The 72,089-nt window shown below is 39.0% G+C and overlaps 1 protein-coding gene and 1 non-coding gene across 8 annotated transcripts; both read right to left on the bottom strand.

The window, feature by feature from the left end:
- Window positions 1-13,025: 13,025 nt before the first annotated feature.
- On the bottom strand, window positions 13,026-41,579 carry LOC105060972 (splicing factor U2af large subunit B). Of its 7 annotated transcripts, none has more exons than XR_834514.4 (14): window positions 41,312-41,579; window positions 40,325-40,560; window positions 34,106-34,243; window positions 26,451-26,518; window positions 25,755-25,825; window positions 25,590-25,634; window positions 25,449-25,508; window positions 16,114-16,174; window positions 15,891-16,003; window positions 15,329-15,775; window positions 14,943-14,974; window positions 14,073-14,208; window positions 13,753-13,820; window positions 13,026-13,406 (listed from the first exon to the last, which is right to left on the bottom strand). XR_834514.4 is itself a non-coding variant. In XM_073248196.1 (13 exons), the coding sequence occupies exons 1-13, from the start codon at window positions 41,426-41,428 to the stop codon at window positions 13,269-13,271; spliced, it is 1,686 nt and encodes a 561-aa protein (XP_073104297.1). In that variant the 5' UTR covers window positions 41,429-41,578; the 3' UTR covers window positions 13,026-13,268. The 7 variants fall into 7 exon arrangements, 5 of the variants coding, with proteins under 5 accessions (XP_073104297.1, XP_010943181.1, XP_010943182.1 ...); XR_012136547.1 differs by having other exon boundaries at window positions 15,341-15,775; XM_073248196.1 differs by lacking the exon at window positions 14,943-14,974 and having other exon boundaries at window positions 15,341-15,775; window positions 41,312-41,578.
- Window positions 41,580-60,523: 18,944 nt separating this feature from the next.
- Window positions 60,524-60,630, bottom strand: LOC140853483 (small nucleolar RNA R71). The gene has a single exon (XR_012136554.1). It is a non-coding gene; the product is annotated as a small nucleolar RNA R71 (small nucleolar RNA).
- Window positions 60,631-72,089: the final 11,459 nt, after the last annotated feature.

The following is a 72,089-nucleotide window of genomic DNA, read 5'->3' as shown; positions in this document are numbered from 1 at the left end:
TAAAGAAGTATGGACCTCTTGCTACGTTGATGGCTCCATGATGGTCTTCTATGGTTCGATTCATAAGGGGTTTTGTTAGTTGGTTTATGAGAAGGGTGCACATAAGTCCTACTGGGACTCATTAGATGTGAATCTAAAAGATTTGATCGCAGGATTGGAGCCAAGTTGCATCTAATTCTACGATTAGGCCTTTTTTCTTCTTGTCTTTTTGGCAATTGATGAGGCCATTTTTCAGATATGTGCATAGATATTCCTCTATCGTTTCTTAATTTGTCACGCCTCATGTATGGCATCATATCAGGATAAACTAATTAATGTGCAAGGGTGACTTTGGACATTGGTGGATTCTATATGATTAAAGGATAATATAATAGTAGATCAAGTGCATAAAGTAGCCATATCCCTAGTCTTAGTTAGGAGTTGTTGTGACATGTGTCTGACCTAATCTGAGCAGGTTGGGTCTATTTCGTCCAAGTCTAAATAGTAGCCAAAGACTAGGTTTGGGACCATTATGGATACTGTTTGGAAACTTAGCATAACACTAACCGTCTCAAGTAGGGATGTGCTATGATGTTTTTTTATTATTTTTTATATAAAAAAGGAACGATCATAACCACCCATTAGTGAGGGCAGTTAAGATAAATTTTTTTAATAGGTCAAGAAATCAATTGCCATCTTTTTTTTTGAAATATTCTAACTTAGATCAGGAATGTCAGATATGCTAGACTAAGCCAGATTTGCCTGACTTTTTTTATTATAAAAAATATATTTATTTTTATTTTTATTTTTTCAAAACTTCCAATAACTTCTGAAAAGATTTCCTCCTCATTGTCACCGTCTACTACTCATCTCCCCATCACTAGCCTCTCTGTCGCCGTATGCCACTTATCCTCCTCCTCCTCTCCTCCATCTTCAACCCACCCGACCTCCTCCTCTGCTAGTCCGTCTTCAACCCACCCCTCCTCCTCCCCACTACCACTTGCCTCCTCACCATCGCTCACCTCCCCACTATTGCACACCGCTCACCTCCTTATCCTCTCCTCTATCTTCAACCCACCTCACCTCCTCCTCATCCTCTCCTTTATCTTCAACCCACACCCCCTCCTCCCTGCCACCTGCCTCTGTCTCGCTGCCACCGTCCGCCGCTCAATCTCCTCCTCCATCTTCAACCCACCCCAACACCTCCTCCTCTCCTTCTCTGTCTTTACCTGCTCCCACCACCTCCTCCATCTTCAACCCATCCCTCCTCTCCTCCTCCTCTATGGTAAGGGCCTAAGGATTGATTTGAAGGGGAAAAGGCTGTGAGCTCCTCAACTTTGATAAAATTATGCTCCTCTATCATTATCCTACTATTAATAATCTTAGATTTTGACAAAATTATCGCACTAGCCATGCACATAACTAACTACAAGCAATTATTGATGGATAAATCTTGACCATCTATATTTGATTGAACAGTTAGAATTTTGATTTTGATAAAAATAATTTTATCTTTCAAAGCACTATAGAAAAACCCTATCAAGTATATATATGCCAACAAACCCCATAATGCACAATGATAAGTTCATGATGGTACAAATAAGATTTGCTTCCATGTATTTACGATGATCAAAGATTTAAACCATTTATGTGATGTACTTATCTAGAAACTAAAGGAAGTTTGAGGGTGTTGCCTTCTTGACCATTAAAACCCTCATTTTTAATTTACCTCTACCCGTTATATCTTTCTTTCAAGAAAACATCCAGGTTTGTTTGTGAATTTGATGTCCTAATGGAAGAATATTGTTATAGCTCTGATAACAAACTCAAAAAAATTAATAGTTTATTTCTCTATCTAAGCTCGAGTCGATTTGACTCAAGATGAAGTTTGAGTTGACTCAAATAGAAATCTCAAATCAACTCCTGGTCGGGACCACATCTTTCTACCCAAAGCTCCCATTGCCTTTTTCACTTATCATTTTCTCTATTCACTCTAGAATAGTGCCCCAGACTCCCATTAATCCTTGTGAAGCTCTCCATCTATCTATTTTCCTTGATTCAAATCTTTTTTTATGTGCAATGAGATCGAAGAAGCAGTTCGCATACCGCCTCTGGAGTTCACGGATCGAAGCTGAAGCCAAACATCACACCAAAGCCAGGAGCGACCCTTCTCACCGTGAGGAGACCTCTGCCATGCCTTCTCAACATCATTCTCCTTCTCTAATTGACCCCCTAGATGATCAGGTTGTAACCACTAGCCGAGAGGGGGATTTTGAGTTTCTAGACCGTGAAGAATTTAGGTTAGAACAGTAGATTCAGCAACAAGGATAGGATTTTTTCTATAGTCTAAACCTTCTGAACTATCCTAGTCTAGTAAAGGAGTTCTATAGCGCAATGAAGAGAGGTTTGGATGGAGTGGAATACATGGTTAAGGGAGTTCCATATGTCTTGACCAAATGAGATTGGAGAGAATTTGGCATCTCCTTTAACAAGGTCCAGCACCTGCACATCCATCAAGTTGTAAGGATGCCTTTTAAGGATATTTTAGAGAGATTAGATGTGGAGGGGACTATGGAAATTTATATGAACCAGTCATCAGTTGAGATACGACTTCTTCATCATATCATTAGATGGATTCTTTTTTCGAAGACTGATAGATTCGATTTCATATCCGAGCGGGATATCATCGTATGCGTTGTATGATTCAGGGGGCATCTCTAAATCTCTCAACTCTGATAATGCACCAGATCAGAGAGGCAACTGGCAGGATAAAAACATGCCTACCCTATAGCATGGCTTTGACCTAGTTTTAGAAAATTTGGAGTGCTGCTTGAGGGGGAGACTGCCCGTGTCCTAATACATTTCAACACATATAAAGAGCAATCCCTACATCGTATGATGTACCATAAGTTGGACAATCGATGGGTATAAAGAGTATCCGAATAGGAGCCATAAAGATCGAGAAATGAGATAAGACCTAGTCATCAATCTGATGCAAAGCCTAAGTCTCCACCACCTTATTCAGCAAAGCCTCAGACGTCCATCAGAGCACCTCATGCATCTACTTCTCTAGTAACACCATCATTAGCACCAACTCCAACACCAGTAGCAGTAATACAACCCTCTCAGCTCTCCCGCATTCAATTAGATGATGATCAGATAAGAAAATTGACTGAAATGATCCTTGATGGATTGAGACCAGAAAGGGAGCAGTTACAGTCGAAGCTCAATAGATTTAGAGCTGAGATAGGCAGATTGTCAAAGAGGGTGGTAACTTTGAGAGATAGAGACATATCTATTGTGCCATCTAATTTCTCCAATCTAACTTGGGAGGCTGCTATCTCAAGGGGATGATAGAGTTAGGAGTTATGCAAATACAGGAAGAAGTCAAAGGTCTAGGGATAGCCTAGAAATTTAGCATGATGTCACTTCTGATCACTATAGGACAACCAGTTGAGTAGTTATAGAAGTTTATCCCTCCATACAATAGTAGTGCATCATCGACATCAGCAGTAGCAGTAGCAGCTTAGCAAGTCCATCTAGTACTCATGATCGATCTATTCTTCAACCGTCCCAGCGCACACGATCTAACCAGCCACCAACTGTCTTTCAGGCATCCACCTCCACTCAACCCATACCTACATCACCTTTTGAGACCTTTACTAGATCTGATGTATGATCCCACCCTCTGTGATTGGCCCTTCTAAGAGGACCAGGAGCAGAAGAGAAAGATTCTCCACCTCTAGGACTAGTTCGTCCTCAACCTTATAAGTCTCCTCTGATGAGGATTATGTCTAACTCATGATTTAGGATCTTACATTATTCACCTATTGTTATTACTTTTTTTTATTTACTTTGTTGTTATATTGATGTTTAGATGTACTATTATAGGCCACTTTTTGTATATAGTACACTTATAAAATATCATATCTTATATGCAATGAATTGTATTTCCTTTTCAATCTTTTCTTTTGCATGTTGATATACTTATTGCTAATGACAAAAAAGGGGAGAGATAAGTATAGCAAGCAAATAATTAAAGTAATAGTTGAATCAAATGATAATACAATAAATCTGAATTATACAATGAATCTAAATTAATGCTTTAAATACCCTAAACTAATGATAAAACTCTTGAAAGTGGTAATCAAATAAACTTAATACTCTAATATTAATTCTAGGACCATAGCCCCTAATCAATTTTTCAAAAATTTTAAATCCTTAAATAACAAGAAAAATTGATCTCCATATCAAGTTATGTGATAAATAATAATTGATGATACACATACTCTTTTGGATTATTTTTTATACATCTTTTCAGCTATATTATTTATCTATATTCAAAATTTTGTCATTATCAAAAAGGAGGAGATTGTTGGTCTTAGAGTTAATTTTAATGAGAACAAAAAATTTGAGTATATATTTGATACTAATAAGTTATTTAAATTTTTGAAAAAAAAATTTAAAAAGCTAAAATCATATTTCAAAGAATCCCATGCTTTCCATCTTGAAAATCTAAAGAAGCAAGATTCAAGAAGGCCACATCATAACAAATCAAGTGAAGGTCTAAAGCTGACTCCAAACTTTGAAAAGTCAACTCTAGCATGTTAACATCAAGTAGCATAGGCCTCAAGTTGACTCCAAAAAAAAATTGCATTGACTCTCTCAAAAAAAATAGAGAGCATATTGTCTAAGATCACTCCTCGAGTCGATCTCTAAAAACTTCAAGTCAATTCGAAGAGAACTTAAGTTGAGTCTAGAACTGTTCGAGTCGACTCCACCATGATTGATAACTCCAATAACTAGTTTTTCAAAAGCTGTAGTCTTGCACAAAAATTCTCCAACAGCTAGTCTTATCTTCTAATGGTTAGAAATCCATTTCAGACATTCTGACAATAATATGCGGGTGCTAAAGAATTTAATGAAGTAAGAGAATAAGTGAGAAGAGTATTGAACACCAAGAGTAAGAAAAAAAAAGGCCAAAATTTAGATTAAGTATTTAGTGAGCGTTTAAGAAGAAAAATTAAATTCCAACCATCTGCTTTTTGAGCATTCAAGTGATTTTTAAGAGGAAGAAAGGTGCATTGATTACAAAGCTTCTCATTTCTTTATCTTGAGCTATATCGACCTTCTATTTACTCTTAAAGGAGCTTTTCATTTATGTTTTATATTATATTTAATTTTTATTATTATAAGTTTCAATTGAGATTAAAATTTAGGGGATAGGCTCATCCAAATCTTGAATTGAATTTTGTATAACCCTAGGAGTGACTTAGAAAAAGATTTTGATTGGTATGCCTAAGATAAACAAACTGAATTTAAATATGATCTCGACAAAATAGTTAGACTATAATCTTGACGATTATAGTTAAAATTTCTAAAAGATTGCTTGCAAAGTGGATGTAGGGCTCAGTTTGGCACCACACCATTATAAAACTTTATCTTTATGTGTGGCTTTTGATTACTTCTACTTTACTATATTTACTTCTATATATTTATTTTTTATATTTATTGCTTCCACTGCACTCTCATATAGCTTATTTCAATTAAGCGCATATCTATTTTTAAGCTTCAAAAAATTTTAAGAAACCCAATTCACCCACTCCTTTTGGGTTATCTCTCTAGACAATATACGCGTTACATGAAGTGCATGAGGGAATATACAGAAATCACTGGGGGGCAAATCCATAGCTTACAAGATACTTCAGCAAGGATATTATTGGCCAGCCCTACAGCAAGATGTAATCAAATTAGTGAGAAAATGCAATCAATGCTAGTAATATGCTAATATACAGTGCTGACCCGCTGCACCTTTAACTCCTATCAAGGGTCTTTGGCCCTTTGTGTGGTAGGGTATAGACATCTTTGGTCCCTTCCCACAAGCATCATGAAAGTTTCTATTGTTCATCATCAATTACTTTATCAAGTGGATTCTGAACCATTAGCCTGCATTATTGAAGCTAGAGTTAGAGACTTCATCTAGAAGTCTATTATTTATCATTTCAGCCTTCCTTAAGTGTTGATCATAGAAAATGACTGACAATTCAATAATGCTGGATTCGTCAAATTTTGCTGTCAGTTGGGAATCACTCATAGCTTTACCTCAATCAGCCACCCACAAGCTAATAGGGAAGCTGAGGTAACCAAACTCCGAACTCTTTTGCAGGATTTAAAAGCGAGGTTAGAATAGACCAAAGGATCTTGGTCGGACAAGCTTTATCATGTGCTTTGGGAGAATCGAACTACCCCATGCATTCCTCTCAGCAAAACTCCCTTCAACCTTGCTTTTGGGATGGAAGCTGTAATTCTCCTTGAAATTGGTGTTCCATCATCTCGAATGAAAAACTTCGACGAGTAATCCTAAGCTGCTTCGAGCAAACCTAGATCTACTGAAAAAAATTTGAGAATGTGCTCAAACAAGAAGAGTATCTTATCGGCACAAGGTGGCTTCTACAATACATAATTTAAAGAAAAGATGTTTAAAGTTGGCGACTTGGTACTGAAAAGAGCCGAAGTATCACAATCAGGTGACCAAAAGAAGCTAGCCCCAAATAGGAAGGACCTTATCGGGTAGATAAGGTTGTTAGGCCTAGAACATATTGTTTGAAGTAGCTTGAGGGAACCCTAGTACCTCGGCCATGAAATTTTGAAAACTTATGGATGTACTATCAATAGTGTCATGGCTATTTTCTTTAATAAAAAGTGAATTTCTTTCTGTGAACTTCTTTCGTTGAGCTTTGCGGCTTAAATGCATGAACTAAAATATCATCTCCTACAATCTAGTCTGAAGATCTTAAGCGACCAAGATTGAAAAGCCCCTCATCTATAAGATAAGTTTAGCTAAAAATCTAGACCATTCGAAAAGTAAGGAGTAACCCCATAAGAGGATCCTAGGATTCATCAAGCCTCATCGATCTAGCCCGACGACCTCAAGCGATCAAGATTGGAAAGCCCCTCATCCATAAGACAAGTTGAGCTGAAAATCTTAGCCATTCGAAAAAGGAGTAACCCCATAAGAGGACCTTAGGATTCGTCAAGTCTCATCGATCTGGGCCAAGGACATCGGACAACCAAGAAGCAAGGGGTAACCCCATAAGATGACTCTCGAAAAGCCCCTCGTCCCAAGACAAGCTAAGCTGAAAATTTTGACCATTCAAGAAGTGATGGATAACCCCATAAGAGGACCTTCAGAGCCTTAAAGCCTCATCGATCTAAACCAAAGACCTCAAGTGATCAAAAAGTGAAAGGTAACCCCATAAGAGGACCTTCGAAAAGCCTTTCATCTCAAAAGGAGCTGAGCTGAAAATATTGACCATTTGAAAAATAAAAGATAATCCTATAAGAGGACCCTCGAAGCTCTAAAGCCTCGTCAATCTGGGCTGAAGACCTCAGATGATCAAAAAATAAGGGATAACCCCATCAGAAGACCCTCAAAAAATTTCTCATCCCAAGATGAGCTGAGCTAAAAATCTTAGTCATTCCGAAAGTAAGGGATAATCCTACAAAAGGATCCTTCAAGTCCTAAAGTCTCATTAATCTAGACTGAAGACCCAGACGACCACAAAATGAAGGGTAACCCCAGAAGAGAACCTCCGAAAAGCCCCTCGTCCTAAGATAAACTGAGCTAAAAATCTTGACTGTTCAGGAAGCAAGTGGTAAATCTATAAGAGGACTCTTGGAAGCCATAAAACATCATCTCTAATGATGACAATCTAATCTAGAATAGCCCCTTATTCCTAAGACGAGCTAAGCTACAAGCAACTATGGCAGAAAGAGCCCCTGAGAACCTGGTGCATTGGCAATCCAACCTAACCTAGAAATTGAATGAGCCAAGCCGAGATCTTTGGAGGAATAGTCGTGCAAGGACACTCAGCCACTCCAAAAATGGGCTGAGCTAAAGAATATGTTACTCTCAAGAGATAGTGACTGTCCAAAGGAGGTGCCTAAGCATCTTAGCTTATGCTATCCGACCTAAGAAAATTAGGTCGGTCATCCAAATGTGGCCTATCTAAAGCAATCTATGGCCTATGTATGTCGGATGTCTAAAGTAGAATCAGCATCAGCCACTACTCAAAGCTAGTAAGACATCCCAAAAAGCTAGACTTCGAGACATACCTTTGAGGATAGTAAGATTAATTTGATGAACAAAAAAAATAAAGATAGCAAACTTAAGAAAAATATATTTTATTGATTTAAACAAAAGGATGGCATAGCCAACTACAATATTTGCTCAGAAAGCTCCAAACAGATCTTTATATGGCAAAAGAAAAAAAAATAAGTAATAAAAGGGTGAGCTTAGACTTCGAAGGTGCAACATCCTCAACTTGTAGAGGAGCATGCTCGGTAGCTAGGATAGGGATTGCATCGACGGTTGGTTCAAAAGCAATCTTAGGTCTGGCCAAAGTAGCAACTCCAAAATTGGTTGGAGCGGTGGTTAAAATCTCTGTCCTCATTGATGCTTGGATGACTTGGGCTTTACTACCGTCCATCCCGTCCTCACCCTCTTGAGGAGTCAAAAGGTCGGTGTTGACCCCAGCTAGATCAAGGTTTTGCATTCATCAAAACCCAGGTCATAAGCGCACAAAGAGGCCTCAACAGCCTTAACTAGCTACGATCTTAGCCTTCTCAATGGCAACATACTCCTCAACCAACATAATTTTCTTCCCAAGCTCCTTCATCGCAACCTCTCCAGCTCAACCATATGCTCAAGGGAGATTATTTTTTCTGCAGTGGCATAAAACTCGATTTTGAGCTGAGCTTTCCCCTTGGCAGCCTCCTTAGCTTCTTTTTTTTTTGATAAAAGCCTCCTTAGCTTCTTCGTCCATCTTCTTTATCTCCTTAGCTGTCTTTTCTTCAGCAACCTTTATCGGAGCATTGGCCGCCTGAGCCCTCTCTTCCAGTGAGGCTTTGACTCGATCATAGCCAATCAAGTGGCATAGAAGGGATACAGGGTCGGCTGCATGGAACAGAAATTAAGCACTAGAGAAAACTAAAGAAAAATAGAAGATTTCAACCAAAAAAAAGTAAGTTTTTCATTAATGAAAGTTTCATTAATACTTTTTTCCATTACCAAGCCCAAAAAGAAAGTAGTACAAAAGATTAAGCCTCACTAGAAGCATCAGTAACAATCTCGATCTGAGGGTTAGCTAAGGCTTCGAGAACCTTATCAGTGGCAAGCTCAGTGGCATCCTCAACGGCCTTGGGTGCTGCTTGAGGTTGGCCCTCAATAGGATCAGCATCCTCCTCATCTAGGAAGGAAAGACCCATCCTAGAAATATGACCGGCAACCTACTGGTGGCACACCTCCTGGCTGATGATGAAGGCTTCTGTGATGTAGTTGGCTTTCTTCTCAATGAAGTCTTCCGAGACCCGAAATGTCTCCACCCAATGGGCCACCTTGACGGCCTAGCCCTTCGCCTTTTTCTCAATCTCAATAACTTTCTCCTGGACCACCCACTACCTCTTCTTCTCTGAGACAAGATCTGCCTCGGTGTTCTCCAATGCCTCCTTTAGGTGCTTCCTTCAACCTTGACCTCTTCCGCCCCAAACCAACAATTTCTACCTCAAAGGTCCTCTTCTCTGCTGCCTCAGCTCTACAAAGAGCATCGGCGATCTCCAACCTAGCTGATTAGGCTGATTGTATAAAGCAAGTCAGATGATGGCCAAGCTATAAAAAGAAAAGATTAGTTGACTTGAAAATTTCAACAAAAATAATGGAAGAAAGACAAAGTGCGACTTATCTAGATGTAGGAGTCTAGCATACCTCTTTGTCGGAAACTAGAGCCCAACTCCAACTTTCTGGAATCAGTTGAAAGCAAAAACTTACAAACTATGTCACAAGTGACCCTCCAATTCTCTAATGCAGAGTCGGAGGGACAAATCAAAGGAATGACCAAACCCTGCTCAATCGAAGCAGGGGTTGGTTCCAAGTTGACAACTCCAGCTCGGGTGGGTGACTGATGTGGGCCCCCTTCCTCTTGAGGGTTTGGTGGTGAAGATCGAGGTGAGAGCATGGTCCCCAATGCACAAATTCAGACCAGAGAAGCAAGGACTACGTCGGCATGGGCTGACGAGTTTGCATTGGTCGGGTGCCCTTGTGCGAGGTCAAGATTGGCCTGACCTCTAGAAGCATCAACTCACAGACACTTCTACTGAGCCTGGGAGGCACCCAAGGTATTCTTCATTTTCTACGATGCCTTCTTCATCCTTTCGATCTCCTGTGGCCTCATTTCTACATCGATCTGAAGTAAGTCAGTTCAAAAAAAAAAAAAAACACTCACCTCGAGAGTCGGCTTGGCTGAGTCTAATATTGAAGAGCATCTACTCCGACAGCATTTCCTTCAATGATGGAACGTTGTACCCGATCAAGATTTTGAAATATCAAAATTTTTCATCCTCCAAGGCTAGAGCCTAGAGGACCGATTTACCAGGTCGGCCCTAGGAACTAAATCCTTAGTCCTCAACTGAAGAACAGGAAACAAAAATGAATCTCTCCTTCCGATTATAAATGGAGGAAGGAGTACCTCGGACCAAAGAAGGAACTCCTCTCCGAGAAAAGACATACCACCAATCATCCGCATAGGGGGTGCATTTTAATAGTGAAGCACACCCTGAAAAGGATGATGGTCAACTGAACTTCAGCCAAGAAACAAACGTCTATAAAGCTGTAAATAAAATGCTATTAGTTCGGTACCACTGAACTTAATGACATGTCAAGAAAATGAAAAAGTTATATAATGAAGGGATGAAGAGGAAGCCTAAGCCCAACCCAGAAGGACTCCTCGAAGAACCCGAACCTATCTGGGGGAGGGTTGTAGATCCGATCACTTGACCCCCGGAATTCTAAATTGATACTTGGACGGGACCTAGAACTGAACAAGAATTGGTCTAGGTCGTCTGCACCCAGCACTGACGGAAAATATTTAGATAGAAAGGCTTCCTCTTTAACTCTATACCTAGCATCGAACTCTTGAGGATTATATCCTGAAGATAAATACTCAGAGGACCAGCTTCTCATCGAACTCTCTAACTTCTCATTGAACTCTCTAACTTATCCATCCCAAAATAACAAAAGATGAGAGGAAAGAAGACAGAGAGTAAGGAGATGGAAACAAAGGAGAAGGAATTCAAGGCCAAAGAAAAGAGAAACGAATAAGAGGATCAAGGAACAATGCTAAAGCCAACCTGAAACTACTAGAGCCAAGGGAGGTTGCTGGGACATTGCCAAAAAGGGTTTCGAATGTTCGTTAGAAGCTACTGCCAACTTAGAGCGCAAAAACGGTAAAATGATAAATGAGAGAAAAAAAAGAACGAAACTGTTATTTATAGAAACCTCAGACCGCTCGAATAAAACATCGATTCAACTAAGTCAAGTAGATGGCTGCCATCTAGCACCATCTGGTTTGCTGAACCGACCTTCCCCAAATGACTTATTTATGAAGCCCTTAGATGATGCAAACGATGTGCTTATTCGACCAACCTCATTGGATAATTGACAATTGGTACTCTCTAGTGGGCTATACCGATCTTCTACTGGTCAAACAATTAAATGATTCGATGCTTCATCTGATATGAAAATGCTAGCATGACATTTCGCTTGAAGGAGCAGAGGCATGATGCATATCTCATGATGTATATCCTTTGTAGGATCGAAAAAATCGATCTGATGTACTTCCTTCATCCGACCTAATTCTAACTCGAATTTCAGAAGAAACATGATATGAAGAGAAGAATCTTATTTCGATTAAAGCCAACGTACTAGATACCTCATGTAAGCCGACCTTTAGTCCTGACCGATCCGAGCCATCTTTGAAACTAATTAGAGCTGATATTTCAAAAAAGTTTGATACTCAATGTTGTTACTAGATTTATACCAGTTAAAAATTCTCAAAATCTACATAATAACCTGCCACGAGTAAATATATATAAAAAAAAATAAAAATAAAAACATCTTTTCAAATAAAATAGAAAAATAAACATATCTCATCCAACATTTCCGTCTTCACCTATATCACCTATAAATAAAGAGATACGCAACCACTTTTCCCCCAATACCTGCTCCTTCCACTCCATTCCCTAGTTTTTTAACTTGAATATCAAAAAATCCCCACCAAAGTTAAGTAGTCATGGATTGATTTGTCAATGGAGATCAAAAGGGGGTGAAAAACACTTGAAACAATCCAAAAATTTCCAGCAAGCCAGAGAACATTGTTACCATGGTTGCTTACGACAATTTCTCTAAAAGATTAGTCAAAACTAGCATCGGTCAATGCTGTGCAAGATTAAAAGCATGAATAACCTTGCTTTGTCAATCAGATGTCAAAACAATGAGAGCAGCTCCCCATCTTATTCAACCATTTTTATACCCCCGTGCATCACATGCAGAAACTGCCGTCATAGTAGGAATAATGGTCCTCAGAAGTTTGTCCCACAGTACATGCCATATTGTCTGCCATGACAATCCCATGCACACAATTTAATTCAAAAAAAAAAACGCAACCACACATGCAAACGGCCATTATCTGAATCATGTCACCAACTTGGTGATCCAATAACAAAACTTGCTGATTGGTCCAAACTATGATCATTTGATGATTATGTTATTACAGATTCAAAATGCCAAGACATGCCAAACTTGTGAAACAATAATCAACACCATTCACTCAAAACTGCATTGTCCAAGAGTCAATAGCAAAGATCAGATTACCAAAAAATAGGAAAGATCAAAAGCTTCATAAACTTCTCATCCATCCTTCCTGCTGATGCAAAACAAATTATTCTGCGGTGGCTAATAAACATAAAACACTTTAGCCTCTGGTGGGTGGGAGAAAATATAAATAGACATTGGTCAGGCTATAAGATACATTATAAGAAAGATACAGCGTACTGCCTATTTGGCCAGGCTAATTGGTATTTTGTTACCTGGGCTGCACACAAGAAACACAAACAATAATATATGCATTATAGAATCTATGTCTGCTATGCAAGTCTAAATAAAATCAACAGCAAACACTAGTAAATGATTGCACCATTGCCATGACAGACAATTTACCAAATCTCCATGTTGCTACCACAATATGCGATCATATGAACACTATCTTAACATAGAAGAGAGGTCAAATTTGCATAGCTAACTCACTCTTCAGCATATGTCCTAACATATGTCTAAAATGTCCAAGCACAATAGCAAAGCATCAGTTCTGCAGAAAAGCCTACGATACAGCCCTAAAACCTTTTTTTTTTTTTTTGAGAAAAAGAAAAGAAAAGGTATTAGAAAACAATGATGTTAACTATCCATCATATTCTCCTTGGGCAAACTTGGTCTCCGGATAGAAAATTGCAGCAACCTGATTTTCCCCAAATTTCCTTCCATGCAGCCCTTGCCTAGCTTTAGTAGATCCCTCGACGTCAGCATACTCCAAAAATACCTGGAAAGCAGCTAATTGTTAAGAACCATTACAGAGTAAGCATCATTCATGAGGAGATTGAATGCATTCTGCCTCAGGTGATGGGTGTCCGCAAAAAAGGACAAGCCAGATGGTACACCCATATTTTCACAAACTAGAGAAGGGAGACCAAAAGCTATAAAAAGGTAGATTACTAGATTGCTCATCATATTTTACCAAGACTACAAAAAAAGCAAAAGGCAAGAATGTGCTTGTAAGCATGAACGGTGAATCTGCAAGGCTTTTACAGATCTTTTTATATTATATTATAGTAGAAAAGGTAGGATTCATATAGTCAGATGATCAAAATTTCACGATTTACACTGACCTTTCCCACGCCAGGAGCTGGTTCACCATTTGGACCAGGTCTAGGGATGATAACATTTATCAATTTACCTGAAAACAAGTACAAGGTTATAAGATTAGCACCAAAAAATATTACTAAACGAGAGATGATCCCAGGTTAGAACACAGAGAACAGGATTTTGTGTGGATTAGGCGTGATTTTCAATGGCATAAGGTTGGACTACAAGAGTGTAAAACAAAGAAAAGGGAAGAGAATAAAAAGAACTAAGAATACGTGGTTGCCATTGAAATGACCAAAGATACAACGAAAAAACTATAAAAACTATAAAAACAAGTCCTTACCATATTTTCCACCCTCTCCCCTCATGTCCTCCATTATGTCTTCATATTCCTCATCGTCTTTCAATTCATCTGCACTAACCACCTGGGTTAAGCATACTATTTTGGTGGGAAGGGATCCTGCCTGGTACACAAGCCTCTGCACCAAAAAAGGTTATTAAGATGAAAAACAAAATAAAGCCAAGCTCCTTAAAAAATTGAGCAGATCAAGATAGATCAAGAACCAAAAACAGGTTTCATGGATACGATTCAAGCTAATGAAAACGGACGAAGTTCTGACCAAAATAAAGAACGTCAGAAGCATTGTAGGAGAGGGGAAAAATAGTGAACCTTCTTAGCTAGCAAAATTAAAGAAAGAAGGTGATAGACCCTGCAGGGCACGGAGGATAACTAGCAAGATTCATGAAGCACACAGATGGGCTTCCAGCCATGATTCAGCCCTTACAACATGTAGTTGCAACATAGGCTGCTAGTTACAGTTATTGGATAAAAGAAGAGACTTGATGGTAAAACACGGAGAGCAGTTGAGTGCTGCAATACAAAAGTCACATCTATAAATACACATACAACCAGTGTGCATTTAAGACCCATGATATAAGCTAAAGATATATTAGAAATCCTCTAGTACTTGAGCTAGACAGAATGATGATGGTAATCAAAATGACAACAGTATCACTCTTAAAAGCAAAGTGCTTCTCATCCAGGATAACACATTCTTTAAAATATTCTTACTTTGTTTAAATATGCTGAATACATTGTGTGAATACCTCAACAAATGAGAAATCACACATTTTAGCAACATAAACCATATACACACTTGTAACAAGATATTATCAACTGTAGCAGATGTAGGTAATAAGGAAAGCTACCCACATGTCAACACATGAACACTGTCTGGTTGCTATCTGAGAAAAGGAAACAAAAATGAAGGTGAAATTGTGTCAATGTAGGGACTCCAATTTACCCAAACTACAATTCTGGTAACTTTATCATAAATAAAACATAGCAGAAACTACTTCAAATGTAACTCCACTTTAGAAGTAAATACTCCAGGAAGCAACCACCTAACAAGACATAGCATATGCAATGTTGAATGAAAAGAGTCAATAGCAAACATGCTCAAAGTGCACTTGGTAGCCACCTCACAAGAAAACCTTGAAAAAGCATCCCCAGTTTGTTCTCAGCTCAATGAATTTTGGACTGAAAGGATTCCAAATTTTGCTGTTTTAACTGAGTTAATAATGTAATTTGCACTTTACCTGCAAAGCTACCTGTTGTTGTGCCTGCAATAACACACTTTCTTGCTCTGGCCTAGGTTGTTGGGCACCTTGGTTTGCACGCCTTACAGTCAGGGTTTTATCTCCCATCTTGATGCCATTAAGAGCTGCACATGCAATGTCTGTAACAGAGAGATCTTGGTACACACAGAAGGCATAGCCCTTTGAGTTACCAGTTTCCCGGTCCTTGACCAGATCAAAACCTCGAAGTGGTCCAAAGGACTCGAGCAATTCCCTTACTTGTGCTTCTGTAAAATAGTATGGAAGCCCACCCACAAAAATGCGATCAGGACCCTCAAGACCACCAGCGGAACCCGGTGTAAGCCCAACAACAGCAAGGTTGAGATTGGGGTTGGGCTGGCTCGGGCCAAGTGCAGCAGCAAGAGAAGGATTGTAGTCACTTGGCCTTCTGACCTTTACTGGTGCACCCTGGGCAGATAAAGAAACAAGTGTCCAGACATCAGCAGCTACCTAACTCATCTAATATACCTTAAATATGGACAAATCAAAATGCACAAAGTAATCCACTCTTCAAAATGCAAACCTCAAAAATGATGCCATCCAAGGCCATCGCATTGCTTGCTTCTTCAACAGACCTCATTTCCACAAAAGCAAATTTTTTCTCGTGGTTTATATACACATTTACAACAGCATCACCTTCAACAAAAATAAATAAATAAACAAGTAAATAACAAAAGTTAACATTTTGAATTTAAGGTAAAAAATAAGGTGATAGAATGCACAATGTACCCAAACATTAAGACTACCTGGTCCAGCCGTGTTTCCTCCAATAGCAGACATAACTTGGCTAAAAAAAGTTGCAACTGACTGCAGACATTTTTTGGGAAAAAGAAAATCATTAGGCTGACATTGCAAAATTCAGATGAAGGAATGGAAGCATACATCAACAGCCAAAACTTAATGGAATTATCTATATGTTTCAGAAAACAAAAACAGACGAGCAAAAGAGTACAAAATATTGAGTGCATGAGAAAGAGAGAGAGAGAGAGATTCTATAATGCAAATCTAAGTCAAAGAATCAAACTTGATAGGATTCATTGACATGAAACAAGAACAAGAATTACCGTAATTTTGACTTACTAATAACACATTTTTAACAGAAAAATTAAAATCAAAAACCTAGAGCTCAAAAGTAAAATGGGAAAACTCACCAATTACACTTTTGGTCTACTTCTAACCAAGGTACACCGAGCCTATCAAGAAGCAGGACAGTTCAGTTCAAGCAGTTGGGATGGTCCCTTAAAAACCCCCAAGCCACACCACCCCCCCCACCTCCCCATCCCCGATGCCACCCGACCCTCTATTCTCCCTCTCTCTCCCCTTCCACCATGATTGGAGCTTCAATACTCTATCGCATGTGTCATCAGTCAGTCACTCATCTCGTTCACTCGGTCACTCATCCCCTTTCCTCGTCTTGCTCCTCAATGTTGGGTCAACCGATGCTGATCGATGCCCAAAAACCTCACCCACCCTCTCTCTCTTCCTCCCCCTCCCTCCCCTCTCTCTCTTCCTCTCTCTCCTTCTCTCTCTTCCCTCCCTCTCCCAGTTTCGATATGCCCAACACAGTATGGAACAAACTTGTACCGCACCGAATCAATTACTGACCGCTACAAGCCCCGATACCAATCTAGCAGACCGAACCAGACGGTTTGGAATGTGTCGAACCGTACCGACAACCAACTGATGCAGTTCGGGTGTTCAATTCGAAATGTCGGAGAAAATGGAGCAAGGAAGAAGAAAAGAGAGGAAGAGGGGGGAGGAAAGGAGAGAAAAAACCAGCAATGACCGTCAAGACCACCGGAGGGCAGCCGAGGCCTCGCAGTCCTCTGCGAGATGCGAGAGGAGAGAGATAGAGAGAAAGAAGAAAGGGAGAGGAGAAGAGGAAGGCGGCCAGGAGATCGCCCAGAGAGCCATCGAATGGCCGCTAGATGGCCCAAATTCGCCCCACAATTGCCACGGATCCAAAACATGGGCAATGCCCCTATTTCATCATTTTTTTTTGAAAAAAACAAAATAAATAGTGAAGCCGACACTCGATTTGCCGGCTTCACTATTTATCGTAATTTTTAAAAAAAGTAATAAAACAAGGGAACATCCTTGTTTTAGACCCGTGGCGACTACGGGATGGATTAGTGGCCATAGCGAACACCCGTCAGCCCTTCGATGACCTCACCACCACCTTCCCTTCACTCCTCCCTCTCCCTTCCCCTCTCTCTCTATCTCTCTCTGCTCTCATTTCCTCTCACGAACAGCAGAGCTCGAGAGGTGTAGCAACCCTCTAGTAGCCATGGTCGGCATCTCCACAGGCCTCTCTTTCCTTCTCTTCCTCTCCCTCCCTCTCCCTCTCTCTCTCTTCTTTTCCCAGTTCATCCCTCATTTTCATGTGGATTCAGGCCCGGTACAGTTCGATATAGGAATGTATCGACTCGCACCATCAGTCGACCGACACAGGATCCAGTTCCGAGTCAATGATCCTTGCTTTAGACATTCTTATTGAGCAAGCATAAATACTAGTAAATTTCCTTATGATATATGATGTATATGACTTCGTATAAAAAGGCCAAAGTACAAACTTATCTTAAAGTTTCCTATTCTTGCCTCTAAACTTCAGCTGAGCCCACCATTTTCCCTTATCTTTAGCCTGAGTTAATCTAAAAGTTGAAAGGTGTGCTTCTTTTTTTATGCTATTTGGTCTCACCTTCTTGCCATGAACTAGACACTCGTTCACACTCATGCTCCACTAAAACATAAGGAGAATATATTTCTTCCGTTTTCTAATGTCATCTAGTTAGACCTTTTGCCATAGATAACCATGCAACATACTCCTCAATGAGCCCTTAGAATAAGTGCACTGCAAAAGCATTGAAACAACTCCAAACTTGGTCTCCAAAATTTCAAACTTCATAAATGACAAGGGACATGATCATCACCACATAAAAAGGCATGTTGAGTCATCAAGGACTTCATGAAATCAGACCCATGTTTCATGAATGCAAGTACATGACTAGTTTAGCATGTTTGTGTGTTTACTTCCCAAACACAAACACAAACGTATACAATATAGCAACACAATGGCATCACTAAAACCATAAAATTTGAACTCTTATCACCATTCGCTATTTTATATCCAATTTCCTTCAAGGCGCCTGCACACAAATGACACCTTCCCACCCAATACCAAATTCTCTCCATGCTGCAAAACCCAAATTACTAGATGCTAGCAGGCTTCCACCATCGCTACCCCAAGAAGGTAGAGTCACACATAATATAACCTTCATGCTTAGACAGCCCTTTAAAAGGCAAACTCCTCCAATCCACCAAATGATGCTTCTACAAAGCCACTAAATTCTCCTATAAAATCAAAAGCCTTTACAAATGATGTGTTGCAACAGAAATCCATCTAGGATCAGGGTGGCTGGAGCTGGGCGGTGATCGCAGCTCGATGATGATAATATGATGATGGCAGGACCTGTAAGATAAGTCTCCAACTAAAGTTGGCTCCAGCGGAGACCCTCAAATACTCAAATCAGATATCTGGAATAGATGGAAAGGAGTGAGCATTTTGTGAGAGAAAATCAAGGCCGAGCCGAGGTCAAGCTCAAGGTCAAGTCGAGGTGAAGATCAAGGCCGAGCCGAGGTCAAGATCAAACTGATCCGAAGTAAAGATCAAGACCGATCCAAGGTGAAAAATCAAACCGATCCAAGATGAAAATCAAGACCGAGCCAAGGCAAAGGTCAAAGCCGAATCGAGATAAAAATCAAATCGATCCGAGATGAAGATCAAGGCCGAACCGAGATAAAGATTAAACCGAACCGAGATAAAGATCAAACCGATCCGAGGTGAAGATCAAGATCGAGTCGAGGTGAAGATCAAAGCCGAGCCGAGGTGAAAATCAAAACCGAGATCAAACTATGAAGTCCAAGATCAAGCCGAGATGAAGATCAAAACCAAGATCAAGCCGAGATGAAGATCAAAACCGAGACCAAGCCACTAAGTCCAAGGCCGAGATAAAGACAAAGTCAAGGCAAAGATCCAGACCGAAGATGGGCTATCAAGCCAAAGGCCAAAATCGAGACCAAGCAGATGTGGAAGACCAAGCTGAGGTGAAAACTAAGATCGAGGCCGAGCTACCAAGCTTAAGGCTGAGGTGAAAATCGAGCTGAGGCGACAATCAAGACCGAGCGCGAGCTATCAAGCCCAAGGTTGAGGTAAAAATCAGGGCCGACCCGACGAAGTTGACCTAAGGAGGCTAATTCGATAAAGCCAACCTAAGGAAACCAATCTGACAAAAGCCGATCGAAAGAGTCTAAGATAACAAACCAAACTCTTTTACAGGGCATAAATGTAATGTTGGATTGGGCTTAAGACCTCGACGGTCGAGAAGTGATGGCTAACCTAAAGGACCCTCAAAAGGCCCTCGTTCTTAGAACGAGCTGAACTGATGAAAAATTTTGATTATGTAAGAAACGAGGGCTAACCACAATGGACCTCGAAGCCTACAAATCCAAATCATCCGGACCGAGGACCTTGACGACCAAAAAGTGAGAGCTAACCTATAAGGACCCTTGGAGGCCCCTCGTTCCTAAAACGAGCTGGGCCGACAAAAAATCTTGATCGTACGAGAAGCGAGGGCTAACAATGAAGGACCTTTGAAACCCATAAATCCAAATCATCCAGGCCGAGGGCCTCGACGATCAAGAAACGAGGGCTAACCTATAAAGACCCTCGAAAGCCCCTCGTTCTTAAACGAGCTGAGCTGATGAAATCTTTAGTTATGCGAGAAGCGAGGGCTAACCTGAAAGACCCTCGAAGGCCTCTCATTTGTAAAACAAGCTGAGCCGATGAAAAATTTTGATCGTACGAGAAGCGAAGGCTAACCACGAAGGACCCTCATAGCCCACAAATCCAAGCCATTCGAGCTAAGGACCTCAGCGATTAAGAAATGAGGGGTAACCTAAAGGACCCTCGAAGGCCCCTCATTCCTAAAACGAGCTAAGCCGACGAAAAATCTTGATCATGCGAGAAGGGCTAACCACGGAGGACCCTCAAAGCCCACAAAAATCCAAGTCATCCAGACTGGAGAACTCAAGCAACCAAGAAGCAAGGGCTAAACCCAAAAGACCCTCGAAGACCTCGGATAACCATGAGCAAAGCCCCTCATCCCTAGGACGAGCCGAGCTACAAGCAACAATGGCAAAAAAATTCCTTAGAGGATCAAAACATCAAAAATACCGATCTGAGCCAAAGAATTATTACACATACTCAAAGCCACTCCGAGGATGTGCCAAAGAAGATGCTACCTCCAAGAGACCGCTTAAAGGTGCCTGAACACCTCAGCTTATACTATTCAACTTGAGATAGGTTAAAATGATGCTACAATCTCCACGCATCAGATATCTGAATCAAGATCGGTGTCGACTACTAAAAGTTAATGTACTTCATCCGATCTACTTCTAGTTCAGACTCGAGAGTAGAGGGCTTATGTTATGGATAGAAAATTCTTTCATTAGTTAAAACTGACGCATAGAAACTGAGCCCGATCTGACCTTAATGCAGCCGAACCATGGCACCTGAGCTACCTTTATCCGGCATAACCAGAAAGATTGACATTCAACCCCCACGCAAATCTTCAAATCCCATGACCACCAGGAAGAGGTGATGACGTGCGAATAAGGAAGAAATAACAAACATCTCTCTAAATAAGAAAAAAATAATAAGCATATCTCATCTAGTAAGTTAAGACTAACCATCTGATTCTCCTACCTCATGGCTTTTCAATCTATCTATAATAAAGGCCCACAAGAGACCCCCTAAGATATGAAAATACTTCTCTCCCTAAGTGCTTACTCCTTTCCATCTATTTCGAAAATCTGACTTGAGCATCGAAGGATCTCTACCGGAGTCAACTCCGATCGGAAACTTATCTTGCAGGTCCTGATTGCCATTGTCCTGCCATCGCTGACCTACGACTGCCGTCCGACTCTAGCCAACTTGATCCAAGACGGATTTCTGCCGCAACAATATGAAACAAAACCATCATCTTACGCGAAAGAATATAGCTCAGAAAAAGATCAAAGTAACCTAATCACTACATCCGCACCCTCCCTCCCATGATCAACCTCTGAGTTCAGATACCAATATCTACATGATGCATAACATTTGACCTCTTATAACAAAGCTTGAATCACATTTCTATCAAATAAGGTTAGTCCAAGATTAGAAAAGCAAAAGATTTCCCATTGTTCACCAGGTTGAGCCTGCCAATGAATTCAACCATCTATCCTTCACTCCAATTTACGTACATTCAACTTCCAGCACAAGATAATTCAAACTAATATGACCTGCTTTGGACCTAGTTCCAAATTAGGACCTAATTACAAAGTACTACAATCCCCTAGGGTTCACTAATTGTTACTAAAACAAGAACGCATGATAACTTCCCGCAATCCATGAACATGTGTGATCAAGTAGCTCTAAGTTTGCTTCCACCTAATTCCCTAATCTTCCTTTTTAATTTCTTCAGCAATTTTTCCTTATTCAAGCACGACATGTTATTTGTACACCTTGTACAACATTCATCAAACCTTATTCCACAAAAGACATTGTCTGGCCCTTTGTGCCTCTAATTATATCCATTGTTCTAGAATTGCATCAAATATATGGCTTAACACACACGCACACACACAAAGTCATCTTTTTTTTTTAGATTTTAAAGTAATGACAATTTTAATTTTATAGTATTGTGATAATAGGAAATTCTAGAGAGCAGACCTTGATGCAATAGTAAGGTTGCTTCAGTGTACCTTGGGTTCATAGGTTTGAAATACGGACTGCCTCTCCACAAGCTGTGTATGTATGACCCTCCCCAAACACTATAATGGCAGGAGCCTTGTGCACTAAGATAGCTTTATTTGAGAATAGGCAATTCAACACAAATTATCATGACTAATACTATTGTGTAAGGTGAAAACTGTATCTTTGAACTTGTGTTATCTTAATTTAATGACTCACTTTGAGGTCTAGAAATGAGATTTGTGCCAACAAAAAGAAATAGTTGTACTCAATTCTTTTTCTCACATTGACAACCACTCAATTGTGACACCTAATATGTGCTATAGGCAAGAGAAGCAGATTACTATCTTTGGGATGCTCGTGCATTGCAGAATTGCAACAGAAGGAGAAACCACATTTGCAAGAATAAAAATGGAACTAGGAAGCAAGGGAACAATGGAAGTGAGACATGCTCCATTCATTAAAATTCTGTACAGAAGTTCATTAGCAAACATGAAAAACAAATCAAATGCAGAATAATGTGATAAATAATTATGCTCAAATGCAAGATTCACCGTGTCGGTACCGAAGCTTGGACCAAAGTATGGTTCGGTACGCTCCTGTGCTGTTCTATACTAGGTCCGAACCAAACATAGAGAGAGGCAAAGGGAAGATGGGAGAGGAAGAGAGGGAGAGAAGGGGGAGGAAATGAGAGGGAGAGGGAGATGGAGATAAGGCCTCCGGCCCAAGCTCAACGATAGAAGGAGGGAAGGAGAGGGAAAAGGAAAAAGGCCATCAATTATCGACTTCACACAATAAATCCAAAAAATAGGAGACAAAACCCCTATTTTGATCGGGAGAAGTGCAGAGCTCCTCCTATGGCCTTCATTGGCACAACAAAAATACGTAGGGCTACAAATGGATTGGGTTGACCCATGACCCAACTAGAACCAACCCGCAAAAACTTGATCCCACCCACTTTAAAGGATCTGTGAGGCCAGGTTGGGTTCTCAAATTGGACCTGTTCCATTTTTTAGATCAGGTCTGGGTTCATTGAATTCCCACCTGACCCGACCCAATCCAACCCATTTGATTTCTAAGTCAATTTGAATCTTCTACTCTATCACCAACCCAAATGCTGTATACGGACCTGAACCCAGTATTCTCCCACCCCAAGTGCCCGACTCTGTGACAAGTGAGTCCGTCTCTACCAAATAGGCAAATACCAAGCACTCCCCCAATTCCTTCTCCTGCCAATCCCATTTCCAATCAATCTCCCCCTTAGGTTGTCCAAAGACCTAGATCCCACAGCCAAGTAGTCTCTTCGACATCTGAAATCCCTTGAGCTTTTGGTGAAGTTCAGTATATATTTGACTTCTTTATAGCACTAGCATATTTCTCGATAATCCTTGAGCTCATTTATTTTGTGAAGAAGTCTTCATTCTTCCCATATAGGTGGGTGTTGATACAGTTCGATGCTTTCATTATTCTTTGTGGAGTAACCCACTTAATCATTTATGGACTTTCACTATGAACTCAAGAACACTTGCCATGGTAAGGACGGTAGCAGAGATTTCGACTGTCGTTTATGTCATGTGCAACTGCATTGATGCTTGAGCATATAATTCATGATCTGTTGGGTGTAAAAACAAGGAAGATTTTTTTGAAGAATAAGGCTACAGAAATTGATAGGGAGATGGGCCTCATAAGAATACAGGAAGAGATAGAGAGGCATGTTTGCATGCTGACATGAAATCAGAAGCATACTTGATAGGCACACTATATTGAAGACTACACTTCTCGAGCGAGGGAGGACTTTAGATTTGGCAGATGCACACTGTGGATCCCATCCCGGTGGTTTAAATCTTCAGCTTTCTCACACTGTGCATTGTGGACCTAATCCAAATTTTTCGGGTTGGAGCCCGATTATATATGGATCCGATCCAATCCGAATGATCCATTAGATCAAAAAATTTGGCTGAGGACATGACCCAACATAACCCAATCTACCACTGAATTAGGTCTGGTCCTACATTAGGATCTAATCAAAAAACTGGGTCAAGTCAAAGTCACCCATGACCCGGTCCGACCCAACCCATTTCTACCCCTACATCGCCAACCCTCCAAAGACCTTCAGTGGCCTTCTCTCCCTCTCCCTCTCCCTCTCCTTCCCTCCCTCCATGCTCTTTCAGGTTCTACCGAGCTCGGTCCGTGCTCTTCCAGGTTCTGCCGAGCTTGGCTACCCTCCAGCGGCCTTTGAAGACCCTCTCCCTCTCCTTCCCTCCCCCTCTCTCTTCTTCTTCTCTTTCCTTCTCCCTATTCCCCTCATTGATTTTTCATTTCGGACGCTAGACTCGACTAGTTCAAGAGAATTCGATGAACCATGTTCAAATGCATTTTTGTTAACCAGGAAATAATGCAGAAAATGAAAGAGGGTAACATAGAGAATACGTGCATGATAGTGCATATATTTAAAATTTAAAAGTTGTAAATAACAAGCACCTTACTATCCACCACACTACAAATAGTAACAATCATGACATAGACAAAACCCGATGACAATTTCAAACATAACCTGCATGCAAATCCTTCTCATGTTTAAAAAGTTAAGGATTCTGATTCAAATTCAAAGTTCCCAGTCCATCAAGATTTCCAAGACAAAACATCTGCCTTGAGATCATCTGAAGGGTTTCCAAGATAAGCATCTAGGTTACAACAATATTATGCTATTCTTGCCTTCTCAACCAAACCCTAAACAGCCGACTTGGATGATTTGATCTCTAAATACAAAAATAGAATTGCTCATTAACTTAGAGATTACCATATGGATTTCCAACATAAACATCCTAGTTACAACAATTTTATGATATACTTGCATTCCTAGCCAACAACCTAGACAGATCATTTCACAGATTCGCCTGCTTAATATATAGAAATAGAATCACAAATTAACCAAAATATGTTCTCCTTACTGAAGAAGTTTCCAGCACTTCTTTAACTCAGTGTTTCATTTAGCAACATGAGAAACAAATAATTTGACTACTTTTAACTTATGATGAGTAATGATGAATATTTACCATAAAAAGTATGAATTATGAAAAGGCCTATCAATAAAGAAATCTTGAACAAGTAAAAAACAACCATATATACAATTTCGGTTCTAGAAGACACAAGTACTATTTAATGGATATGGACAATATAGGTTCCTTAGGTCTGTATCTATGTATGTAAACACAAACAAATATAAAAGTCTAACTACCACTCAAAAAGAATAACTCTAAACTATAGAGCATGCTGAGTGTGAATAACCTGTTCATTTGCAGTAGGGGGAAGGCCACCAACATACACACGCCGAGCATGTCGAGTAGCCTAGAGAGACCAAAATATAGATTAAATATACAACCTGAAAATTCTATGTAACATTACATATAAATCAGCAAACAATCATACCTGCTGAGTCATTGCTTGCACTGGCATCACAGGAATAGTTGGGAACTATCATGAATGCAAATACAAAAATAGATAAATAGAAGCAGATCAAAAAATATAAACTAATGTGCACCAATAGTAATAACATTAAGTTCCAGATGAGTAAAAAGTACAAAAAGCAAGCACCTGTCCAGCTCCCAGAGGAAACATATTTGGAAACATTCCTGGAATGGCTGGTGTGGTTCCAGGTAGCGGACCTGCAGAAGCAAAGTTAAATCACAGCACGCAATACTAAACTTGTATGATAACAGCAAAGAAATGTACACAGCACCAGCATTTTATGCTCTCACAGACAGAAGACTTGATCTGGCCTCCGCAACAGAATACACCATAAGAAAAAAAATGATTATATGATTTTTTTAAGTATTGGAGATAATATTTGTAAGACTACCAAAAGGGAAATAGTTGCCGGTTGAAGACGAACAAGATATCAAACCGGTGCATTGATTCCTCCTTGTACATAAAAGCTACCGTAGTCGGCTCACGCCCATTGGCAGCACAGTGGGACAAGTGGCCCAAAATTGCCTACTTACAACAACATATATACACAAAACAAACAAACAACCACCAAAAACAAGAAGACAACCAAAATTGTGCTCAGTTTCAGAATTAAAAATTCTCCAAGTAAAAAAAATATAGAAAAGAAAACAATGTATCCAAATAAAGCAATTTAGTTTATGCAATCTTATAAACTATGTACATAAATGAAAATCACTTACCCAAGAAACACCATGAATTTTGACATAATTTCCTCATTAATGACAAACTAAGCAACACTGCATACAAAAAGACCATGAATCATAGGTAAAAAAATAAATGTACCTGAAGCAGTTGCACCAGGAATCAGAGCAGATGCAGGTGGAGCCATGTCAAAACCGCTGATACGTTTGCTGTTTTGGAAAAAGGGAATAGAAATAGATTAATCATGTGGAAGATTAAACAACACTGCATATATTGAATAAATAAAGGGAAGAAGATAGCAGGCTAAGAAACATCATTATTATCAAAACCAAGGTTTGTCGTACCGGGCCGAATCACCTAGTACAGGGCATACCGAACCGGATCAGCGGCCAGCCGATCTGGTTCGGCCATGTTTTTCGAAAAACACCTCCGAACCACATCGAACCGGACAGTTCAGCACGATTCGGATCCATACCGCCCAAAATCGAGCGGTATGGACCGGTACGGTTCGGTTTGGCATTGAACGGAACCATACCGACACCCTTCACGTGAAAAGTGAGGGGGGAGTGGGGTGGGGCCTGGGCTGTTTTTAGTGACAGCCCAGGTAGGTTGTCTTCTTTGAGAGACTCGAGAGCTCTCAGAGAACTCCCGAGCTCATCTGAGACTCAACGAGATGCCAAAAAAATTAAGAAAAAAGAAAAAAATTCCATAAAATTGCAGCAATGGTTCGAGGAGACGCTGATTTTTGGCCAGAAGTAAGATAATGTATTATTCTTTTAATAAATATTTTATTTTTTATGTTTTTATTATTAAAAAAAGGATAAGAACGAAGAAATATGAAAATAAGAAAAAATCATGCCAAAATTTTATGATTTTGGTATGATTTGATCATATATGATAGATCTTTGGAAGATCTACATGATGTCACTAAAATCGTTAATTTTTATTAATTATATATTTTTTTAAATATTTATATATATTTATTCATAAAAAATATTAAAAAAATAAATTCAAAAAAATAAAAAATCAGAGTTTCAGAATCATGTTTAGAATGATTCAAGCTACTTAAATCTAACCTCAAATTTTTTTTAAATTTTTGATATTAAAAAACAAATTGTGTTATATTTTAGTTAATTCAAAAATATTATTTGAAGCATATAACATATTTTTTTTGAATTTATAAGTTTTAAAATTATTATTAAAATTTTTTTGAATTTATATATAATATTTTTAATAATTATTAAACTACCGTGTTTTGTTATACTTGCAGATATTTGTAAGAAAAAAATTCAGAGTATGACATTCATTAACTTTAATTAATTATATATTTTTAATATATATTTATTTGTAAAAAAATTATTAAAAAATAAATTAAAAAAAATAAAAAATCAGAGTTTCAAAATTATGTTTAAAATGATTTAAGCAATCAAGCTACTTGAATCTAACCTCAAATTTTTTTTAAAATTTTTGAAATTAAAAAATATTTTTATAATTATTTAAATAATAAAAAAAATATTATCAAATAAAAATATGTAAAAATAGTGTTATATTTTAGTTAATTCAAAAATATTATTTGAAGCATATAACATTTTTTTTGAATTTATGAGTTTTAAAATTATTATTAATTTTTTTAATTTATATATAATATTTTTTAATAATTATTAAACTGTCATATTTTATTATACTTGCAGAAATGAGTAAAAAAGAAATTCAAAGCATGACATTGGTTGGGATCATGATGAAATGCTCTCAGCTTGACATCATTGGAGATGCAAATGGTGCAACACAGAGTTCAAGGAAGGAGGGGTGACTAGGTTGAAGCAGCACCTGACTGATGGTTATCCTAATGTGTCGATGTGTCGAAAATACCCGCAGAAGGTCCGACAGTTGATGAAAAAATACTTCGCTAAATCGAAAGCAGCGAAGGAAAGGACAAAGCAGAAAAAGACGGAAGTGGACCGTCAAGCTGCAGAGCCACATTCTTGTCACTCGAGAGTCAGAGGAGACTTTCGCTCCAGATGATGAGGAGGTACAGATTGAGACTGCTATTCAGACGAACTTGGCTGATCAGTACCAGCAGGAGAAGATGGCCAGATATAGAGAGCAATTTGGACCATAATGCTACGAATCGGGATCAGGATCAACGACCAATAGGGGAGAATTCGAGTTCAGGACTACCTCAGTCAGAGAGCCCGATGGTAGAGGGAGCAGACACAGCATGTCATCTTTGTTGGAAGCTTTTGGCAGTAGGAGGTCCTCCAAAGATAATCCAGTATGAGGCACCATCCATGATTTGGATCCACATGCTTTTTCCAGCAAGGATTTAAAGCAGTAGATGATTGATACTATGGTGAAAAAGGATAAAAAGAAGGACATGTGGCGAGCTATTGAATCATGATTTTTCATTTCAGCCATATTACAGCAAATGCAGTAGACAATCCTTACTATCGATCTGCCATTTCAGCCACAGAGACTGCCGACCAGGGTGTAGATCCGCCAGGACCTAAGGACATCTAGATCAGCTTCTGACAGTAATAAGAAGGATCTACAGAGATAGATTGCTTCTTACAAGAGTAAATGACCTACATACGGACTGACAGTAACGTGTGATGGTTGGACCGATCCTATTAGACAGAGCATCATTAATTTTTTGACATACTATGATGAAAAAATATTTTTTCACAAATCAATTGATGCTTCAGATAAGATGCACAATGCCACATATATCCTTGGTCTGATGGAGGAAGTGATTGATTCAGTGGGTGAACAGTATATCGTGTAGGTCATCACAGATAATGAACCACAATATAAGACTGCCGGAGAGTTGCTGATGGAGCAGCGACCGTAGATATACTGGACCCCATGTACTGCACATTGCATTGATCTTATATTGATGGATATTGAGAAGATTCATAGGATGCAGCAGGTAGTGGAGATTGCCCAGACTATTACTAGATTCATCTACAATCACACATGGATTCTTTCATTGATGCGGACGTATACTGGGAGAGATCTTAAGATCGGATATCACACGATTTACTACCAACTACATAGCACTTGATAGTCTTCTTCAGAAGAAAGCAGTCTTACGTCAGATGCTTGTCAGTGCCGAGTGACAGGAGAACAGATATGTGAGGGCTGACATTGATGGAAGTCATGTAGAGAACTTGATGATGAGTCAGTCATTCTAGCAGCGGACTGAGAAAGTAGTGAAGGCTATTAAGCCATTATATGAGATACTTCGCGTCGTGAATAGTGAAAGATATCCCCAGATAGGCTTTTTATATTACATGATGGAAAGGACAAAGAAACAGACCAGTGAGAATGATCTGAAGCATGCTCAAAAATTCATTAACATCATTGAGCGCCGTTGGGACTATCAGATGAGTAGAGATTTGCATCTAACCGGTAAGCACAGATTTAAAAATATTTTAAAATATTTTTTCTTATGCTTGTAAAAGTGTACTTAATCAATCATTAAATTTATCTGCAGCTTATTATTTGAATCCGAGATTCCAGTATATCATTCCTGGATATATATGGATAACGAACTTCTTGTTGCTCTTCGTAATGTGATATATAAGATGATGCCCAATCCAAAAATCGCATCATTGTGTCTGCAAGAGGTATGCTAGTTTAAAACAGATGTGATTATTCAACTGAATTCGATTTATATTCAACGATATATTTATAAATTTAATAAATATATCTTTTTACAGACGAAACAGTTTAGAGAAGGATCAGACAGCTTTGGAGTCCTATTAGCTGTCGTAAGCAAAAAATAGATGAATCCAGATAAATTACATATCAATAATAAGTAACATAGATTGATATGTAATTTTGCTTAATAATATCATAAAATTTGATATGTAATTTTGCTTTTGCAGCTGAATGATGGATTCATTTTGGAATGTCCGCAGAACATTTGAGAGGTGTGGCAGTCTGTATTCTTTCCCAGACGATCTCTGCTAGTGGCTATGAGCGCAATTGATCGACTTTCGCCCTTATCCACAGCAAACAGAGAAATCGTCTGACACAAAAATGTCTCAATGATCTTGTATATGTTCACTATAATCTGAGGTTGAGGCTAAAATATATTCAGGAGAAAGTACAATTGAAGTACACTGATCCGATATTAGATGATTATGCTGACGAGAATGACGATCCGATCATCGGATGGCTTGCAGGTCAGTAGCAGGAGCCAAAGCTTGATGAGTCGGGATCCCCTCCACGACCAGTCAGTATAGTAGCTAAGAAGATCAAGATGGATCCAAGACGATAGACAGAAAGAAATATTCCACATAAGGTTCCAGCTGATCAGCCACAGCTTGAGGGGACAGAGGACTCATTCGTCACATGACTCGATGTTCGATACATCCTCGCAGAGATTCGAGCAACAGATATTTAGACGAAGTAGGCAGTCAGCAAGAAGACATCCATCCTCCCTATCACAGAAAACTCAGTCATAGAAGGACACAAAGAGGAAAGAAAAGACAGTTACACGTACACCACTCTCGAGAGTACAGAAGCTATCTGGCTCAGATTCGGAAACCAGAGAGAGTGATAATGATACTGGTAGTAATAGTCATGGATCTGATGATCAGAGAAGAACTGGAGGACAGGAGACCACTGCTTATGAGACATAGCCGCAGGATGATATTCGATTCACCGATAAGTCTCAGTTTACACATGACACACAAAATAGGGACCATGGTGGACGAGTCGATAGAGACCGTGGAGAGTCAATTTTATATAGACGACGGACTTCTAAAGATTGTCTAGCACACGATGCAGCTGCAGACGATCTTGCACGAGTAAGATCCATGGATGTATCTGGATCATCCTCGCATTATAGATCCTATTATCTACAGCCACCTTATGATCCATATGGATATGGTGCATCTGAGGCATCGTCTTCTAGTGATTACTATCCTATGCAGTACGGATCAAATTTTGCTACTGAAATATTCGAATGGGCTCCTCCACAGCCATACCATCATCCCGAGAATACTTCTCAGAGCCAGAATTTGAGTGAGAAATCTGAGATGTCTTACAATCCAGAGAGGAAGCCTTATGGGACGAATATTCAGGAGTACAGTGCATCTTGGTTAGAGAGTTGGATGCTAATGATCTAGATATCTACGAGCGTCACAGACACTCGACGAAATATTAAATGCAGAGTAGATCTTGAGGTTAGTATATCATTTTTTGTGCTTTGTACTTTAAAAGTTTAAATATATTTTAATGCATATATTATATATTTTCTTTTTAATTTTAGGATGATATAGTTGTAATATAATGTAAATAAATATATATTTAAAATTTTGGATCAAGAGTCCCTGCACCGTTATTGAACTCAAAAATTAAATCCAAATATGTCAATAATATGCAATATAATATAATTTTGAGATTATATTTATGAATTAATAATTTGAACACCCAAAATAAAAAAACAGAACAAAAAAAATTATGCTGGTACGTCGAAGCACACCATGTTGGTACGATATGGTACCAGTACCATACCGTACCGATCCGCCACCGATATGGGGTCCGATACCGGTACAGCAGACCTTGATCAAAATTTAGCATGCACCAGTAGAAATATTTCTTACCAAACAAGCATATTCAGAAAGTTAAAAAATGATATATCACAATATACAAAGTTGTCTCCCATAACCATAACCAGAAACCCTGGACCCAACTATTTGGGTTCAGCTTTTTGAATCCTCATTTGCCAAGCATTTCTATAAGACTGCCTCTGGTGTTAAGCATAATGTCAGAATAAACAAACGTCTCTCACAGCTAAAGCTTTGCGGATCTGAATTCAACATATATTGAGGGCAATGCTGCCAAGTATATCCTTAATTTGACTGCTGGGTTATTAAAAAAAAAAATGAAAAAGAAAAAGTAATCCTTTAAGCTCCAACAACTACTTGTCAAAGTAGAGATCACAAATAAAATGATAACTCTTCTGACTACTTATTCCAAAAAGTCGCTTCTTAGGTTACCCATCAAAAAATCAGAATATCTGCATGACGTCAAGGCTCTACATGCTGACTCAAGCTGAGCATGACAACTAAAATTCAGGCCTAGGCTCGACCAGGCCCAGCCTGATCACTCAAGGGCATAGTTGGTTCACCTTCCACGGCTGGTGTTTATGAGTGGAAAGCGAGGTGACACTGGAAGGTAGCACAGGGCCACAAGCAAACATCACCAATGATGAGTGCCAGCAACAGCAAGGAGAAACTAATACTAAAGCAACCAAAAAGAAAAGTACATGGTCAAAAAGTAGGAACAACAGATGGAAATACATTTTGGAATATGGAAATGGAGACCTCAAAAATAAAGAAAACTACCCAATGCAGATATCCGTAGCCTTATGATCGCATTAACCCCACTGCCTTTAGCTCATATAACATTATAAAATACATAAAATTATGCAATAGGAATGACAAACATAGAACTATATATACATATAGTAAGAGCAAGCTCAGACTCTGCATCTTCAATGCTTTCACTAATTATTTTTGATACATAAAGGTGTACATATTGCTACTGAGTAACTATATAAAATTACAGTTCTTTCCTAGGCACAATTTTTGTCTTCTTTGACATTTTTTTTACATACAAATTATCCATATGAACAAGAGTTAACCATCCTTAAGAATCTCAAACACAAACAGAATTATATGGAGAGGTTCCACCTTGTTCGTAAGGTGATATTCTGGTCAAAACATGTGTTTCACAAACATTGAGCTTTACTTTCAATTTGCACTGCTTTGCCTTGACACTTTACGCTTCTGCAAGAAAGGGCCTCTATATTTAAGCAATGTAAATGAATGAACAAATTCATGATCTCTGTCGAGAGAACCTACAATTTGGACCAATCCACATGTAATCAACCTCTCAGACTTACAAGCTAGAAAAGAACGGGAAAAGGAGGACAAGAGGAGATCAGAGGCATTTTATTTTCTTTATGGTTTAATGTTGTGCACAGGAAGAGTACGAGAGTGGTAATTCCATTCAAAATCATCTTGGATGCCACAAGTTTGTCATAAGGTTGTGGTCTGTTCTTCTAAGGATCATAAAAAACGTAAATGGAACATTATTACCAATATTTGCCTCTTGATTGAACAGACAGACGATACATCAAAGTTGACCATATACACTCATATAATAGCAAAAAAGTTGTAATTAAATAATCAGCCTCAAATACAATAGTCCAATTTCACAGTAAAAAATTACATAAATGTTTTTGATCCTCTAAATTTATTTCTATGAGCTTGACAGCCAAAACTTAAAATTGCCACCTATTATTCTATTCCAATAGTCCATCAATACTAATCAATCCACTGTTCCACTTCAGTAATTTCAACCTTTACCTCTTCATTAGCACATAGACAGATAGAGATTCAAATAAGGCCCATTAATGGCCCCCATTATGGCAGAATAACAAAACCACCTGAAGTTACTAATGCTATTCCATCTAAAGAAGAACAATCTTATATCATGTTACCATAAGCACAACATCTAGGATGCACCAAAGGAGCCATAACTTTTTTCCCAAAAGCTATTGTTTTTACCTTCCAAGACAATCTAAAATTAGTACCAGGTTATCATGAAAGTGCAAGACAACCAGCATATTCTCAATATTTATATTTAATCTCTCATATGCCATGCATAGAACAATTCTTACACATAAAGCTATCAACTTATGTAAAATCAGAATTTACTCAGGTAAAAAAAAAAAATTATCAAAGAAATATCAGATATTGGTGCGATGTTGCTTTTCTTACCTTTTTGATCCTGAACGGGAACGAGAACGAGATCTTGATCTATGATCAGACCTACCCTTTGATTGAGACCGAGACTGAGAATGATGTCTGTGATGCCCTTCTCTATCACGATCATAGTCCCTTCGCCTGAAATGTATGCTGATATGAAGTCAAAATTAAAAGAAATTTTTTTTCAAAATGGAAGATCATCTCGTCATCATACCCAAAACAATGAAAAAGTCAGATGGGAAATGAATAATGTATAAAATAATCAAAATATTAGTAATTACCTACCAAAATCAATGTGGACTAGATCAATGCACCATGTTGGGATACATATTAATGGTGTGATACATGCTAATACAACAATTTCTTGTGTAACCCATCAAGTCAATCGGTACATGTTAAATAAACAAACTTGCAAGAACATAAGATCTCAATGCACCATGTTGGGATACATATTAATGGTGTGATACATGCTAATACAACAATTTCTTGTGTAACACATCAAGTCAATCGGTACATGTTAAATAAACAAACTTGCAAGAACATAAGATCTCAATTTAAGCCTAAAAATAAATATAGCTTAAATACGTTCCTTTTAATAACATACAATAGCCATAAACTAATAATAATACTGCTAGAACAGCTCCAACAAAGTACATTAAATTAAAAATGGTATAGATCACATTCTTTTTTTATGGAAATAAAATATGGAACCAAATTCAGCAAAAACAGCAGTTCACGCATTAATCAGAGGACTAAAGTATTCAATGTTCCATAAATATGAAGTTTGGATACTCAAATTAAATGTATCCATAGCTAATACACATCCACTTACTGATTCACCTTGAATACAGGTAGACAACACAAAATGTGTCAGATACTTCTTGAATATTTCCACTTCCAGGGAGAAGAAAAGAAATTGGACGTCACAACAGGACAATCTAGATACCTCCCACATGCAAGGATATGTTCAAGACTTCAAGATACATACATGGGACATCTCATATGCTCTCGAGGGTTGTAGTTGAAAGGATGAATCAAATCACACAACTTCTGATTTCACAATCAATTAAAATAAGCATGGCCCATTCTGTCCTTATTTATCATGTGCACCAACCATAAGAGAGGAGGAAAAAAAAGCCTATACAGAAAGAGTGGGGAGATGTACAACTAAAAGAATTTTAAAGTCAAGAAAAATTAATCCATCTACAACTATATATTGGGGGAAAAATTGTGCATGCATATGTTATTGAATCGCTATCATATTGGGATCTTTTTCTAGGATTTACATATGTGGTCATATTGCATCCATATCATAGAATGCTCATCCAATATCTGTAGTTGTGCATTGTAGGTTTATCATTCGCTTCTTTTGCAAGTGATACCATGGATGTCTTGTATGGTATGCAAACATCGGGTAATCTACTACCTTGGTTAAAAGATGGTAATAAGAAGCTTTTGCAAAAAGAAAAAAAAAAAGTTCACAATTTCAAATGTTTCTATCTACTAGTTGAAATGCATTGGCATATGCAAATCAAGCTAAAAGCCAATAGAAGCAAAAAAAAATCTCTTGAATTCATGGAAGATTGTGATAAATTTAGTGTATTAGTTTGGGCTAGGTTTGGGTCAGTGCAGTTTCAAATCCAAGTAATTTGCAATCAATGTTCAATTCATATTTAAAATAGATCATATTTTTTGATCCAAGCCTCATCCCAATAATTTGGCTTGGACTGGACCAGATCATTTTCAGGTTTATTCCAGAATAAAAGCAATTCACAATCCTCTCCACTTGCAGCCCTAATCTTTATGTATGTCAAAGAGTGCTTGGACCATGAGTAATTAGCTACAGTAACCCATCACAACTAGTTCACTCAGTTCTATATTACATCATATTTCAATGATTAAGCATAGTTAAAAATGATATAGGGGGTCTAATGGAAAGGGAGTAAACAAGCAAATGCATATGGTTGGAGCCAATGATTCAGATCCCCTGGGATGAGGTCATCCCATTTTTTTTGTTGAAACAGGATCGGCCACCATCCTACCCTATCCCAACACTTGGGATGGGGGATGTCGTAGGATGCACCTAACAAGATGTCGGGATAATGGTGGGATGGTTGCATGCTGACCCTTCGGATAGTGTTCCATCTTGACATCCTGCAGGATGTCCCAACATGACATGAGTGCTTGGTTGGAGCCTCAAAGGAAAGAGCATAGACAGAAAACATTGTGGAAAGGAAACTAGGCCCCTAGGAGAACTCATCATTAGATTCTAATCTTGATTGCATTTGACAGAAAGCCGGTACCAGATCCTACTCATTATTTTAGATAAAAGAGTGTTATCTTTAGAATGGAGGAGGAGCATTAGACATGTAAAAATGTTGTAGCACAGCCTTGATTAGGGAAATTCAGGAATGCTTAATGGGTTGTTTTTGGCTAAAAGGGTAAGGAAATTATGTAAGAAGCGAGGTTTATGTTAGTATATGGATGGGGTACAATTTAGGTGCAAGATAGAGGCAAAAAGATGATATTTTGAGGGTTTAGTGTGAGCTGGAAGTAGAGAAACGGGAATAAAAAATTTGTTTGTTTTGCGAATTTGAAAGCTAATTGATGGATGGGTAACTATGAGTTTTGTTGCTTTTGGTTGCTAGGGTTCAGTGGGGTTGGAATCAAATCTGATTTCAGATTTTAGGGTGCTGTAATTAAAGATAAAGAAGAAGAAAAGACAGATTTTCTAGGCATCACAACTAGAATCCTGTAGGCATCACACCGAGGGTTAGAAATGCATCATAGAACTCTAAAAGAAGGCAGTTGCTTACGAAAAATCTCTACAACTTTTGACTGTCCCTATAATGCAAAATTGTAGCCTCATTTATAGAGTTCTAATACTCCTACACCTACTAGGACTTGGACTCCAAACAACAAATCCATAACTTTGACTAAAAACCATAAATAAATCCCCAAAAACAAATAGACCTAACATACAGACCATGAATCATATGACAGCTCATGCCCAGAAAATCTAGAAAATTACAAAAAAATATCCCTGACTCTAAAAACTTAAAGAACATTAATAAAACTGTACCAGCATTATAGTAATGCTGAGAAACGTAAAATTAAGATTCTATAATGACAAATTGGTCCTGATCAAGATCCCAAGATGTCCCCACATCATCCAAAACATTCCAAATCAAAGCTTAATCATTAGAACCGGTTTTAGAAAACCTTTTATAAGGCTTCAGTGGCTGCTGCCAATGTCTTCCATCAGAAAATTTTACCATGGAAGAAATATTGGCATACTTACAAAGGTTTTCAGACTCTAGCACATTAAGTTATTGGAACTTTCTTATGGATGCACCTGAAGGCATCAAATAGAAAGGATGCATTTATTATATTAAAAGTCTTTCAAGTTGAACCGAAGAGTTGAAAGATCATCACACATCTATTAGGACCACCATTCAACTATTTTTCCAAGCAATCCTTACCACTTGTCCTGCTATAAAAGAGGAGTTATTACTATGCACAATTGGTTTGTGAATGAGATGCATAAGAGCTATCAACATGCACAATTAATATGCACAATGAAGGTTCTGGGAGACAATCTCAAAAATAATTTGATCAATATTTATGAGTGTTATGCCATTACTGCCGCATTAGAGTATAACATGCTTACATGTTAATATTTCCTATGTGATTAGTAGCAAGAAGCATTTCATCCAGTTCCAACATTATTGGAATCCCTTAAACATTTGTGTGCAAAAATGCAGGATGGAAAAAGGTACCATGCTTTTTACAGATGACTCACGAAAATTTGACATAAATGTGATGCCCTCTAATTTGAATTTCATGTTCTTGGATATCAACTATGGTTATTAAGAATATCCAAAATCTTAATTAGAAATTTGTAAAAGAACATGGAGCAGTTATAGAGGGGCTCTTTACTTCATTGACCTATAAAATCTCAAGGCATGTTGAGAATCAAAAATCAAGATCAAGCACAGATGGTGTCTATTACTTTAAAAGCGAAGCATCAAACTAGAGGTTGGCACTAGACTTTAAAAATATATTTATTGATAAATGTGACAGATCCCAGATAAAGATTGGTTTATTTGAGCTATTAATTAAATAAGTGATACATTTATAGGACATGAATCCCAGTTCCTCACAATTACTCCAATCACATAATGTACTCATTTTGATGGATATCACCTCAAATTGAGATCAACACCTGTCCCCCATTATCCCACATGAAATTGAAATATTTATCTACAATTCAGCATCCACAAAACATCCAACTGGATCTGCACCTTCTCTTATGCTTTGGATGATGGATTGTGCTAGCTTGAAGCCTCTGCCTCTACTAATAAACTTACAAAAAATGCATTTGGGAGATATAAGTCTACAAGAGGAACTCCCAATGGTTTGTAAAGAGCAACATTGGGAAGGTAAGACTTCAACTAATTCAAAGGTTTTAAAAAAACAAAGCACAACATAGGAAGACCTAGCATAACCTCCTCAAGAGATTTAGCAATTTTAATTTTCAATTATCTCATCCTAGTGATATATGGATAACAATTAAGAGGCAATGAAATGTTGATAGAGCATAACTTTGATGATGTTTTGCAAGAAAGATGGATACTTCAAATCACATGTTGTATCTATATCGCATCCATATCGGATGCCGATGCTTGTTCGATACTCCTAGGATGTGTCCGATGCTTGCACGAAGCATCCTACTTTTCAAAATTAAAAAAATAATAATAATTCCCAGATACACTTTAGATACTTTCAATACCTCCAAAAATGAGGGGGATGATCAATTTTGTAATCTATTGATATTACTATTTAAATATAAAGGATGGGCTATCTTATTTTGATAGCCTTCTATGCTTTAACGGATGCTCTCTCTTTTTTTTTTTGTATACATCCAAATATATTTCTGTATAAGCATAAAATACATGCATACATACATATAAACATATTCCTTGACATATTGTATCCTATGTTTAAATATTTGTCATATTGGTGTATCCATATCATGTCATATTGGTTTCCCTTATCCGTATTCATGCTTCATAGGTGACTAAGATGCTACATGTTTCACTGGCATCAAATATTACATAGGTCGAGCCTGACTATCTTAAAAAATGAAACTGAAACAACTTAACAATTTTTGATAAAAATCATAGGATACATGATTGTTAAGGAAAAAGTTCAGAAGGATAGAGAATCATAGAGCCCCTGGATTCCTCGAAGAAATTATAAGGATTGAGTGGCTTTCACACCCAAGTAAAAATTTCCTATAGGTCCCAAAATTTCAAAACAATCAAAAAGATCAGCAAACACCCCCTGAATTCCAAGAAGATATTATAAGGATACATGATTATTTAGACAAAGTATCAGAAGACAGAGAATTACATGCTCCCTAGACTCCTAGAAGAAATTATAAGGATTGAATGGCTTTCGTAGCCAGGTAATGACTTCCTATAGGTCCCAAAATTATAAAAGGAACTCAGAGAGTAAAAAAGACTACGAGAAGGAAATGATTACACTGAAATTGGAATGTCTTGCTGTCATGACTAGAGGTAAAGAGTACCACAAACAAAGGCAATCCACATTTATCTGCAGGACCCTCTCTCTCTCTCTCTGTCAGTCCCCCTTCTAATGTGGGTATTTTTCAGATGGGAAAGTGAATGGCACTTTTCTGATGTATACAGAGTTGATCAAACTACAATCAGAGGCTATTTTGCAATGATGAAAGGTGTTCAAAACACCTGGATACACTAGGTACTAATCCAAATAATTTTCACAAATACTTCATAATGGAGAATGAACATTCAGTGTAGTTTGCAAATATGGCCACCTAAACCCCAAAATGAAGCCCATACATCAAACCATTTACAAATATTGATTATTGCATATTTAAATCTATTCCTGACCAAGATATCCATTAATTTATGAAGCAAACAGCCAGACTACTAAAATGAATAATGACAGAAAGTACATAAGATACAATGCTAAACCTAGGCAAGATACTCATGATTGAAAACCCTTTGCTTTCTGTTCATTTTATTAAGTACAGCGGCCACCATGTCACAATGCATAACAAGGAAATATAGAAATCCACTGCTCTCTCTTCTCATTATGCTTATGAAGAAAAGGTTCATTATGCCTATGAAGAAATGGTACATTATGTTACAATGATTGCAAGAGAGAGACTGGAAAGCTGTGTACCTATCATAGTCTCGGTTACGATGACGGTCATGATCATTGGATCTATCCCGGCCACGATCACTTCTGTCTCTGTGGTCTCTGTGATCACGATCCTTATCCCTATCTCTATCTCTATCCCGACCCCTATTCTTGTCCCTATCTCTATCTCTGTCTCGATCCCTATCCCTGTCATGCTCCCTATTTCTATCCCTTTCTCTGCTTTTTGAGGACGCCCTTTCAGGTTCCTGAAATTCATTCTGCAAACATGGTATGGTGTTAGTCAAGCTTCATCAAAACACAAGCTTGATGAATTCCAACCAATCATCGACGACTTAAGATTAAACAACTTTTTTCTATATATATAAAAGCTACAACAGAATGCAACAAATCATGATCTCCGCCCTATATTTTAAACCTGGTTGCTGCATAAGAAAATTCTACAGCATAAGAAAATTGGCTTCCATTTTTTTTTGCGAGAAAAAGCAGGTAAAATCAAAACAAATAATCTCCGGAAAATCACAGAAGCTCCAATATTCTCACGATTTCAATTCAGAATATCTACAGCTTCCATCCCAAACAAAAAAAAAAATCTTGTTCAAGTTCTTCCCTTAAAATCAGCAACATAGCATGACGATTAAAAACAAACAAAAGTCTAGCTTCCAGCAACGCAATCAGAGGAAGACAAAAAATCCCCAAAAAAAAAAAAAAGATTTCCATAGACAGAAAAAAAATTACTGCTGCTACTGAATTTCGTGTAAAAAAACTTTAATCTTTAACAAATCCACTGGAGGAAACCAAAAACGCCTAGCCGCAAGACAATTCCAGCCAAAACCTTTAATATTTGCAACTCAATTTCAAGCAACCATTGTACAACACCAAACAAGAAAGCAAATAAAACAAAAGGCATATTTTCCAACCAAATCAAATCTTTTTCGTTCACAGAGACGGACAGAAGGCTACAGAAGAGCCATGAAATTGAGAAAAAGAGGGATCGGAGGCGAGAGAAACCTGCGATCTGGAATCACCGAAGTCGTCGAAGCCGCTGCTCCTCGGCGGAGGAGACGCGCCTCCGTAGCCGGTGTACCCGTCGTCGTAGCCTTCGTATCTTTCCCCGTAGTCCGGCATCTTGGATCCTTCTATCCTCCCCCTCTATCTCTCAGATTCTACGGCGAGGCTTCCCAGTCCTATTTATTTCTCCACCCGTCCTTCCTTCGGGTCGCCCACAAAAAGTTCTAGGGCAGGGAACCGGTGCAGAGCTCGCCGCCTTAAATTGGACGCGAAGGATGGCAACGGCGGATGAGGTAATGGAGGGGTGGGCGTGGAAAAATCTTAAAGTTTGGAGGATATTTTGGTCAGATAAACTAGGAATGTTTAAGAAGCCCGACCGTTTATGAAAGTCAAAAAAGGGACCGGCCGTGGTCAGCAGCTTGCAAATGAATAGGAACCGAACCATGGTTCTCTCCATCAAAAAAACATGATATCCAAGGGGTGCAACAGGGTCAGATTCGGATTGGATGGATACTGTATCCGCATCCAAGCATCACAAGAAAAATCAAGATCGGATTTGAATTTTGATCAATCAAGATGGGCATGCTTCGAACTTACGTCCAAAATTAGCAATCAGAATAGAACTGGAATTTCCGTCCCTTTAAAATTCTATTTAACACATGATTTTAGTAGGCCAATAAAGCAAAGGTTAACAAATTTTAACATGGAGAGGGCTCTTATACAATAGCCTTTCATATATCATAGTAGATTTATGGAAGATTGCGGTACAAAAAGAAGTCATGTGAAAAATAAATAATTATTTTTTGATAAAAATTTTAATTACTTTTGAACCATACTTAAATTTTTCTTTTACATTTAGTACCAAGTGTTGGTTTGGATTTGGAAACTGAAATAGCAATTGGTAAGAATTAAGGAGAATGTACATCAGAAAAAAGTTTAAATCCATATATAAAAAAGAATTAACATGAATCTTATATCATGTCTTGAGTTGTGTTATGAATCTTAGAAAGAAATATAATTTTGATATTATATTATATTTTTACTATAATTATAATCTTGTAAATATATTTTATTGCATGTACCCTTCAAAAGTATCTATATGAATGTATATCTTTCAATCCAGAGCTATCACTCCAACTCGTCGACAAAATACTTGACCTAGACCCAACCAAAGTCTGTTCCTGAATGGTTTGTGTATGGGTTTAAAGTTAGATCTATTGGATTTCTTTGGACCAAGCATGGACTTGATGTCTTCAAGTCGACCAACCCAAACTTGATTTGAACCTATATGAATTGTCCGATTATTATCGATGATTACTCGATTATGTCAAGTAGCTATGAAATTCATTATGATCAACTATCTCAAGTATCCAACAATTCGACCATTGACCTCGCATACAACATGCAAATATTTAAGTTGATAGGTCCCTTATTCTCAATCAATAATATTTTTAATTAAAGAATAAAAAATAAAAAATATGGAATGAAGAAGAGATAATTTGATCACTTCAAGGAGATCAAAACCTCCAAAAGTCTTTAGCCTAATTAATTGCTTCCATTCTTGACACCTAGTGCAATACATATTTATATATACAAATTACTTGTCCAACAAGAATTAGAACATAACTCCTAGCCAAAATAGGTATCCTAACAGACTACTAAACTAATTTAAAAAGTAAGCAAAACTAATAAATATGAAAATAAGTTTCATGTGGTTTATTTTCTAATGTTCGCAGGTGTATTTATTCTAGATTGGTATAATAAATCCATTTTAAAAAAAAAAAAAAGAAATCTAATCCTAGAATATATGGAATTCTATCATCTACTGGCATTAAAACAAGGCTACGAAGATTATGGTACTCCTCTAGCACTACAATCTCAAGGGTGCCCACCTCTTACATTGCATGGTGGTCACTGTTGTCGGGATCTCAATTTACCCCAATAAGTGTGAAGGCAGCTTAAGTCAAGGCCCTCTTCACCACCTCTGCTTGAACCCCTCTCAAATCGAGCAATTGATAATCATTTTTTCCAAAGCTAGATCCAATGCTTAGGTCCAAAGAAGCAAGTCATCTTGGATTTGTGTTAGATGCCTTAGGAAGAAATTAGGAGCTAATGAAGTGATGTTCGGGAAAGGAAAAGAAGTTAGGCTTTCATTATCCTCTTTCGGTGGTCATGGAGGGGGTTTGGGGCCTCCATGGACCTCGATCGATGGATTTAAGTAAAAAAAAAAAAAGAATACGATGGATGTCAAGGTCACTCAAGACTCACCTAAAAAGGAGGCTTCGGCCTCATCGCCTCATCAATTTGATAGTTGTTCTAGTTCAATGCTATGCACCATGGTCGATCATGGTGCAATTCATGTAAGGCAACTATCATTTTTCATTAGGACATGCCTCAGCCATCAATGGAGGATAAACCTACCCTCTAAGAGCATTTTAAAGAGGTAGTAGCTTTCTCCAATGCCAAAATTGCTCCAGCATATTCTAAATGGAAGGCAACTTTGATTGGTAAGCTACTTGATCGTGGTTTATCTTTTGATTTTGTGCATAAAGAGCTGACAGCTAGGTGGGGCTTGGGGGATGAATTCTAGGTCTTGCTGCTCTTCTATGGAGTTTTCATCTTCAGGCAATTATTTAAGGATGTTTGGGACAAGAACTTGGTCAAGAGGCCTTATGTCTTACTAGCCAACTTCTAGCGCTTGAAAAAGGGAGGCCTAGTTTTAAGCCAAGGATGAATAATACATGCTATGTTACAATTTGGTTGTGCATGTCTGATCTCCCCATTGAGTTGTGGGAGGAAGCTAAGATCCTTCGGATTGCTTTGAAAGCTGGGATGCCAATATTTCTGGATGAGTGGATGGCTACTACGGCAAGGGCAAGGTATCCCAAGTGTGTGTCCAGCTCGATCTCAACCAGAGTCTTGTCCAAGAATGATTCTACCAGTTAAGGATGTGAAAGTTTGGCAAAAATTTGTCTGTGAGGAGATACCTGATTTTTGTTACTTTGTGGATGGATGGGGCATCTTGTTCCAGCTTGTGATTCTTTAACTTTGGAGATTTGAGCTACTTCCAAGTAAATCTATGGAGCTTGGTTTCAAGTATCCCAGATTCCAATGGTTACTAGGGTAACAAGGGTTACATTTGCATCTTCTTCAATCGGGATAGCTCTGTCGGTGTCTAAGGTTGCAGGGTAGGCTCTTTCTAAACGGCCACTCCATACATCTTCTCTTGGGTGGAGTCCATAGGGAAGGTTATTGGGTTCGGATCTCATTTTGGCCTATTGAAAACTATAGACTCAAAAATTTTTTGGTGTACTCTCTGATGGAGATTGGTCCATCTTCAACACCATCTCTTTTGCATATGATTGCTGACTTCAAGCAGAAACATAAGCAATCGCCTCCATAACCTTAGAGGACTGGCTGGCCTATAGGCTTGATATCACCACCACAGTCGAAGGTGGCTTCTGATCACCCTCATTGGCTAAGGTGAGGTTGGTTCCGATGGTTTAGTCCATGTTTTGGCTGTCAGCATCTTTCCATCAAATATTTCAGCTTGCTTTTGTATTTGTGGTGGAGTCAAACTCTAAGCCTGAGCCACTTTCTCTTCTTTCGTCTCCTGATAATGTCTTTGATTCTCATTTAATCTATTTGAATAAATTATAATAATTTCTCTGAGGTTTATCTTTATTACACATTTACCCAATAGTTTGAAAAACCTACACTTACCTCCTTGAGATATAACGGAGTTACTTAAAATATTATAAAATTATGAAATGACCAAATTATTCCCATATCTTTTAACATCTAGTGCAATCAGTTCCCTTCCTCCTTTAAGCTCATGCGCACGTGCCACAGTGGAGTAGCCCCTTCTTCCCACTCTACCCCTCCCCTCCCCCACCTCCCTTTCCCACCGTCTCCTCTCCCCACTTTTTTTGTCAATATTTCTTCCATTCTTTCTCCTCCCCACCACTGCTCTCCTACTAAGCTCGCTCCTGCCATCATCTTCCCCTTCCTCACCCTTGTTAGTTCTTTCTTTAGGCCTCCTCCACAGCCACTGCCACCGCTGCCATGCCACTGGCAAGGATGCCTGCTTCGACTAAGGAGTGGATGGAGGAGGGTCGTCGATGAAGGTGATGGAGGTAATGGAGATGGCGATCAAAGAGGTATTCGGGGAGGGACTGACGCTATGGGACATGATCAAGCCGGTGCTGATCTCGTGCTACGACTTGCAAAGCTCGATCCTGCTGGTCTTCTATAGCATCGATGCCCTAAAGAGCAAGAGCTATGACTTCTGATTGTAGGAGGTATGCCAAGCACCGCCCCCATGGTGCCTCCCACCCTAGCCCCCATCCCATCTCCATCCATCCCCACCCCAACCCCCAGCACTGCCCCCATGGCCCCTCCTACACCAACCCCTGCTCCAACTCCCAAGGCCCCTGCTCCCACTCCCTCGACTCCCATCCCCACCCCTACCCCCTCCCCTCATACTCCAACCCCCTCTCCCTCTACCCCAACCCCATCGAGCGCCCTCCTCCAAGCCCCCCAAGCTCACTAACCCCCACCGTCAAGCCCAGCATCGAGCCCACTGCCTACCCCAATAGCGGTGACAGCCTCCGCACCTCCTGGATGATCTCCAACACTGTCGCCACTACAGCCGTCACCGTCGTCTTCTAGATCAAATCATCTCTTTCCGTCGTTGATTCTTGATCAGAAGATCATCGAACAGTCATCGTCATCGTACTATTTTTTCTAACTTGATCTCTATTTTATTGTGCCGGTGCTCATCTCTTTCTTTTTTTTTAAATTCTTTCTTCAAGGCTATTTTGATCATTTCAAAAATTTATAATGATATGGCAAATAAGTCCAAGTTAATATTAACAGACTGTCTAACGGCATGGGTTAGACTGTAGGGTTGATTAAAACGTTAAGGATGTAACTATAAGTTTTGAAAACTACTGGGTGTACTTGTAATTTTGACCTATTCTCAAGGAAGTTTTTATAATTCACCCAATCTATTTTGGATGGTTATAACTGACTTTGGGAGGGGTTGCTAGTGGGATGCCTATGGTTGATAAAAGTTTGGATATTGGGTTTGGGGTATTGGAGGTGGGCTTCGAACCATCTAACTCTATCATGGGACCATAACCAAAGGACCTATTAAAGGTACCCTCTAAGCATCCATCTTTTTGATGAAGGTTCTTTCATGAAATTGTCAAGGTGCAGCCAAGCATCCTTTTGAAAATCATAGTAAAAATATGATGCAAAACCATAATTTGGAGGTGCAACAAATATGTCTCGAAACCATAATTTGGAGGTGCACAATTTTTTTAGTGACCTAGTTGTCCGAGGCATCTTTGCCTTGAATTCAATGGCTTATGGACCCTCATTGGCTATCTTATATGATTCCATTTGAGGACTTCTTTAGGGAATCATTGTAGTCTGGCAAAAGGGTGTAAAGCAAATCACTTTTACTCATTCAGATCATCAAGTTGCTTATGGTATTTTTTTCTCCAACCTCAAATTTTTGTTGGTGTTAGGGGTTGTCTATACTATAACACTAATGGTATCTACAGAATAGTACTTTGGAAGTTTGTGATAGTAATCTAATCTATGAGGCTTCCTTTCATCATAGTTCGGGGTTTTAACTACATCCTTTTGGTAAATGATAAACAAGGAGACATACCTTTTCAACTAAATCAAGATATTCAAAAGTTTCCAGTTATAGTCTAATTTGATTAGTTTTTTCTATAGGGAAGTACTTCTTGAGAAATTCTCTCTGAAGTTGGTCTCAAGTCAAAATAGTTATCGAATCTAGAGAGTTTAGCCAATACTTGATCTTGTCCTTAAGAAAAAATGAGAATAATTTTAACCTAAGGGCATCCTCAGAGAAATTATGTATTTTGACCATGGAACAAATCTCAAAAAATTCATCGAGATATTTGTAAAGATCTTCATTACTTAATACATAAAAAAATGATAACATTTGGATGATGCTAGACTTGATCTCATACTGAACGACCTCGATAGGAGGTACTTAGATATATGGAGAGTAGGTATATGATGAAGGAGTGAAGTACTCCTTCAATTGGTGTGGTGGATCAGCTTCATTGGGTGCAGCCATGATCCTAGCATGATTGCTCTTATGGTTCTTTCAATCTCAAGATCTAAGACTTCTGGTCACAGTGATCTACAACCAAGCATATAATCAAGAATTTCAATTCAAAGAAAACCCTATTCCATATATATCTCTTTTTTTAAAAATATATATATATGAAAAAGGGAAGAAGAATTGTAAAAATGAGAAACCTAGAGGATTCTAGATTTAAGAGATAGATGCGAAATTTTTTTTTTTAGTTTTATATAAATGTGTTAGCAGACAAGTTGCACAAAAATAGTACTCCTAACTAAGGTTCATCTTATGTTTAAACAGTTCCTAACTTCCAAGTTAGCCTTTAAGCACTTCAGATTCAAAACTGACTTACCAAATCAGTCAGATAAATATAAGATCAGTGGGAGGCTCTCTGTACTTTTGCAATGGATCTAATTAGATAACCATCTTTCTTTAGAATTGAGATCACTGAACCACTTACCTAAACACCGATCGATCAACCAATTAAAGCTCGATCCAACCCTCCCTTATCTTATTGAGCTTGAGTGTCTCTAAGGCTAGCATCTAGTTGATTTTAGTTAGGGGTAGGGTTTATACAAGATGCAAGGAGCTTATTTGTAGATCAAAAAAGGATGATAAAATCTCTACCTTATCTTATTTAGGATTTTATCCTTTAAGAAGAATTATGAAGATGCTATGTAAAGAAATAAGATATCCACAGAAATATTTTTTGATTAATCTCTAATATCCTAGGTGTATTATGAAAATTTAAATTTTTTTTTAATGTTGAAACAATCATGCCAATGATCTCCGATAATGACGTCAAAATTTGATTGATTTCTCAAGCACCAAAGAATAATAGTTTAATCTTACTCAACTTATTGCATAGAATAAGGTGAGATCAAGTGTCGAATTCTCAGACATCAAAGGGCTGAGTTGCATTCAAACTAAAAAATATGATGAAGAAAAAAGAATTTTAAGATTTTAAGAAAGACAAAAAAAATAAATTGATCCAGATAAAATTTTAGAAAAATTAAATAAAAGAAAGTGTCTCAGGTTTTTGAATCCGTCCTTAATCATAGATGAGTATTTTAATCAAAACAATATAAATCACTACAAACTACAAATCATAGTGATAATAAGAAGATAAATCTATGATCTTATTCTTAATATAGCTTATCTCACTGAGCACGAATTGTATCCTTAGATCATGACTCATCTGTACGTAGTCATAAACTATTTGAGATTAAGTACCATAAAATAAAAAAAAATACTACTTGAATATATGAATAAAATTATAAAAATTATTTATGTTTGCCAAATATTCAATACTATTCAAACACAAAGCAGCTTTACAACATTCAAATAGTTGATTGCATAATAAAAAAAATATAATAATAAAAATAAAATATAAAATATAAATCTGAATTTAAGGACTTTATCTACTCCTCTGAAGATGAAGGATTTAATTGCTCATGAGTTGGATCTCACTCACCATCAATAGCTCCATCTTCTTTGCATGTTGGAAAAAAAATTGAAGAAGAAGAAGATGCAAAACCTCCTTATGCCGCCAAAGACTCTCTCCCAAAACTCCAACACCCGGCAACCTTCCTCTCTTCCTCTCTCTTTTTCTACAATTTTTCTCTCAATTTTGCTCTCCTTTTTCTCTCCACCCCCACACCCCTTTTTATAGCCTTCAAAACCTCCTAAGAGTCTTAGTCATCCAAGTCTCCTAAACCTTCATGTCTGTCTCTTTTTTTTTTTATTTTCTTTTAAAACCCTAAACATCTCTATCTCATCCCAGCATGTTTGAACTACACCTTAGGTTGCACAAACTTGCTCTCGCATGAAGTGAACCATGCCTGCTTTGCGTGACCGCACCCATGCGCATGCGTGACCATGCTTGTGCCTGCTTGCATCAACCATGACTGCACCCGTCTATTAGGACCATGCTTGAATCGCCTTCATGCCCGCACACCCGTGTGAAGCCCTATGAGCCATGTGGATGGATTGTGGCTACTGTTGTCGTACACCATACGTAGACTGTGCAGTTTTGTGACCTCACTCTCCTGTCCACCGCATGTGGACCACGTGGCCTTATCTATGCTCCGCACATATGGACCACATGCTCTTATTGTGTGCCGCATGTGAGCCTTCCTTTGGGTGTGGGCCATGCTGTTGCTGAACTTCTAGGCCGTGTGCTCATTTTTGTAGCTGAAAACTTGACTTGGTGATCGTGCAAGTGTGTGTGATGGGCTGATAGCATATATTCATTGAAAACAGTTGGTTTGTGAATAATTCTCCATGATTAATATTTTCTGAATAAAAAAATAAGAAACATCAAATACTAAATAATAGAGATTAAATAGCATAGGTTTGAATACTTCTTATGTCATATTGTTGCACTGATCAGGATTTCTAGGTTATCGATTCTGAGGAGGAGTTTTGGATCATCAGCATCGAGGTAGGGTTCTGGACTATAACTGACCTCTTGCTAGATCTCCTTGGATTAGGGAGAGCTTCAGGTCTTCCTTGTTTTCCTCGATCAGGACATCGACCGAGATCTCTTGCTTTTCGAAGGCTTCTTTGGCTCAAGCATATTTTTCAGTTCGATCTAGAATCTCAATGGAGTCATTCAAATTTTTTTTCTCTAGAAAGAAGAGTAGAGAGTTCTTTTGAAGTCTACCTTACAGGATGGTCATTGCGGCTGATTGGTCCAAATCACGTACTTCCAGAATGGCTACATTAAAGTAGCTCACATAGGCTTAGAGGGATTCTCCTTTCCTCTGTTTGATGTTCACCAAGGAATCAGATTTCCGGCATTATCTCTTGCTACTAATGAAGTGGGCTATGAATGACCAACTCAACTGACCGAATGAATAAATGGACCCTGATTTCAAACTTGAATACCAATTCCAAGCTGCCTTTTTAAGTATTAAGGGGAAGGCTCAGCATAGAATTTCATTATTTACTTCATGAAGGAGCATGAGAGCCTTGGAGCTCTCTAGATGATCTATTGGATCGGTTGACCCATCGTAGTTCTCCAACTATGGCATTTTGAAATTGGTGGGCAGTGGCTCCTATATGATCCTATTGCTAAAGAGAGGATCTATATAGAAGTTGGCCCGATCATCTCAGTCCACAGTCTAATGCAGTGTCTCAATTCGTTGGTTCATCTCTTGAAGTTTGTGGTTAACATCAGTATCATAGGCCATATAGACCTTTGTGTGGCATGATAGAGATCAACCCAGGATAGATCCCTTACTAGAGTGAGGGGTGGGAGAGCATCTTTTTCATTTGGGACTCCTAGGTTGACTCAATCGCATCTGCCTTCCCCACTCGAGAGGCTAAGGTGGTTGCTGCTGATACACCTCTTGTGTAAGGTTTGGCTGCTGCATGGCATGGACTACTGTGATCAATACTTGCATCTGAGTGAGCAGTGTACTGAATTGATCTTGGTTCTACCCTGCAGTCGATTGAGACGGCTGTGGAGGTAGATCCAACTGCTATGTCGGGGCATGGTTTTTGATCGAATTTCATTTGGTTGGCCCATTGTGATATTGGAACATCATGATGATGTTCTACGTAGGGCATTGTTGCCAATCTTGTGCTTCTTTCTGAAAGTGGTCTGAACCCTTCCTCTAGTGTCAACCTATTACTATAGATTTCTGACTCGAGTCAGTCTGGCTAGAGCTAGGTGGTGATTGTAGGACGGTGATGGTAAAACAGTGACAGCAGGACTTGCAAAATAAGTCACTAATTAGAGTTGGCTTTGATGGAGACCCTCCGATGCTTAAGTCAGAAGTCTGGAATAGATTGGAAGAAGCGCATGAGAGAGAGATTGCATACCTTATGGTCCCCTGGTTGCCTCTACTTATAAAGGTGAGAGCTGTAAGAGGGAAGAGTTGTTTGAGGCCATCCTGGCTGCTTCGATTGTGCTACTCTAGGAACTTTGGTCTGATCATCTAGGATTTGATGATTATTGTTGCCTTATTTGCTTTGTAGCCAGCTATTCCCAACGGTCGCCTGGTTTGCAAAGATGCACGGGATCTCCTAACCATCCCTTCCGAATATATGAATTGAGGCTAATTGATGCTCTCTGGGATTAATGGAAGTCGGGCTCAGTTGAGGTATGGGTCGATGGCCAACCACGAGTCGATTGTGATCGAGATCAGCTGATATCTTCGATTCGGGTAGTAGAGATCTATCAGTCACAAGAAGAAAATTTTTTTTCACAAATCAAACGAGTCTTAGGTTTGGGCTCACCGTTGAGATGACTGATATCTGGGCCGTTAGCATCGCTCTTCTATAGACATTTAGGTCATTAAAATCTATCATCCGGAGACTCGGAGGCCACGAAATTGGGTCTCGACAAGTTCCCCGCCCGTTCTCCATAGTAGTGAGAGACAACCAGAGCGAGGGTTTCGACGAAGACAGTGGCCATGGATGGCGCCCTCACGAGTGCAACCTCCATCACGGATCAGAAGCAAAAGATAGAATAGTACAAGTTCATTCTCGTCTCCATCCTTTGCTCTGCTCCCACCGACATATCTCAGGCCAAGTGCTTCATCGATCATCGCATCACCCCCTCTCAATCCTCCTAAATTAGGGTTTTGTACTCCTTTTCTACTTTTCTATGATTTTGATCGGTTTCTTCTTTTATTTGTCACATGGTAGTGATCTTGGATGCTGTTCCTGTGGTGGTCTCGAGGCAGTTGCTTCAAACATTCGCGCAGGAGTTGGAAAAGCTGGAGCCCGACTCTTAGAAGGAGATTGCCTACTATGCCCTAGCTTAGATGCAGCGCACAGCTATCGCTTTCAAAGAATAGATCTTTTTCTTTAGGGGCCATTGGTTTGAGGGTAAAAAATTTATCCATGAATCTATATTTTTCTGAAAAAATATTTTTTAAATAATATTTAGATAAAAAAATAATTTATCCATATACTTTTATGCATTAAAAAATGACTCAAAAATCGATCACTCATGTTCTTTTATATTACTAGTTTTCTAGATAAGGTGCTAAGATCTATACATATTTTTTCACAATATCTTTTATTATATAAATATTATTATATATAATAGTATAATATAATATAATATAATACAACATAATATGATATTTTATTATTATAATAAATTATAATATTATATTATATGATATTATTTTAATATCTTATATTAATGATTATTATATTATATTATATTATATTAACATCTTATATTAATTTAATAATATAATATATAATAATATATTATATTATTTTAATATCTTATATTAATATAATATAGTGTCATATATAATATAATATTATTATACAAAATGATATAGTATAATATATTATATTATATTAGTATATATTATTATTTATAAAATATATTATATTATATATTATTATTATAATATTATATAAATATTATTATATATAATAATATATTATTATATTAATATATATTAATATATATAATAATATAATATAATATAATTATAGTATTATAATATTATAATATATTATAATATAATATTCTATATTATTATATAAAAATATAATATAATATAATATGATATGATATATTATATCTGTTGCTCTTTGAATTAATTTTGATGATTACAAAGTATTTGAGGGGGTTACTAATGATTTTGGTTTGAAAAAAGACTTATTGTATTTTAGGGGCAAAATCATAATTTTATCAAGACCTGATTCGGAAGCCTTAAGAGCAAGAACAAAAGATGTGCAATCTATTGGATGTAATTTCAATATTTTTGAAAGTGTATTTTGTAAGAAAATCAAGTTTCTATTTTTGAGTAGATATTAGCCAAGATCCTGTGCTTTTGGGGGAGATACTTCATTTACCTTGTGAGGGATACACAAATATGGAACTCCCAAGTAAAGAGGAAGGAATAAATGTTATTCTAGGGAGAACCTTTACGGGAAGTCTGAACAAGTTAGAGACAAAGATTCTTTCCATTGAGATGAGACTGCTACACCACATGGTAACTAAGTTATTTTTTCTTAGAAGTGGTAGACATGATCTTCTCTCTGGTCGGGACATATGCATTATGTATCATGTAATTACTCAAACCCCCTTGAACCTCCCGACATTAATGTTTGAGGCTATGAGAGAGATCTTGAATAGGTCCAAGGCACACTTGCCTTTTGGTATGGCTCTCACTTTAGTATTTAGGAGGTTCGGAGTTAGCTTTGAGGGGGAGGCTGTAGCTAGACTATCTCACTTCGACACTATCAACCGCCATACTTTGCACCGTATGGGATTTTCCAAAACTGATGGTGGTTGGACAAAAAGTGTGGAAGAGAGAGTTGAGGACAGAGCAGAGGAGGAAGGACCACCCTCACCCCTCCGTGATTACAGGACAGTATCACCAGATATTCAGTTTATTTCTGATCACGAGGCTGGCCCATCAAAGTCCGTGAGGAGGCATACTTCAGTTCAGCAGCCGGACAGCAGAGCACATCCTTCAGAGATCAGATTGGCTGATGATCAGATAGAGATGATATCTCAGCGTGTAGCTTCCATACTATCTCGTCAGTTGGATACTTCAGCTTTTGGATAGGGATCGACATCTCACGATGTATCTGATCAGACACTGATCCCTCACATCTCCACTGTTTTCCAGATGATTGCTGATCAGTCAGTACGTATTGAGCAGCTTGAGGGTTGTATCTTGAGACTGACTGGTAGAGTCTTGACTTACAGGGGCAAGTGTTAGCTCTAGCCCATCCACAGCCGCACGAGGACATCACTGAGGTCTCAGACCTATCTGCGGAGGTGGCCAGACTGCGAGGAGTCTTAGAGAGTGATTTTGACTTTCTAAGGAGAGAAATCAGGGGCTCTAGTGAACATGCTTCCACTCAGTTCAGTGCCCTGCTACAATCTATTTCGAGAGCTCTGAACCTTCTGGATACCATCAGACTCTCACTCGTAGCTCAGTCCTTTGCTTCTCAGCCTTCAGGATCTTCTCACCAGTCCACTCGTGCTGGCACCTCTACCCGTGGCAGAGGCAGATGCGGTCGAGGTCGAGCTCGTGGACATGATCCTTCATCTCCTCACCCCATCTCTGATTCATCAGACTCCGATCTGTCTAGCCATGATATTTATTAGATCCAGTATAGTCTGTCTTTTCTTTAGTTTTTGTCTTGGATCTATCTTATGGGCCATGTAATGTAATGTTGACTGATTGACTCTTAGATAGCTTCTATCCATATCTTTTGTACTCTAAGTTAACTCTTATGTATTGAAACATCTATGTATTCAGTCACCTTTTGGATATATATATATATATATATATATATATATATATATATATATATATATATATATATATACTTTGATTCTCAATGAATATCTCTGAATGTGATCAAATTGAATTACTTTTAATTATGAAATTTGTGCTGTGAAATACTTGAATAGCAATATCTTTTAAATGAGCAAATTGGTATACCTTTTACGTATGCTATATTGAGGGAGAGTAAAACAATAAGCAATAAAGAAACAAGAAATCAAAGAAGGAAGCTAAAGAAGTAAAATTGATCCCATCAAAAAGAAAGAATAGAAGAAATATGTCCTTTAAAAAGGAAAGCAGAGAATCTCAATTGATGCTGTCAAAAAGGGGGAGATGGTATAAGAATCGAAATCGAAATTGAGCAATAAGAGCAATAAAGATTGAACAATAAGCAATAAATCAAGATTGAGATATAAGCAGTAAATAAAGAATGAGCAATAAGTAAATTGTTAAGCAAATGGAAACTTGTGTCATATGCCAAAGAATGAGCAATAAGTAAATTGTTAAGCAAATGGAAACTTGTGTCATATGCCAAAGAATCAAAATCAGCTTTTCTTTTCAAGCAAATGCACTTATTAGCAAATTCTAAATTTATAGTAAATTTCAAATTTATCTTTAAACTACTTATGATGCATTTTGTTCCAATACTTAGCTGTAATATTTAAGTAATGCATCTTTATAAGTTTGAAATTCATATTCAATACTCTATATATGCTTTTGCTCAAGTGTTTTGTCATCATAAAAAAGGGAGAGATTGTTAATTCTTGAATTGATTTTGATGATTACAAAGTATTTGAGGGGGTTACTAATGATTTTGGCTTGAAAAAAGACTTATTGCATTTTAGGGGCAAAATCATAATTTTATCAAGACCTGATTCAGAAGCCTCAAGAGCAAGAATAAAAGATGTGCAATCTATCGGAGGCAATTTCAATATTTTTGAAAGCGTATTTTGTAAGAAAATTAGGTTTCTATTTTTGAGTCGATCCCATGAGTCGACTCATGGCTAAAAGGGTGGAACGGCATGCGAAAATTTTGGCTGGTACACTCTGTGAGTCGACCCCATGGGTCGACCTCTTAGCATGAGTCGACCCTATGAGTCGACCTCTGCTGCTTTGCAGGTCAAAATTATAGAACAGTCATTTTCTGTCCTTTTCCACAGAGGTCGACCCATGAGCATGAGTCGACCCATGAGCATGAGTCGACCCTATGAGTCGACCCCTGCAACGGAAAAATTTCACAACGGCTAGTTTTTAACCCATTTTAACTGCATTTAATGCCCATTTAATGTGCTCTAACGACTCTATTTCAGTCCAGATTACTCTCCACCATCATTTAAAGTTATAAAAGGCACTTAAAGGAGGGAATCAAAAACAAGAAAAGAGATTTTGAAGAGGTTCTTCAAGCGTTCATTTCAGCCCTAAGAAAAGAGCCATTTTGAAGTTCAAGAAGCTTTTAATTCAAGTTTACCAACTCCTCAAGAGCTTATTCAAGTCTCCAACCACCTTGAGAAAATCAGAAAGATCTTCTTTCTAATTGTGTAAAGTGTATTTAAAGCTTTATTCGCTCATTAAAGGAGCTTCATCTGTATTTCTGTGCAATTAACTGTAATACTCTTTTTGAGTTATTGTTTTTATTTTGGAAGGGTTCCAAAATGTGGAAAGGTTGATCCGAACCTTGAATCAGATTGTATTGGGTTGGCTTATACCCGAAAAGCAAGTGTTCTAGCTTGAGATAGCTAGAGTCGGAGGTTTCGACGAGTGTATTCAGGTTGAATACAGTTTAGTGGATTTGAATTCTCAAGTAGGAGCTTGGGGAGTGGATGTAGGTGCAAGATTGGCATCGAACCACTATAAATTTTCTTGTTTGTGTTGTACTTACTTGCTCTCCTTTTAAATTTCTGTATCCTCTTGCATTCTTGCATCCAACCTCTACACCTTACATAAATTACACTCTCCATACTTATCTTGCCCATTGTTAAATAATCTTCATAGTTGTAAGTTAAGTTTAAATTTTTAAAAACCCAATTCACCCCCCCTCTTGGGTTGCATAGCTGGGCAATAAGTGATATCAGAGCTCGGTGCGCTAGCCCTACATTGATTTAACCATCAAAGAGCTAAAGATCTATGGCAACTCAAGTTAGTGCTTCACTAGCTGAGGGACAGTCCACTAACCGACCTTCACTTTTCAATGGGTCAAACTATACCTATTGCAAAGCTCAGATGAAAATATTTATTCAAACACTTGACTATGATATGTGGAGTATCATAGTAAATAGATCACACACACCTACTAAAATAATTGATGGTGTGGAATCAACCAAATCCGAAAGAGAATGGAATGAGGTTGATAAGAAAATGGCTCAACTAAATGCAAAAGCCATGAATATTTTGTATTGTGCTCTAGATGCAAATGAATTCAATCGTATTTCAACATGCATGTCTGCTAAAGAAATCTGGGATAGATTAGAAGTAACTTATGAAGGAACTAACCAAGTGAAAGAATCAAACATCAACATGCTTGTGCATAAATATGAACTTTTTAAAATGGAGCTTGATGAGTCAATAACTGAAATGTTTACTCATTTTACTGATATTATTAATAGTTTAGAAAGTCTTGGTAAGTCTTATTCTAATAGTGACATCGTAAGAAAGATTCTTAGGTCTTGATTTATGTCACAAATTGACATAAAAAGTATCAATTAATATCTAACTTTATTAGAAAATTGATACTTGTTATTATATTTTATAGAAGAAAAAGTCATCAATAGAAAGAACAAGGAAAGAGGATTCCAACGACGTAAATTTTATGCAAAACGGAGTTAAATTGACCCAGAAATTGAAGAATGAAGAAAGAAGACTCAATTGGGTCAAACCCGAGTCAAATCAGGTCAAAATTAATCAAAAATCAACTGATTTGGTGATCTGGTTAGCCGCCTGGTCCACAGCAACAGGCGCCTGGACCATGGACCCATCGGCGCACCATAAACCAGCCAATCAGCGAGTCTCGGCTCACCGCAACGCATCGCGAGCTCGATCCACGCGCGCGGTCCAGGGCTCGTGAGGAGAGAGAAGAAGGTCCGAAGGGCAACCTGGTAACTTTACATCACTCGATGGTCCGATCTTCTCTGATCAAGATCCAACGCTCCACATTTTTGCGCCATTGGACGGCCACCATCGCAGCCGGTCAAGATCCAACCGTAATTAAGGCAATTGCAAGAATCAATAAACACTAGGACAACACGGGATCCTTCTGCAGTGCGATCCAACGGACGAAATCTTCCAGCACCTTGATCGGACGGTCCGCGACGCATCCGACCTGATCCCATCTCTGCAGTGCGATCCAACGGCAGTGCTTCACCCAGATCGTGATCCGACGGCCCAGAATCGCTTCCGGCTTGATTTATTAGATGAATTGGGTCCTTTAGATGAAGATCGGACGGCTGAAATAATTTCTAGGATTTTTTGATGAATTTAAGTGCTTTTTGAGCGAGATTTGAGCTCCTAAACCCTCCTAACAGCCCTCTAAAATCTCTTAGTCTCACATCTAAAGTTTTGAAAATCTTATAACCCCCAAATGCCTATAAAAAGCCCCTAAAGACCCTTGTTTTAGGGATTCTCTCCTTCCGATCAAGCTTGTAACCCTAGATAGTGGGGTTTTTAGCTTTCTTCTCAAGCCTCGAGCTTTGAAATTTTTGTAATAAATTTTTTTTTATAAAATCTTATTTTTATGTAATTTTATCTCTTTACATTATGCAATTTATTTTTCTTGCAATTAGGATAGTTTAATTTATGCAATTTAATTTTATGCAATTAGGTTAGTTTAAATTATGCAGTTTAAATTTATGCAATTAGGATAGTTTAATTTATGAAATTAGGGTAGTTTATTTTTTTACATTTAAATTTTGCAAGTAGATTTAGATCATGTCTAGCTAAGCATCCCTTCTAGGGTTTGCGATGAAGCTAGATCATGAGTAGGAATTTTACATAGGGTTCTTTCTTTTTCTTAGGGTTTCTTTTTCTTCCTCTTTTGCCAAGAATTTTTGATGAACTACAGTTGGGTCAGAGTCCCTTCATAGTTCATGCTTGATTCAGTGCATAGGAGGAGAAAACCCTAAGGGATCCTAGTTACTACTCCCCTGTAAAGAATCTTGATGGGTTATCATTGGGCCTTAGTCCCTTCATAATCTATGCTTGGGAAAGACAAGAGGAGTAGTCGTTAGGATCAATAAGAAAAATTCTAGGTAGAATTTCCTAATCTAGATCTAGTGGATTCAAAAATCCTAGATCCTTAGTCTTATTGTCTTTAGCAAACAACTTTCGATTTTCGATTTTTGTTAAAACTTGCTTGAGCATAGATTTGAAAATTGTTTCTAAACCAAGTCTCTGTGGGATCGACCCGTACTCGCTGGTCGTGCTACTCTGCACACTGTGCGCTTGCGATTTTATTTACAAATTTTAAGATTTGCACATCAAGTTTTTGGTGCCGTTGCCGGGGATTTGGCGTTTTAAATTGTTTTCAAATATTTGTTCTTCGTGCTTTATAACTCTCTTTCTTTTTCCTTTAGGTTTCTAGATTTAGTTGGTGATTGCTAGAAAACTCAGGTATGCTTCTAATTTTTCTTTTATTATTTTTAGTTAATTACTTTTTCTTTTAGACCTAATTATTTGAATTTACTTAATCACAAAAACAAAAAATAAAAAAAAAATTTTAAATTAAAATCTTTTACATTCTTGGTCATCTTGTTTATTTGCATTTGCATTTTCATAATTAATCTAAGGGCATCAACCCATTAACAAGATAAGGTGGGGATTTTATTATCCTTCCTTAGCCCAAAAACCATCTCCATCATATTGCATTACCTAGACCTTTAATCTTAAAATCAATTAGACGTCAACCTTAAGGAATTCGAGCTCAATAGGACAAGGAACCCTAAGAGTTCTATCAAGTTTGAGTTGTTTGATTAGTTGGTGTCTAAGCAAGTCCCTGAGGGTGGTTTATTAAATTGGTTCAGTTGCTGGCCTGGCCAACTCGTTTGGTGTCTAGAAAGGCAACGATGAGTGGACCTCCCACCTCTTATACTTACCTGGCTAACTAGTTGATCAATCTCCACTTGAAAGGCTTGAAGGGTCATCTTGGAACAGTTAGGAGCTGTCTAGATTTAGGTTAACCCTAGGATAGATTGAGTTTAATTTATTGTTTCACTTGTTTGAAAAATTAAAAAAAAATTATTAAAATTTAAATTAATTTGGTTACTTTTCTTTAGATTTAGGACTCCTTAGGATCTTTTCTTTAGAACTTTTTCTCTTTTCTTTCTTTTTCTTATACATAAAAATTTTTATAAAAAAAATTATATAAACATCGAGAACCGTACACCTCGTGTGTGGAGAAGAGTGTCGGGTCGTCTAGTTAGAATTGAGTCAATTCCTGTTGTTCCAATGGCTGAACCAATCCAATCCATGACCCTTAAGGATTTGTGTTATCCAGTTGGCTCCATCCAACCATCTTATATCAGGTTGCCACAACCCACAGCTAACAATTTTGAAATCAAACCTCAAATCATAAATATGCTTCCAAAATTTACAGGATTAGAGGATGCTTATATATTTATTAAAGAATTTGAGGAGGTATGTGCAACCATGAAACTGCAATTAACAGAGGATGAGGTCAAACTTAGATTAATCAACTTTGCCCTTAAGGATAATGCTAAGAAGTGGCTTTATAGTTTGCTAAACTATTCTGTCACTACCTGGGAGGGCTTTGTGAGAACATTTTTGAAAAAGTATTTCCCCCATCATAAAACAGCTAGGATTAGAAATGAAATAAATCAATTTTACCAACTAGCTGGTGAATCATTTTGGAAGTACTTTGATCGTTTCAAGAATCTTTTGACCCAATGCCCACACCATGGAATAGAAACTTGGAGACTATGCCAGATCATCTATGAGGGGTTAGATTCAAACTCAAGAACCATGCTAGAGTCCATGTGCCAAAGCCAATTTATGGACAAAGAAACTACTGAAGCTTGGCAATTCTTAGAAGACCTAGCCGAGAAAAATTTACAGTGGGAAACAACTAGGGAACCTGATAAAGCTACACCTTCAAGAGGAGGAATGCATCAAATTCAACCAACCCTAGCATCAGAGGCCAAGATTGCAACCTTAACACGTAGATTGAAAGCCTTAGAATTACAGAGACCAGCCAATGTAAATCAAATATCTGCACCCATGTGTAAAGGGTGCAATGCACCAGACCATGTCTTAGAAGAATGTTCCTACTCGAATGAGTGTGCACAGGTGAATGCCACCTATTAAGGACCATTGAACAATCCTTATGCACCCACATATAACCCAGGTTGGAGGAATCATCCAAATTTCTCATGGTCCCAGAATCCTAATGTAGGCAATCCAAATTTCAATCAGCAAAATCTAAGGTCCAACCCAGTGATGAACAACCCACCAGGCTTCCATGATAATGACAAAAAAATTACCTCTTTAGAGAAAAGCCTAGAAGCCATGATGAAGACACATACCAGCTTTATGCAAACCACGGGTCAATTCATAAATAATAACACCCAAGCTATAGCCCGTCTGAAAATGCAAGTAAGTCAGCTGGCTTCGACCATTAGTGAACGAGAACATGGTAGGTTACCTAGCCAACCTGAGCCAAATCCTAGGAACCAAAATAGTCCACGACCCCAACAAGAAAACCAAGTTAATGGTGTAAATGCCATTCATACCTTAAGATCGGGAAAACAAATAGACAATAAGGTAGTTGCACTTGATGATATAGAGGACTCATCTGCCGAGTCACTTTCTAAAACTACTACCTTTCAACCTCAAGCACCAGAAATTGAAAATTCACCTAGTCCAGTACTTAAAAGTCCTAGAGCTCCTTTTCCAAACAGACTGAAATTCAATAAATCTGAACATTTAGATAAAATTTTAGAGGTATTTAAACAAGTCCAAGTTAATATTCCTCTTTTAGATATAATCCATCAGGTTCCAACTTATGCCAAATTTTTAAAAGATCTTTGCACTAGGAAAAGGACCACTAATGTACCAAAGAAAGCATTTTTGGCTGCAAGTGTCAATTCATACCTATCTAGCCATGTGCCAATTAAATATAAGGACCCTGGAGCTCCAACAATTTCTTGTGTTATTGGAGAAACCAATATAAAAAAGGCCTTGCTAGATCTAGGAGCTAGTGTGAATATCCTTCCATATTCGGTGTATGAGCAACTAGGATTAGAAAAACTTCAACCTACTGGGATCACATTACAGTTAGCCGATAGATCTCTCAGGATCCCTAAGGGAATGGTCGAGGATGTTCTGATAAAGGTTCAAAATTTTATTTTTCCTGTAGATTTTATTATTTTAGAGACTGAGCCAGTTGCGAATCCTAAAGGAGATATACCTGTCATTTTAGAAAGACCATTCTTAGCTACGGCCAATGCTGAAATCAATTGTCGAAATGGTCTAATGAAGTTATCCTTTGGGAATATGACCATTGAGCTTAATGTTTTTAACTTAGAACAGGAATCCTCTTCTCATGTTGATGTCAATGTAGTCCAAGATGGTATTTATGAATCCATTGACATTAGTGATGATGAAGTCGACCTAGAGTCTAACCCCTGGTTAATCCATGAGTCTGAGGATGTCAATGAAATACTTAAAGAAAATTAGATTAATCAGGAATCGATACTTTCTACTGAACCAATCATTGAGATGGTGAAATCATCACCTAAACCATCGATAGAGGAAGCACCCATTTTAGAACTGAAACCCCTCCCAGAACATCTCAAATATGCATATCTAGGATCCAAAGAAACTTTGCCTGTAATTATTGCATCAGACCTAGATCCCAAGCAAGAGGAGGAGTTAGTGTCAGTTCTAAAAGCAAATCAAGAAGCAATAGGTTGGACCATAGCAGATATCAAAGGAATAAGCCCTTCTATAGTTCAACATAGAATATACTTAGAGGAAGAGGCTAAACCAACAAGAGAAGCCCAAAGAAGGCTTAATCCAGCTATGAAGGATGTAGTTAAAAAGGAGATTCTGAAACTCCTAGATAGTGGAATAATTTATCCTATTTCTGATAGCTCTTGGATAAGCCCAGTTCAAGTAGTACCCAAGAAATCTGGGGTAACAGTGGTCCAAAATGATGCAAACGAACTTATCCCAATTAGGACCCAAACGGGATGGAGGATCTGTATAGACTATAGAAAGTTGAATGCTGCGACAAGGAAAGATCACTTTTCTTTGCCATTTATTGATCAAATGTTGGAAAGACTAGTCGGACAAGAGTTTTACTATTTTTTTGATGGATACTCCGGTTACAGCCAGATCCTCATAGCCGCTGAAGATCAAGAAAAGACTACATTCACCTGTCTATTTGGTACTTTTGCCTATAGACGAATGCCCTTTGGACTATGTAATGCACCGGCAACCTTCCAGAGATGCATGATCAGCATGTTTTCAGATATGATAGAACGATTTCTAAAAATTTTTATGGATGACTTTTCTGTTTTTGGCCTAACCTTCTCCGAGTGTCTGAATCACCTGCAATTAGTTCTAGAATGATGTAAGGAGAAGCACTTAGTTCTCAACTGGAAAAAATGTCAGTTTATGGTCAAACAGGGAATAGTTCTTGGCCATGTCATTTCTAAAAAGGGGATTGAAGTAGACAAGGCCAAAATAGATCTAATTGCAAGTCTTCCACCACCTAAATCTGTGAAAGAAATACGTTCATTTTTAGGTCATGCTGGATTCTATAGAAGGTTTATTGCCAACTTTAGCAAAGTAGCACGTCCACTGACTAATCTTTTGGCAAAGGATACCAAATTTGAATTTACTCATGAGTGCTTGAAATCTTTTGAATTTCTAAAAAAAGTACTTGTATCAGCTCCAATCATTCATCCTCCTGTCTGGTCTGAATCATTTGAATTAATGTGTGATGCGTCCGATCATGTTGTGGGCGCAATCTTAGGTCAACGGATAAATAAGCTGCCTAGAGTGATATATTATGCAAGTAAAACCTTAAATGATGCGCAGCTTAGCTACACCACAACTGAGAAGGAGTTTCTTGCCGTTGTCTTTGCTTTAGAGAAATTTAGATCTTATTTGGTTGGGACCCACACCATTGTTTACACCGATCACTCAGCCATTAGACATCTCCTAGCAAAGAAGGATGCCAAGGTACGCTTAATCAGATGGATTTTGCTCCTTCAAGAATTTGACCTAGAAATTAGGGACAAGAAAGGCACTGAGAATGTTGTAGCAGATCATTTGTCCCGAATTCCAGTCGCACCATCTAGTGAACCACCCATCAATGAATCTTTTTCAGATGAGCAACTCATGTCTGTGTCTACTGAACCTTGGTTTGCTGATATTGTAAATTATTTAGCCATAGGTAAGATACCTTCTCATTGGACTAAGCAGGATAAATATAAATTCTTTGTCCAAGTGAAATATTTCATTTGGGATGATCCTTATCTTTTTAAACAATATCCTGATCAAATTATTAGAAGGTGTATCCCAGATAACGAAGTCATGAATATTTTATCTTTTTGTCATGATCAAGCATATGGGGGTCACTTCGCGTCTAAGAAAACTACTGCTAAGGTTCTCCAATGTGGTTTTTATTGGCCCAATTTGTTTAAGGATGCTCATGAATATTGTAAAAGTTGTGCTCAATGTCAGAAAATGGGTCGAATCATCAAGCGACACATGATGCCACTCAACCCAATCTTGGTAGTTGAAGTTTTTGATGTTTGGGGGATCGATTTCATGGGACCATTTCCAAATTCCTTTGGAAATGAATATATTCTAGTAGCAGTTGATTATGTTTCAAAATGGGTAGAAGCAATTGCATGTAGAACACCCGATAGCAAAATGGTCATTAAGTTTCTTAAAGAAAATATTCTCTCCCATTTCGGTATTCCTAGGGCAATCATTAGTGATCGGGGAACCCATTTTTGTAACCGACCTTTTGCAACATTGATGAAAAAGTATAATGTCGCTCACAAATTGGCCACACCATATCATCCTCAAACTAGTAGACAAGTTGAAGTGTCAAACCGACAAATCAAACAGATCTTGGAAAAAACTGTTAGTGCCAATAGAAAGGATTGGTCTTTAAAATTAATTGATGCACTTTGGGCATACCGAACCGCTTTCAAGACCAATCTAGGAATGTCTCCTTATAGGATTGTATTTGGTAAACCATGTCACTTGCTCATTGAGATAGAACACAAAGCCATGTGGACCATCAAACAACTAAATATAAATTTGAACGACGCTGGAAACCATAGGAAGCTTCAGTTGAATGAATTAGAAGAACTTAGAAATGAAGCCTATGAAAATGCAAGGATATACAAGGAACGAACCAAAGCATTTCATGATCAATCAATTATGAGAAAAACTTTCAATATCGGACAAAAGGTGCTCTTATATAACTCTAGATTACATCTGTTTCCAGGAAAGCTTAAATCTAGATGGACAGGACCATTTTTAGTAAAGGAAATCTTTTCACACGGAGCTGTTGAGATAGAAAACCCAAGTAATGGTGTTATCTTTAAAATTAATGATCAACGATTAAAATTATTCTTAGAATTACCTGTCGAGACTGTTGAAGATGCCATGGTTCTTTATGAACTAACTTATTCTGATTAAATTACTTCGAGGTTTGGTCTGACTGAAGACATAAAACTTAGCACTTCTGGGAGGCAACCCAGCTTATTTAATTTCTAATGCTTTTTTTATTTTCAGATAAATAAATTAGATAAACTTCATTGGGGACAATGTCGGTTAAGTTGGAGGATGTGATTTATGTCACAAATTGACATAAAAAGTATCAATTAATATCTAAATTATCTAACTTTATTAAAAAATTGATACTTGTTATTATATTTTGTAGAAGAAGAGGTCATCAATAGAAAGAACAAGAAAAGAGGATTCCAACGGCGCAAATTAGAGCTTGAACAAAATCAGGTGTTATCATTTCCTTTTCCTTCCACTATGAGTTATTTCTTGTATTTAATATATTAAAAAAAAAAGTATTTGCTAATAAATGTAGTGAGTCACGGAGAAGATTAGCTGGTTAGACTCTTGGTGGCATAGGTCATTTAAAGACTATTAGCACTTTCAATTATACATGCACACTAACAAGGTAAAGTAGGTGTTAATTGTAAGGCCAATTAAGGATTTGAGTATTATTTAAATTAGATAATTTTCTCTACACCCCAATTGAAGAAATTTGAATTTAAGGAAAGAGCTACCTGCCTGAAATAAAATACAAAACACAGAGTAAATATGGATTGCCCTAAGCCTAGTAACCGGGTCTCTTCACCTAAGTCAAGTGTTGAGATTCACGTCAAACGGTGGTGGGAAGGCCAGGATGCTCAGCAAAAAAAAAAAAAAAAAAAATAGTGTGAAAGCTACCTTAGTTCTTTGTTTAATCTGGGGTGTATAGAAAATTAATCGAACTAAGTTATGAAAAATAATACAATTGGCCTGTACAAGTTAATACTGAAATACTAAGTTAGTTATCACTCACACAAGTGCTATAAAATTTTAAGTGTACTCTAAGAAAGCTCCTAAGTAGACTGACTACCGATTCTAATTCGAAGCTCATTACTTAGTAATACTAGAAAACTTCTTGAATTTTGATCTTAAATTAATTTGCAAAGGAAGGATCTTTTTGGAATATGATCTTATTTTGGTACATTGCTAAGGGACTAGCAATGATTAAGTTGGGGGGTGTGATTTATGTCACAAATTGACATAAAAAGTATCAATTAATATCTAAATTATCTAACTTTATTAGAAAATTGATATTTGTTATTATATTTTGCAGAAGAAGAGATCATCAATAGAAAGAACAAAGAAAGAGGATTCCAACGGTGTAAATTTTACGTAAAACGGAGTTAAATTGACCTAGAAATTGAAGAATGAAGAAAGAAGACTCAATTGGGTCAAACTCGAGTCAAATCAGATCAAAATTAATCAAAAATCAACTGATTTGATGATTTGGTTAGCCGCCTGGTCCACAGCAACAGGCGCCTGGACCATGGACCTATCGGCGCATCATAAACCAGCTAATCAGCGAGTCTCGGCTCACCGCAATGCATCGTGAGCTCGATCCACGTGCGCGGTCCAGGGCTCATGAGGAGAGAGAAGAAGGTCCGAAGGGCAACCTGATAACTTCACATCACTCGATGGTCCGATCTTCTCTGATCAAGATCCAACGCTCCATATTTTTGCACCATCGGATGGCCACCATCGCAGTCGATCAAGATCCAACCGTAATTAAGGCAATTGCAAGAATCAATAAACACTAGGACAACACGGGATCCTTCTGCAGCGCGATCCAACGGACGAAATCTTCCAGCACCTTGATCGGACGGTCCGCGACGCATCCGACCTGATCCCATCTCTGCAGTGCGATCCAACGGCAGTGCTTCACCCAGATCGTGATCCGACGGTCCAGAATCACTTCCGGCTTGATTTATTAGATGAATTGGGTCCTTTAGATGAAGATCGGACGGCTGAAACAATTTCTAGGATTTCTTGATGGATTTAAGTGCTTTTTGAGCGAGATTTGAGCTCCTAAACCCTCCTAACAGCCCTCTAAAATCTCTTAGTCTCACATCTAAAGTTTTGAAAATCTTATAACCCCCAAATGCCTATAAAAAGCCCCCAAAGACCCTTGTTTTAGGGATTCTCTCCTTCCGATCAAGCTTGTAACCCTAGATAGTGGGGTTTTTAGCTTTCTTCTCAAGCCTCGAGCTTTGAAATTTTTGTAATAAATTTTTTTTTATAAAATCTTATTTTTATGTAATTTTATCTCTTTACATTATGCAATTTATTTTTCTTGCAATTAGGATAGTTTAATTTATGCAATTTAATTTTATGCAATTAGGTTAGTTTAAATTATGCAGTTTAAATTTATGCAATTAGGATAGTTTAATTTATGAAATTAGGGTAGTTTATTTTTCTGCATTTAAATTTTGCATGTAGATTTAGATCATGTCTAGCTAAGCATCCCTTCTAGGGTTTGCGATGAAGCTAGATCATGAGTAGGGGTTTTACATAGGGTTCTTTCTTTTTCTTAGGATTTCTTTTTCTTCCTCTTTTGTCAAGAATTTTTGATGAACTACAGTTGGGTCAGAGTCCCTTCATAGTTCATGCTTGATTCAGTACATAGGAGGAGAAAACCCTAAGGGATCCTAGTTACTACTCCCCTGTAAAGAATCTTGATGGATTATCGTTGGGCCTTAGTCCCTTCATAATCTATGCTTGGAAAAGACAAGAGGAGTAGTCGTTAGGATCAATAAGAAAAATTCTAGGTAGAATTCCCTAATCTAGATCTAGTGGATTCAAAAATTCTATATCCTTAGTCTTATTGTCTTTAGCAAACAACTTTCGATTTTCGATTTTCGTTAAAGCTCACTTGAGCATAGATTTGAAAATTATTTTTAAACCAAGTCTCTGTGGGATCGACCCGTACTCGCTGGTCGTGTTACTCTGCACACTGTGCGCTTGTGGTTTTATTTATAAATTTTAAGATTTGCACATCAGGTCTTTATCAAAGACTTGGGAGGCCAAAGTGATCGCAATCTAAGAAGCCAAAGATCTAAACATCCTACCTTTGGAAGAGCTTCTAGGATCGTTGATGACTCATAAGCTGAGCATGAGTCAAATGAACAAGCCAACTTATGTCTTATAGCATATGAAAATGAGGTAAATATTGAAACTCCTATTGACTTTACCTTTGAAGAACTTCATGAAGCTTTTTATGATCTAATTGATGAACTAAAGAAGCTAGGGGTAAAGAACAAAGAATTAAAGTCAAAAAATCAATCTTTACTAAAAGAAATTGAGAGCATTTCAAATGAAAAATCTATCATATCTCAAGAAAATCTGAATTTAAAGAATGAGATTGCCAAGTTGAAACCAATGGTTGAAAAATTTACTTTAAGCTCAAATAAACTTCACATGATACTTGATAATCAAAAAGCTATTTATGATTGTTGGTGCAAAAATCTGCCCGCGTCGGAGAAGCTGGAGTCGAGGGAGCCACGGTCGCCGTCGGGACCTGCAAAAGAAGTCTCAACCGGAGGTGGAGTTGCTCCGGCAAGACCCTCCGACGCTCAAGTCAGTTCTTTGCCTCAACAAGAATGGAGTGCTCGAACGGAAATTTTAGCAGAGTTTCTAGGTAAAAATGAGAGCTTAGAGCTTAACGTATCTGGGGCTCCCCCTTTTATAGGCGGAGGGAGCAACAGACTAATAGCAATATTTGTAACCGTCTGATCGTGGGCTTCCCAGGATCAGGCGGAGTTTGTTGCAAAGAGTAGTGGGGTAGACCCGTGGCTATCATCGAAGCACGCCACGTGGAGTCTGCCGCAGGAAGTGGAGCGACGTCCGTTGTCGTGACTTGCCAGAGGGTGAAAGAATCGTGTGGTATCCGTCGCAGGAAGTGGAGCAGGATCGTGGGCATCATAGCGGTCTGCCAGGGAGTAATGGGGCCGTGCGGAATCCGTCGCAGGAAGTGGAGCAGGATCGTGGCCGTTGCTGCGTCGCACCAGGGAGTGCAGACCTGTCGGCTGAAGCTCGGCTGGAGTGTCTGGCGGCGAGGGATGGTTGGCTATCCATTTGAGAGGAGCCCGGAATTCGATTTCCGTAAGAGTCCGGACGAAGTCTTCCTTTAGCCGGAGTCAGGGACGAGGCCCGACTCCCGTAGGGGTCTGGGCGGAGTCTTCCTGCAATCAAAGTCAGGGGCGAAGTCTGGCTCCCGTAGGAGTCCGGACGAAGCTTACTAGCAGTTGAAGTTGGTGACGGAGCCCGGCTCCCGTAGGAGTCCGGGCGGAGTCTTCCTTGCAGTCGGAGTTGGAGACGAGCCTGGCCCCCGTAGGAGTCCGGGCGGAGTCTTCTTCCTTGCCGTTGGAGTTGGTGACGGAGCCCGGCTCCTGTAGGAGTCCGGGCGGAGTCTGCTTGCGGTCGGAGTTGTGGGCGGAGTCCAGCTCCCGTAGGAGTCTGGACGAGGTCTGTCTGCAGCCGGAGTCGGGGATGAGGCCCGACTCCCGTAGGGGTCCGGGCGGAGCCTTCCTGCAATTAAAGTTAGGGGCGAAGTCCGGCTCCCGTAGGAGTCCGGACGAAGCTTACCAGTCGTTGGAGTTGGTGACAGAGCCCGGCTCCCGTAGGAGTTCGGGCGGAGTCTGCTTGCAGCTGAAGCTGGTGACGGAGCCCGGCTCCCGTAGGAGTTCGGGCGGAGTCTGCTTGCGATCGGAGTTGTGGGCGGAGTCCAGCTCCCGTAGGAGTTTGGACGAGGTCTGTCTGTAGCCGGAGTCGGGGACGAGGCCCGGCTCCCATAGGGGTCCGGGCAGAGCCTTCCTGCAATTAAAGTCAGGGGCGAAGTCCGGCTCTCGTAGGAGTCCGGGCGAAGCTTACCAGCCGTTGGAGTTGGTGACGGAGCCCGGCTCCCGTAGGAGTCCGGACGGAGTTTGCTTGCCGTTGGAGTTGGTGACGGAGCCCGGCTCCCGTAGGAGTCCGGGCGGAGTCTGCTTGCAGCTGAAGCTGGTGACGAAGCCCAGCTCCCGTAGGAGTCCGAGCGGAGTCTTCTTTTCAGTCAGAGTTGGAGACAAGCCCAGCTCCCGTAGGAGTCCGGGCGGAGTCTGCTTGCAGTTGAAGCTGGTGACGGAGCCCGGCTCCCGTAGGAGTCCGGGCGGAGTCTTCCTTGCAGTCGGAGCTGGTGACGGAGCCCGGCTCCCGTAGGAGTCCGGGCGGAGTCTGCTTGCAGTTGAAGCTGGTGACGGAGCCCGGCTCCCGTAGGAGTCCGGGCAGAGTCTTCCTTACAGTCGGAGCTGGTGACGAAGCCCGGCTCCAGTAGGAGTCCGGGCGGAGTCTTCTTTGCAGTTGGAGTTGGAGACAAGCCCGGCTCCTGTAGGAGTCTGGGCGGAGTCTGCTTGCAGTTGAAGCTGGTGATGGAGCCTGGCTCCCGTAGGAGTCCGGGCGGAGTCTTCCTTACAGTCGGAGCTGGTGACGGAGCCCAGCTCCCGTAGGAGTCCGGGCGGAGTCTGCTTGCAGTTGAAGCTGGTGACGGAGCCCGGCTCCCGTAGGAGTCCGGGCGGAGTCTTCTTTGCAGTCAGAGCTGGTGACGGAGCCCGACCCCCGTAGGAGTCCGGGCGGAGTCTTCTTTGCAGTCGGAGTTGGAGACAAGCCCGGCTCCCGTAGGAGTCCGGGCGGAGTCTTCCTTGCCATTGGAGTTGGTGACGGAGCCCGGCTCCCGTAGGAGTCCGAGCGGAGTCTGCTTGCGGTCGGAGTTGTGGGTGGAGTTCGGCTCCCATAGGAGTCCGGACGAGGTCTGTCTGCAGCCAGAGTCGGGGACGAGGCCCGGCTCCCGTAGGGGTCCGAGCGGAGCCTTCCTGCAATTAAAGTCAGGGGCGAAGTCCGGCTCCTGTAGGAGTCCGGACGAAGCTTACCAGCCGTTGGAGTTGGTGACGGAGTCTGGCTCCCGTAGGAGTCCGGGCGGAGTCTGCTTGCGGTCGGAGTTGTGGGCGGAGTCCGGCTCCCGTAGGAGTCCGGACGAGGTCTGTCTGCAGCCGGAGTCGGGGATGAAACCCGGCTCCCGTAGGGGTTCGGGCGGAGCCTTCCTGCAATTAAAGTCAGGGGCGAAGTCTGGCTCCCGTAGGAGTCCGGGCGAAGCTTACCAGCCGTTGGAGTTGGTGACGGAGCCCGGCTCCTGTAGGAGTCCGGGCGGAGTCTGCTTGCCTTTGGAGTTGGTGACGGAGCCGGGCTCCCGTAGGAGTCCGGACGGAGTCTGCTTGCAGCTGAAGCTGGTAACGGAGCTCGGCTCCCGTAGGAGTCCGGGCGGAGCCTTCCTGCAATTAAAGTCAGGGGCGAAGTCCGGCTCCCGTAGGAGTCCGGACGAAGCTTACCAGCCGTTGGAGTTGGTGACAGAGCCCGGCTCCCGTAGGAGTCCGGGCGGAGCCTTCCTGCAATTAAAGTCAGGGGCGAAGTCTGCCTCCCGTAGGAGTCCGGACGAAGCTTACCAGCCGTTGGAGTTGGTGACGGAGCCCGGCTCTCGTAGGAGTCCGGGCGGAGTCTGCTTGCAGCTGAAGCTGGTGACGGAGCCCGGCTCCCGTAGGACTCCGGGCGGAGTCTTCCTTGCAGTCGGAGCTGGCGACGGAGCCCGGCTCCCGTTGAGAACTTCGGCTGAGGGTATTTTATATCCAACAATGATAAAGCCGGTCTTGGATATAATCCTTTAAAGAAACAAAAAATTTAAAAAAACATCTTTGTAAACTCATCATACAACAAGTTTTCAAATATAACTTACTTTAAATATGGTGGAATAGGACACAAATCCTATTCA

Source organism: Elaeis guineensis, chromosome 13 (assembly GCF_000442705.2).
Source record: "Elaeis guineensis isolate ETL-2024a chromosome 13, EG11, whole genome shotgun sequence".
Lineage (NCBI taxonomy): Eukaryota > Viridiplantae > Streptophyta > Magnoliopsida > Arecales > Arecaceae > Elaeis > Elaeis guineensis.
Note: the sequence above shows the minus strand (reverse complement) of the source record. Positions and strands in the feature narration are given on the sequence as shown.

Bases quoted from the DNA above. Each gene is read 5' to 3' on its own strand.
- LOC105060972 (XM_010944879.4), bottom strand. From the start codon at position 41,428: ATGCCGGACTACGGGGAAAGATACGAAGGCTACGACGACGGGTACACC. The intron at 34,244-40,324 runs GTACACAGCTTT...ACTTCATATCAG, and splicing joins CGTAACCGAGACTATGATAG to CATACATTTCAGGCGAAGGG. The intron at 15,776-15,890 runs GTTTGCATTTTG...TTATCTGCCCAG, and splicing joins TGGATGGCATCATTTTTGAG to GGTGCACCAGTAAAGGTCAG.